Source organism: Polypterus senegalus, chromosome 4, assembly GCF_016835505.1.
Source record: "Polypterus senegalus isolate Bchr_013 chromosome 4, ASM1683550v1, whole genome shotgun sequence".
In the NCBI taxonomy this organism is placed as follows: domain Eukaryota; kingdom Metazoa; phylum Chordata; class Cladistia; order Polypteriformes; family Polypteridae; genus Polypterus; species Polypterus senegalus.
Window position 1 is genome coordinate 171,676,341 of NC_053157.1, and position 72,089 is coordinate 171,748,429.

The following is a 72,089-nucleotide window of genomic DNA, read 5'->3' on the forward strand; positions in this document are numbered from 1 at the left end:
TTTGATGCCTTCAGTGAGAATCTACCAATGTAAATGGTCATGAAAATAAAGAAAACACATTGAATGAGGAGGTGTGTCCAAACTTTTGGCCTGTACTGTATATATGCGCCTTCCCCAGACCATGTGGGGGCCACCACCCTGGTACCTTTGGGGGCCACAGGTACAGAGCTTTGAGGCTCCAGCCTGTAGGAGCCCGTGGTCACCGCCAGGAGGCACCCCAATGCCTTGGAGACCCTAGACCTTAGCACTTCCACCACACCTGGAAGTGCTGGGGGGAAGAAGAGTAGGGACACCCGGAGTGCTTCCAGGGATGCAGCCGGCACTTCTGCCACACTGGGTCGTGTCGGTGGGAGGTTGCTGGAACACACCTGGAGCATATCCGGGTACTTATAAAAAGGGCCGCCTCTCTTCAGACAATGGCAAGAGTCAGGAGTGGAGTAGAATGGATCTCTGGAGAAGAGAAAGAGGCTGCCTGATGAAGCAAGGCAGTGTTGTTTTGGCCAGGACTTTGGGGACTTGTGGGGTTTGTGTGTGCTGTAAATAATGTATAATAAACGTGTTGTGGGTGATGTGAACATGTCCGCCTGTCTGTGTCCTGGCCAGCTTCCACAATCCTCATAACTCTTCCAATGCAGTCTTGATGTGACCATCTTTTGTGGAAGGGCAGATGTGTGAATTATAAATATTTAATTGAAATGCATATTAAGATGGTGATAGAACAAGCTCTGTGGGTATACATAAGGTGAAATGGAAGGAGATTGGCCATAGGAGGTTATTCAAGGAAGAGTAAAATATTATCAGCATAGAAATATTTTATGAAAAGAGCCATAAGTCATAAAAGAGAAATTAGTTTATGAGTGGGAACAGTGACATCAATCGATTTGGCAGGTTGAAGAGTAAAAAGGAATGACATAGCCCTCTGTGGCACCCCTAAAGTTTTAAAAAGTTTTCTAAGTACCAATGCTGTTTGGGAGGAGTAAGAAGTTTTAATCATTTAAGTGTAACTATCTCCAAATCAAATTTAACTCATAATGTGCCAAAGAAAGCTCTAAGACGTGGTCATAGAACTTCTTGACATCTAAAGCTATAAGAACTGCTGGTTCTGTTAGGGTTGGGGCCACTTCTAGAATATAGAGCTGATGGACATTTTTTGATGCTTGATAAAAACCGGTCTAGTTGTAGCGGATCAGTATATGAATAGTTGATTTTAATCTCTTCACCTCCAGCTTTGTCAATGGTCTTATTAATGATATGGGATAGTAGCACATTCCACTCGGTTTTTGTTTTGCTTATCAATGAGGGTAATCAGAGCTGAATTTATTTCAGAATTCATAGTAGTGTCAGAGATGGTCAAGTTGTGCATCAATATAAATGGTTGCATAAAGAGAGCATCAATATAAAGCTTCCAGAACGCTTGAAAAATCTCTACAGGTCCATTGAGCCCAGGGAACTACCCAAATTTCATTAACTTTAAAGGCTTTTTTGTTGAAATTGTAAAACTGGATTATGAAACAGAACAGCATCTTCTGCAGACAATAAAGAATGAGTAGGTTCTCTATGAAGAAGTGTTAGGATTGGAGATCTCAGAAATTGGTTCAGAATTTAACACCTAACCATGGCTATTAATTTATACGCGGTTATTATTGAGACTTTCCAACTTATCTGTGGTAGCTGGGAGGGTTATAAAAGCTTTATACCAGTACAGTTCCATGCCAGTAATGTATAGGACATCTTGGACTAGAAAGTAATTAATGTGTCTGGATGTGATGAATTTTAAAATTTTAATAGTAGGGAATTCAATTTAAATCTTGATGATTTGTAGTTCATACTCTGTGAAAACTATACATGGGCATTTATGTTCCAAAGCATGAAAAGCATGATTCTAACTGTGTGCTCAAACCACTCCAAAATCAAAGGAAACTGTAAAGTCATGAATAACTCACTTAACTGTCAGCTAAATATATGCAAGATCATCAGCAAAATTTGATTTGTTTGTGATAGCCATAAGTTTACCTAAAATGAATTTCAGAGCTTCGAGGTGTTAAATTGCAAGTGCAATGCAAGCAAATGAAGTTGTGAAAGATGCAATTGAGCTAGCATGGCTTGATGATCAGAAAGTGAAACCACCATGAGATTTACATTATAAAGCGAGGAGTCTGAGGAATAATAATAATCTTGAAACAGCTTCCATCAAATAACCAATTGGATTGGATTAGGCTAATACTGCACTTAATAACTCCACAGTCCATGCTAATAAAGATAGAAAATTACAGATAAAGATGCTTTCAGGTTTTCTTGGCTACCAACCACAGGTTGTTGTTATAGTAATTGGTTTGTCATGTTGTATATGTGAGGCCAGCGAAATATGGGATCTGCTGCTGGTGATTTCAATAAGTGATCTAAACTTCTCAGGCTGTGCTTAAGTAAAAATGAGCTATAACAGATTTTGAAGAAAATTGGGATTCAATGGATGTAATAATATGTTTCAAGCAAGCATTTTCTAATGGATTCTGTGAGGGGACAGAACAGATTAAATTTATGGGTTATAGCAGCAACATGGAAATCACTTTAATAAACAAATTTCCAGAATCAACATAGCTAGTCAAATAAAAAAGCAACTTTTCCTAAGGTTGATTCTCTCACATTGGACAAATTTACAGTCACTAATCCACCTGACAGTATGGAGTGCCCAAACACTACACAAGCAAACATTCTAATCCCTATGACCCTGTACTGAACGAAGCAAATATGAAAATGAATAAATGGATCATTTTATCATTGAGAACAAATTCTGGCAAGGCAGAGTTAACGTTTACTGCAGTTTCATTCACTGAATATACCTTATGCCATATCAGGATATACAGTATCACATTGTTTTCCTAGGCACTTTTTCAGATGCTTTTGTTTTAAGCAAACCACAAGTGTTTGCCTTTTGGAACTATATCTTAAGCATCTTGCCCAAATTTGTTTGGAAAGCACTCTCCTTTCCACTAAAGCTTTTTAAAATATATGATGACTCATGCTTTCCTTTTCATTATTGCTAAATAGCTGAATAACTGTGCCAATTCAAAACTTTCAAGACTCTTAGACGGCAGTATGTAGACATATAGAAATAATTATCTTGAAAGTTAAGAGAGCAACAACTGCTGTTATTTTTTTTACTTTATTTTTTTTTCTTTTCATTTGCTGGTGACCATATTTTGAACTTGCAACCGGGGGTAAATTTGTCTTCCACCCTAATCCCAACAACCAAAATAGGAAAAGGATCTTTTAGCATACAAAATAAGAAGGATGTTTAAAAGAGAGAGAAAACACACAGAACAAAACAACATACAGCCTTGGGTCTGTTATAATGGGTGTTGGAGATCCTAAATGCAAGTTCAGGTAGCTTATTTGACAACCCTTTGCACAGCCTTATCCTTCACTCTGCCTCTGAAGGCCACCTTTCACTCATGGGAGAGTGTCCTTTTAAAATGTTTGTTGGGTTTGTTTACCTTACCTGACTCCCTGTAAGGATCCTGGCCATCTGCTTAAAAGGAAACTGAAGCATGGGGAGAAAATGCCAATAGTGGTAACAACTCCTGGCCACATATTGTGTACTTTTGAGTTCTCCCTCTTGTGTATCCCTCCCTGCGGCTTATTTTTGCCTGATAAAGTCACCCTTTATAATTTATTTATGCCACTTTGGCATTTTGCCTGTGTCCTTGGGGGCAGTATAGCCAGCTTATGGTTGATTATCCTATCTGCTATGCCACACTTAAATTACAATATTTTGCAGTAGTCCTAGGCTGCACAAGAAAATATTTTTAAAGCTATTTAATTAACTATGCAATAAATGCTTGATTGCTTACGAAACCACTGCTTGACATTACAATACATATAACCAAAATTGAAGCTACAACAATATCTTAAAAAAATAATAAAAAAGTCAGTATTTTGCTTGGCCTAACATTGAAAGCAAAACTAAAGCAATTTGGTACATTGCTGTGTATTTTTTCATTCAAGTAGTGCTGTGGTACTAGTGCTTTTCCAAGGTTCTTGCAGGATTTCCAAATGCTCTTGTTATGAGTTTGGAAGTTTTTTGTTATTTTTTCCTGTCCAAGTGATCCCCCACTGCTTCAGTTACCCTGAGGTCAGGGCTTTTATGTAGGTCCATCAAAACTGTTAGTGTTCAATCTGCAGATGTGGTCCAAGTAGGTCTTATTTGTGTTTTGGCCTATATGTTTCCAATAATGAATTTTCCTGAAGGTTCACTAGGATTAATTGAAAAAAAAATTATATACATATATTATATAGTAACTGCCAAATAACACAAAGAGCATGTGATATGTGTTTTGCCCTAACTGGGGCTTATTGAACCTCAGGCAGCTTGTTTCCTTTCTTGACAGGGTGTAAATCGAAATATTATATCCCTAGGTCTGAACACAATCTGATTATTTGAATGGTTACCTCCAAAACACGTGCTGTGTACTCTTTATATTATTTTGCAGTTACTATATTACATATCTATGATCTGCTTCTTGCAACTGAGGCGGATGTTTGCTGACTGGCCGACTACCACAAACTCAGAGTGTGATCAGACCTTTGAATGTAATATGCTGACCTACACCATAGGACTAGGCTTCATGGGGCTTGGAGTTTGCCGGCTCAGCCCTGTTTATTTGCGTGGGTGACACCAAGGGGTGTTTTAGGGCCAAGCTTTGCGAACACTGGAAGTACTTCTGAGGACAGTATAAAAGGAGCTGCTTGCTATAGCTCCGGGAGCCAGAGTTGGGAGAAAGGAGGAAAAAGCTTTTGTGGAGGAGTAGGGGCTGTGACAAAGAGAGAGAGAGAGAGAGAGAGAGAGAGAGAGAGAAGAAAAGCATTGCTGTATGCTTGTGCTTTTATCTATAATGGGGTTGTGGCGTGGGAAGAGAAGAGTGCCTGAAAAGAGTTTCTCATAATAAAAACACTTTGTGCCCAATCCTGTGTGTGTCAGGTGTTTGGGGAGCTGGAGCGCCTCCTTGATGGCCACAAAATATCGCCCCTCCTCGCTTCACTTGCCACTCCTGGGTTTGGTTTACCGGATATACAATTTAAAGAGAATTATTACATATGCATTATTTTCACTTTTATTTTAAATCTTTTGTAAAAACAATTCTTGTCTTTTATTTCCGGTCCCGGGCATGGTTAAATTTCTTTCTCACAGGACGTATAACACTGCTCGCATTGTAAAGGGGGGCGGCTGAACGCACGCTAAAGAGATGCGATCGGTTCAGCTGCTGTCTTGCTGCTGTTGCTGGCCAGCTGCGTATTCTGCTTGTTGCACTGCATGTCAATCATTTCAAATCCTGTACAGCAGCTGTCCTTTTTCCACTTCGCGTCTCTGCCGGTAGTGTTCTGAAGGTTTGGCGGCTGAAAGCACGCTAAGGAGATGTACTCGGATCATCTGCTGGCGAGCTGCGTGTCATCCTTGTTGCTTGTCATTGTTTTAAGAGCTGGGAGCACATGAAGCGTGTCTGCCAGAAGCATGCCAACAACTGCTAGGATAGATGTCTGTGAACTTGTTTTAAATTTTGTCTCACTGCCTTGTCTCACGTGATGTTAAAGTGTCTCTTGCGGGATGTCAGATTGTCTTCCGAGAAGATCAAATCTTGTCTACATAGTCTCCCTCCCAAGATTTTGTAGCAGCACATTCACTCCAACTACATACTAAGCCGAGTTTAAAAAGACTTAATCCAAATTGGAATCCGCAATTTTCAACACATTAAAAGTTTATACAACCATAGTCACATGTTAGATCTTTTATTTATTTATTTTTTATGGTTTTAATCACATTTTATATTCCAGTAATTGTTATACCTGTAGTACTAAAGATAACATAGAGTGGCACATTGCTCAGTGAAGCAGCTTAATAAATCCAATGTCCATTTTTCTAATCCCATGCTCTAATAAGTCTAGAATTTGCACATTCTTGTCAAGCTTTAGGTTAACTGGTCATTTCAAACTGACCCTTCATAAGTGAGCCTTCCATGAACTGACACCCAGATGCTTATGTTGCTCAGTAGATTCCATCCACCGTGATCCTGAATTGTACTAAGCACATTTGAGATTATAATGCTATGGTCACATAATGAAAAAATGCAAATTGTACCTCATGCAAACAGACATAACAACCCTTTTTGATTATTTGTGAAAAAAACTTAAAAGAGTTAACTTCTGATCATTTGTGCTGAACACTTAAAATATATGGAAGACAAAAGCATTCTTCCAATGGCACAGAACTGAAATTTTTATGATAATCCCCGAGGTCTGAGTGGTACAGCAGTTTGAAAGAATGCTCTGGGAGAATTCATTGTGTCGCCAGTCTTTTTATCAGTGGTTTACAGTCCGCATTGGCAAGAATCTCATGTGTATTAACAAAATCACAGAATGCTTTCAAGTCTCATCAAATGCCAATTTTTCTTCTGCTTCCCTCCCTAAGGATCTTATACCACAGCATTAGAACTGCTAGGAAAAAGTGTACTATATATTTTTAACAGAAATATTTTCATAACGTAATTGTTTATCTGATTTTGCTGTTTTGGTCGTGTCTGTTTTAGAAAGTTAAAAAAAAAATCTGAATATCATTTCATCACTTTAACCCATCAACAGTACAAAGACAAGAGCAAGCTAGTCATATTCAATAAATCATATGATTATTCTGTGAAGTGTGTTTTCCAGTGTATGTTGTCTTTTTGCTGCAGAGAAGGCAGATACCTCGCCACAATAAGTTCTTTGTTTGAAATTCTGCCAAACACGATTAAAGCTAAAAAAAAACCAATCAAATACACAGAACTGTAATTATTTATGAGATTATTTTCACAGCATATTGCAATCTGTTGTCACCTCTTAATTATTTTTGTAAACAGCTCACTGCTTAAATATTTGCTGAATTCTAGTGAGCATTAAAATGCCATTTTAGAAGAGTGTTAAAAACTAAGCAACGTACAAAATGACATGTCTGGCTATTGTGACAGTTGGGCTCATGACTGAATTCCTCCAATGTTAGGATGAATATTCATTGCTTCAAACATATTTGTGGTAGACTTGTTACTATTACAAAGGAAAATATGTACAAAAGTGCAGGGCAATCCTGGGGCAAATTGCACAATTTATATCAATGGAATCTTTAAAATTAAGTCAGGCAAAGAGGAAATTGATGCTTTACCTCAGAATGAGTGCCAAATATGACCCACCTTTGGGTGTGGAAAAATCTTGATGCCCACAAACTAACAGTCTTGTTAGTGGCTTGGGAAAAGTAACGTCTTAGGGAGTAAACCCATACAGAAAATGGACTTGAGCCCATAATACTGCTGGGCTGAGCACGTGTTACTCTTCAGGCCACTCCTGAAACCAAACTGGCACCAACCATTGTGCTTTCCATGTCTTTAGAATACACTGACTAGGTCAAGAAGGGGTTTGTGATGCCTCTGCAACTCGGTTTCCCGATAGTTCTTTACTCAGGTCTGTTCCTTCCACAGAACCACATCTAGTGTTGCTGACTAAGCTGCACATTACAAAGGGTGGCAGCAGTCACAAGATATAAAATCAGTACCTATAGCCCATAGATTTTGATCGTTATACGCTGCTAGCAACAGTGTGGGGATCAATTCTTCTTACTGGATACCTATTACTCAACTCTAGTTGAGTAGACTCTAGCTAATAAGATGCTGACTTGTGACAATATGTCTGCTTCAAAGGGTACATGATGCTTAAAGAGGTACACAACAAATATTCTACCTGGAAGTCATAGAAATTGTAAAAAAAATCATCATTTCATGTTTTATGTTTTTATGTTTTATGAGCACTGCAAGAACCATGTGTTCAGACCTAGTAAACCAGCCCTGACAAATTAAAACTCCAAGAAAAATAGATACAATAAGCAAAGAGCTAAATAGAACCTCAACATTAGCCAATCTCTAAGAGACTAGATAGCTCTATGAAGATTATTTCAAAGAATAGGACTATGCCTTTTTTTGGAAGGAAAGGGGACACAAATAACAATGCTTACACAGCATTGGTTTTGCAGTAAGCAATACATTGTATCTACTAAGTATAGACATTTCAATATATCAATATTCAGGGATGAACCCCCCCACAATAAAAAGGGCTAAACCCTAAAATCTCAAAAAAGCCTTGACAGGTTTGATTGAAATTTGGTGATGCTATACAAAAAAGAAAATGAGCCAAGGTGTGTTTTGTTTATTTGTCAATACATTTATTAATATGCAACCTTGTTTGTTCTGCGCAGTCCTGAGAGTGTGCTTTATGCAAATGAAAGGCCCAGCAGAAGTGATTGATGGGCCAAGAGAATAACAGTAACCAGTGGATGACTGAAGATGGAGCGTTGTCCTGGACAGGACAAAAAAAGGTGTCATTGCGTTATAAAATGGAAAAAGAAAATTTAGCCAATTCAATGAAGATGCAAAGCTCAGTGGTTAGCAAACTCTATTTTTTGCTGTTGACTACCTGCACACTTAGATGCATAATAGCTCTCATCTTGGTTGTCACCTTCCTTTTTCACATTAGTGTCAAGTGAGCAAATCCCCTTTTGAAGTGCTGCGCGCCAAGAAGCACTTCAGTTGTTGGGTAATCGACTGCCTTAAATTACCAACACAGAAAATGACTTTCAGTGTTGGGTAGGGGGGCATGGGGGGATGTATGGGTATCGAGCTTTGCAAATCACCAACACATAAATGACTGGACTGAAGGTGGGGAGGAGGGTGACCCATGGAGCTTCATTAATAGTGGATGCATTACCAATGGCAGAAAGGCGAGATAAGAGCTGTACGACTCTTTAAAAATGCTATGCAGGAGAGGGAGTGAGTGGTTATGATAAAACCTGCGCAACAGTTCAAAAGTGCTGTGACAGCTTAGAAAGAACATAGTTGATAACCTGTTTCAATTCAAAAGAGTACACTCCTGTATAAATTGTGTTTTGCTTTGAACATCAACAAAAGCCAAGTCATTAGGAAAAGATAAGAAATTGATCTAATGCAGAAAAAATTTACTCATGATCAATTTAGTATGTTCAAGAGTAAGCAGCTCCAGTGACCTAATATTATTTTTATCAGTTATTATTGACTTGATGTCTCTATCCAAAGCAACTTCTTATACAGTACATTTTATAACTAAGCCAGCATTTTTAATCATCCTTATGATTTTTGTGAACCTCACTTGAAGTGTTGTTACTGGTCTGGCACACTACAAGGATAGATAGATAGATAGATAGACAGACAGACAGACAGACAGACTATGGTATGAGCATATACCAGAGTTACTAAGAAGGTAGAAAATTTTAAAAATAAGGAAAAGAAAACTTCTGACTTTGCAGTTTCAGTCCCAGTTATGCATTATGCGGGCATATTGCTGTTGGTATAAAGGAGCCTCAGTAGTATTTCTGAATACATTTCTGCTGAATAATTCGTTGTCTGAAAGTCCTCAGAATAAGTGTTTTAGTGAGAGGATGTGCTGCATTGCTCATAATGGCACTCAGTTTTGTTTTAATTCTCTTCTTTGCTACAACCTCCCAGGGTTCAGGAGTGCAACTTATAACTCCTTAGCTTGTTAATTCTGTGGGCCTCTCCTGAAGTGATGTTTCCAGCCCAGTACACCACAAATGATCACACTAGCCATCACAGAGTTGTAGAACATGTGAAGGATTGAAATTTGCCATCTTTCACCCTCTGATAGCGGTCTACAGTGGGCTATATCAGCAGTAAGATTAAAAATGAAAAATAATAGTTTATTCATAATCTTTGACCTTAAAATAATCTAAAAAGATACCTCACATGCTTATATTTGGAACTTGTCATTTGTAAACTTCTAGGAATGGCTTTTAGATGGCTAGGACCATCAATAAGGAATCAAATATCAATAATATTATACTCATGATCAGCAAATGCAAAAATAACATGAAATGACACTCCAGATATGTTACTAAACCCCATTTTTTGAAGTTTTGTGAAAAGAAATACAGTAATTTGACACCTCGAATCCCATTGGGGTGAACCCCTGAGGTTTGTTGATGAGGGATGCACAGATTTAAGTTTTTATGATTATTTTTGTTGAATGTACTTATTGATTTACTCTTTATTATAACTGTGTCATTTCCTACACAAAATATGGTCCAGAAATGACCTTTCATATTACAAATCTACTCTCTATATATAAAATCCTAAGCCTAAAAGTGCAACGATTTTTTGTTACACTTTTATGACACATTTTTTTGTCACACTTTAACTCGGGCTTATTTTAAAATCTACATATATATGTTTGGTATCATTCTTTTTAGAATTTATCTAACTTTAATGTGTGTTGTTAGATTATCAGATTCTTATTCCGTTTTCAAATTATAAACTACTTTGTGAGACTTTGTACCAATAGATTTAACCACGCCCAGGGCCGGAAATAAAAGACAAAGAGTAGATGACAAAGACAGCTGCTGTACAGGCTTTTTTTTTTTTGAAATGTTATTACTTTTATCGCAATCATTCCATACAAATCAATGAATTTTTACAAAAAGTAGAATTGAGAATAAGTCGACCCCCACCCCTGAGTACAGGCTTTTAAATGAGATGCAGATCACGCGGCATGGCAGCAGCAGCAATCCAGCAGCTGATCGAGCAAAGAGGAGGTGAAAAAAACTTTATTTGTTTCCCACTGTATCACCATTTAAGAGGGGGTTTCGGAGCAGCGACCGCATCTCCTTTGGGTGTTTAACTCCCCTCTTCACAACAAAAGTGGCAAAGATGTGAAGTGGCTGGCACGTAGCGCAGGCCAGGGGTGTTAGCAAGCGAAGCGAGCAGGGGGTAAGCCTCCTAGTAATCAATAAAACAATGAGATTCTGGCACTGCTCTGTATTGAATGGAATCAGATCATTATGATACCATCTGACTTTGTCATCTTTTGGTAAAATACAGCCATATACATATCCACTGTAAGTAAAAAGATCCTTGCTCAGGAAAATATATTGGCTATGAAATACCTAAATTAAAACAACAGTCCCTCAAGTTTAGAGTCAAACAGCTGACGGGTAAAAAAGGACAAGCACAATAAGTTCAACAGAATACAGAAACTACAGAAATGCACAACCTGAACTGCACTAAACACATCTGATAGTAAGACTTATTGTGCAAGGTCCACAAGCAATTTGAAATTTCTACATACATACCTGTTCTTTCCACTCCAGACTTCTGTGTTTCTTTGAAAAATGAGCATCATGTTATTTTCACTAAAATAGGGGATATTACTGTCTCACTGTGGCACGAGTCCTGCGGTGGGCTGGCGCCCTGCTTGGGGTTTGTTTCCTGCCTTGCACTCTATGCTGGCTGGGATTGGCTCCAGCAGACCCCCGTGACCTTGTAGTTAGGATACAGCGGGTTGGATAATGGATGGATGGATGGATGGATGGATGGATGTGGCATGAGTCACTTGCACTTATTTGAAGTAAGATGTTGTTTTAGTGATGGATATTACTGTTGTACTGATGTGACCACAGTCTGATATGTTCCCATATGGGAGCTCCAGACTGACACTGGTAAACCATGGGCATGCTTGGCTTGAGCAAAGTTGTGAATGTTATGATCTTGTTGTTTTTATTTAGTTATGTTTTGGCTGGTGTCTTTTTCAAAGATGACTTACATGAGAAGGACTTACTTTATAATTGTTTACATATATATTTCTAACATTTTTAAACATGAGCAGACCATGACATGCTCAGGGCCACACACTAAATCTCAGTCTTCTTTTTTATTTATGTGGCAATATTTAGATATATTACTCTATATATAACACTAGGTATTTAATTGTTCCAATCATTCCAATCATTCTTCCAAGTTTCTTTGGAACATAATTCAATTTTTTTATCATTTTTAATTAAAAAACGACCCAAGGCACAATTTACAATTTCTGTTTTACTTCTTTACTTTTGAGGAATGCAAACACAGCAAAGCATGGTGGTACATTGAAGAGCTCTACTCAGAGTCAGAACTATGTTTAATTCCCTTCTATGTAGAGTATGAACATCTTCACCACCCAAAGACTTGCAGTTAGTTGTTTATTGATTGTGAAGTGGCATAACATGAGTGAATTGAACTATGTGACTAACAAGGCCAGCTTATGTTTAGTGCAGAATGCTCCTGAAAGAGGATCCTTCTCTCTATAACCCCATAATGAACAAATGTCTCATAAAATTAATTAATAATTGTTGAAAGTTAGCCCAGTCTTATAAAGTTTAACATCTTGTCTTTTTAACAATGAATGGCTGGAAAGAGGAACAGTTTATATTACTTTGATTATTCTTGACAGTGTGGAGAGGATGTTTCTATTCCTGTATTACTTTTAAGAAATACTCTCATTGTTAAAAAATTGTTTTAAAAGTATTGGCAATAATTAATGTATACAGTATGCTTACCATATAAAACAGCTTTAAAGAATGTGCCTCTATCAATTTGTTGTAACAACAGTGAAAAGGCCTAAAAGAAACATCTGGACAATTATTAAAATAAACATAATAACATAAATAATACAACAATATTAAAGCATGAGAAAGGAAGTCAGACAAAATTAATTTTATATGTTCTTTCATGTATATCTTTTCCTGTAGGGGCTTTGTGATGCCTATGATTTTGCCATTTTTGCCACTTCTTCCTGACCTGTTTGAAAGATTTTCAGCAATGGCATTCACATTTAAAAAAATACGTGACTGCAATACAAGAGCGAGGAGGTTGACTAAATCTTTGAGTCTCTGAGCTTGTCTTCAACAGTTCTATAATCTTTGATTAGGCATATTTATCCCTTTCCTCCTTAGAAATGACTGCTTCAAAAGAAAAAGCTCCCACTTGGAAAAAATGTTCTGCCCACAGCTGGATAACATCAATAAGCTTTTAGAAGCTGTCTTTTTGGTCTGTTTTGAAGCACTGTCAGAAGTCATAATTGCACTAGGTTTGTTTTGAATTCAAAACATGTTTCTATTGATTGCTAGCTTGTGGCAAGAAGAATTATCGATTGAGACGAAAGGGGTTAAATATGTTTACCTGCTAAGTTGCATTAGCTCAGTGATGACAGTGGTGCTCTGGGGAACTACATCTAGAGAGAACAAGAAACAAAGAAAGGAGGCATGCAAATATGACAGAAACATTGTTTTATAATAATCATAAATCTACCTTTTGAAGAGCTGGCTTTTGTAAGCATTCTAAAAGTTTCAGGATGTGTTGCATATAAAGTAGAAGTTACGTATAACTTACTTCTTAGTGGAGTATGGGATGAATAAGCATCATTGCAAGATTTTCTATGTAATTATGCTAAAAATGTTATATTTTTTACATTTGATCCTCTCATAAACCATAGTATATGTTTTTGTCATAGTAAAGGTAAATCTAGAAACACTCTTTACTGAGTTGTCCTGCATGGTTCACATCCTATGATAAGTCCATAGGAATATCCAGTAGTATTATTCTCAACATGCCCCTGAGGAGCCACATAAGGATAAGAAATCCATAGACATAGAGTCTGCAAACTTTACATTTGAAAGTGCAAGGGGTGGAAATTACATCAGTAATTCTGATATACTGTATGTGTAGTTTATCTCAGTCTTTTACAAGATAAGCCCCATTTTACTGCTTCAGTTCTATTTGCAGTTGAGAACTGGTTGAGCATCAGACAAATTCAGAGGTACAATGTTTTCTCTCATTATAACCTTATACTATTTTAATACTTCAAACTTAAAAAGATAACCAACCTCACTCAGGCATTGAGAAACTCTATAAAAAGCTACAGAGAATATACACGTTGTAGTGCTGTTTCTTATTTACAGTTTTCTGGTCTTGTAAGTGAGCTATTTCACTCATAAATGGTTTTTCATTATATGGATGATTTTTTCTACATTTGTTTTTAATTTATTGAAAAATATTTAAATAAATTTGTGCCACCATTTGATTTCACGGTTTTGATTTTTGCCTAACTCTTGACTCTGTCTTTTCTCCTGAAAAACATTTTATATGTTGCTAATTATACTCTTAGCCGAATACTGTATTAACCATTTTGGCAAAGATCGTACATAATGTTTACTACTTAAATACTAAATCAATTTTAATGCAGTTTAAATGTGATGGTTCCAAATTTGCAACGTAATGGGTGAATTGGTGGCCCAATGTTTACTGTTGCAACTTCACTGATCGTCGTCAAATAAGCTCATTCTCAAGTTTTTGTGTAAGTATTTGAATCTTCTCCATACCCCAAAAGATATGTATTCTAAACTGGACTGATTGCAGTTGCATTTTTCTCTTAAGTATAATGAACTGAGGAAAAAAAGAAGAAAATGCTGCTAGGATCTGCCTCAAATACCTTTGGCTGATTTTCTGTATATGTGTACAACAAACCAGAAATTTGAGTTTATAATAATATACAAGCCATTTTTTAAGCTGTTGGATACTAAGCAATAGGAAGTTATTGTTATACATAGCATTCTTTCAAAAACATTGCTTGAATCTGAGAGGTAATCAAGGATTTCAGAGAAAATTTATCCAAAAATATTCCACAGAAAATTTTAGATGAATCGAAACTTACAACTACTATAAATGTGATTGTCAGAGACTACAAAAATACCTGACGTTTCTTGTTGCAGTGTAATTGGTGTGGTATCATGGAAAGTGCTTTACTTTTCATGCTCTCCCTAAACCTTACATTCTATAACATTCTGTATACTGTATGAAAACATATACGCCAAACTGTAATATTAAATAATACCTTCAACTGTGTCTTGTTTCTGCTTACCATTCTTGAGGACTGTCAGTCATATTGTGCCCACTAGGCAGTTGGGGCTTCAGCTACTATGGTACAGCCTTGCTCAAGTAGTGCTGTAGTATCTCTCACGACTACATTATGTACAGACTAAACTGAGGACGTTTCACTTCACCTCGAATGACTTGAAATTAGTTATTGAGCTCTTAATCTCCTCCTGCAAGAAACTGCAGGCAGATTAGCAGTTCAGGCAAACTGTTCATTTATGCAATATAACAAAGTGTCAAATACCATAAGCAGAAACAAAGGCAGAAGTATTATAAAACAGTGTTAGTGTATGTATCTGGAAAGGAAAAACAAAGTTAAAGGTTATTTCCATTCTGAAATAAAGGAGGTAAAAGACATAATGATTTGGCTGTATAACATTCATCAGATGTGCCACTGAAAAGCAACTAAAAAGCAAAGAACATAAATGTAGTTTGGGGGGAAGTGAGAAGAAAGCCAGAACAGATGGATGAAGACAATCTGAGAGTAGCTGTGAAATAGCTGCCATATGAAGAGAATAAGGGAGAGAAATGTTAGTAAAATGTTAGTTTGTTATTAATCCCTGGTACTATAAAATATGCAATTTTTGTTGTATTTTTGTTGTATTTTGTTTGTGGTAATCATTTCATTTGCATCTTTTGCTGTTTGAGGCATGGTGGTGCAGTGGTTTAATGATTTTAGAGGTGTGCATTGTGCTGGAGGCGTGCTGGTCCCTGACAGTCCCATTTTAATTGAATAATCACTGTGGGACAGGAGCAGTTGATCCTTTTACATCTGTCTGGCGGAGCCTGTAAAGGTAATGAAGACAGAAACACTGTAAACTTTTGAAGGAGTTTTTTTTTTTTTGAGGGATCAGAATGTGAGGGTGTACAGAGCGATATGAGATGAAGAAGTGTGTTTAATTTTAGATGGTTTTGATTAAACACAATGGAATTTGTAGCAAGAAATGAGAGCAAAAATGAAATTTTGATTTTAATTTTGTTTAGCAATTATTCTGGATTGCTGTGGTGGGCTGGCACCCTGCCCAGGGTTTGTTTCCTGCCTTGCTTCCTGTGTTGGCTGGTATTGGCTCCAGCAGACCCCCGTGACCCTGTTAGGATATAGCGGGTTGGATAATAGATGGATGGATGGAATTCTGGATTGGGCGATTCTATTCATGTTTGTTTCCTTGGGTTTTTAGACTTATGCCTGTTTAGTGATTATGATTTCATTCACTCCTTTAGTACTTCTTTTCTTCATATTTTTGATATGAAGATCCTTTCTTATCTCTATGTGGGTAAAATGTGCTTGATCAACCTTCTCCAAACTGCTCAATCCTGTACCTCCTTACCTTGCCTTTTCCTTCATAACTTCTTTTAATTTATCCACCCACTTCTGCTTTGGCCTCCCTCATTTTCTCTTTCCCTGCCCTTCCATTCCTATCACTTTTTTGTCACCATATTTTTTTAAATTAATTTTATTGTAATCATTTCATACAAATCGATCAATTTTTGCAAAAAATAGGATTGAGAACAAGTCTTTTGTCCCCATATTCATTGTCTCTCCTCATCACATGTCCAAACCAACTAAACCTACTTTCCAGTACTTCCTTAGATATCTTTCCTACTTTCTGTACCTCTGATTGTCTCATTTCTTATTATATCCTTTTTTGTAACTCCACACATTCACTTCCTTTACTGGCCATGTCCGCAAACGCCAAAAAGTGACTCTACTTTGTTGGGCCCTTGAGCAAGGCCCTTAACCTGCAGTTCTGGGTATGACATCAATCTGCATCCAGCCCTGCATGTAGGCCCTTCTCATGGGATCACCACCTATAGGAGGGGCCAAGGAGGTTGAGTGCAATGTGAGTTGAGTGGTGGCCGGCTAGATATAATTGGGCTCACCTCGACGCACAGCTTGGACTCTGGGACCAATCTCCCTGAGAGGGGCTGGACTCTCTACCACTCTGGAGTTGCCCCCGGTGAGAGAGCGGGTGTGGGCATACTTATTGCCTCCCGACATGGAGCCTGTTCTTTGGGGTTCACCCTGGTGGACGAGAGGGTAGCCTCCCTCCGCCTTTGGGTGGGGGGACAGATCCTAACTGTTGTTTGTGCATATGTGCCGAACAACAGTTTGGAGTACCGACCCTTTTTGGAGTCCATGGAGGGGGGTGCTAGAGGGCATAACTTCTGGGGACTCCCTCGTACTGCTGGGAGACTTCAATGCTCACATGGGTAATGACAGTAAGACCTGGAAGGGCATGATTGGGAGGAATGCCCCCCCCGATCTGAACCCAAGCGGTGTTTTGTTATTGGACTTCTTTGCTCATCACGGATTGTCTTAAACGAACACCATGTTCAAGCATAGGGGTGTTCATATGTGCACTTGGCACCAGGACACCCTAGGCCTCAGTTCGATGATCGACTTTGTGGTCGTGTCAACGGACTTGCAGCCACATGTCTTGGACACGCGGGTGAAGAGAGGGGCAGAGCTGTCAACTGATCACCACCTGGTGGTGAGTAGGCTTCAATGGTGGGGGAGGATGCCGGTCAGGCCTAGTAGGCCCAAACGTGTTGTGAGGGTCTGCTGGGAATGTCTGGCAGAGTCCCCTGTCAGAAGTAGTTTCAACTCCCACCACCGGCAAAACTTCGACCACATCCTGTGGGAGGTGGGGGACATCGAGTCCGAATGGGCCATGTTCCGTACCTCTATTGTTGAGGCGGCTGACCGGAGCTGTGGCCGTAAGGTGGTCATTGCCTGTCGTGGCGGTAATCCCCGAACCCATTGGTGGACACCGTCTGTGATGGATGCTGTCAAGCTGAAGAAGGAGTCCTACGGGACCCTTTTGTCCTGTGGGACTCTGGAGACAGCTAATAGGTACTGGCAGGCCAAGTGGAATGTGGCTTCGGTGGTTGCTGAGGCAAAAACTCGGGCAGGGGAGGAGTTTGGGGAGGCTATGGAGAACGACTTTCGGATGGCTTTGAGGAGATTCTGGTCCACCATCCGGCATCTCAGGAGGGGGATGCAGTGCAGTGTCAACACTGTATATGGTGGGAATGGTGCGCTGCTGACCGGATAGTCAACCCTCGGATTCAGGATGAACAGTGTTGTTTTTGTCCTGGTTGTGGAACAGTGGACCAGCTCTCCACCCTTAGCAGGGTCCTGAAGGGTGCATGGGAAGTTTGCCCAACTAGTCTACATGTGTTTTGTGGACTTGGAAAAGGCATTCGACCGTGTCCCTCGGGGAATCCTGTGGGGGTTTCTCTAGGAGTATGGGGTCCCGGACACCCTGATAAGGGCTGTTTGGTCCCTGTACAACCGGTGTCAGAGCTTGGTCCTCATTGCCGGCAGTAAGTTGAACCCGTTTCCAGTGAGAGTTGGACTCCACCAGGACTGCCCTTTGTCACTGATTCTGTTCATAATTTTTATGGACAGAACTTCTAGGTACAGCCAGGGTGTTGAGGGGGTCCGGTTTGGTGGACTCATGATTGGGTCACTGCTTTTTACAGATGATGTTGTCCTGTTTGCTTCATGAGGCCATGATCTTCAGCTCTCTCTGGATCGGTTCGCAGCTGAGTGTGAAGCGGCTGGGATGAGAATCAGCACCTTCAAATCTGAGACCATGGTCCTCAGCTGGAAAAGGATGGAGTGCCCTCTCAGGGTTGGGAGCGAGATCCTGCCCCAAGTGGAGGAGTTCAAGTATCTCGGTGTTCATGAGAGAGGGAAGAATAGAGCGTGAGATCGACAGGTGGATCGGTGCGGCGTCCACAGTGATGCGGGCTCTGCATCTGTCTGTCGTGGTGAAAAGGAGCTGAGCCGTAAGGCAAAGCTCTCAATTTACCAGTCGGTCTATGTTCCTACCCTCACCTATGGTCATGAGCTATGGGTAGTGACCGAAATAACAAGATCACGAATACAAGCGGCTGAAATGAGTTACCTCCGCAGGGTGTCTGGGCTTTCCCTTAAAGATAGGATGAGAAGCTCAGTCATCCGGGAGGGGCTCAGAGTAGAGCCGCTGCTCCTCCGCATCGAGAGGCGTCAGATGAGGTGGCTCGGGCATCTGATCAGGATGCCTCCTGGACGCCTCCCTGGTGAGGTGTTCTGGGCAAGTGCAACTGGGAGGAGTCCCCGGGAAAGACTCAGGACATGCTGGAGGGACTATGTCTCCTGGCTGGCCTGGGAACGCCTTGGGATTCCCCTGGAAGAGCAAAAAGAAGTGGCCGAGGAGAGGGAAGTCTGGGCATCTCTGCTGAAGCTGCTGCCCCCGTGACCCGATTTTGGATAAGTGGAAGAGGATGGATAGATGGATGGATGGATGGATCCCACAACACACCTACTCCTTGTTCTCCTAAACTCTTCACTTCTGCTGCTATTTCATCCAGTCCTGTTGTCTTTCCATTTCTCATTCTTTTCAGTACCTCCTTTACTTCCTTCCTCCTTATTCTAAGTACTAGACCTTCTTTTGGGTCTCTATCTATAAAAACTACTCTTGGAGTTTCTTTATTCAACAGTTTTTTAAAGTACCCCATTCTTCTATTCTTGATTTTATATGCTCAATCTGTCTGCTTTATCACTGCTTTATCTAACTAAAATCTTTTATAGCCCTATTCCTAGCCTATGCTATTCTTAAAACCGTTCTCTTTCCTTCTTTTGTCCCCAATTTGTCATATATATCCTTTAAAGCTTGTTCCTTGGCCCTTGGCCCTTGCCACTACCCTCTTTTTCTCCTTGTTTGCTGTTAGTACTTCCATTTGTGTCTTGTATTCAGTCCTGCCTTGAGATACTTTTTTTTATTCCTTTGCAAGGTCATAACACCTTGGGGGTATTTTTATAGGGAAATCATAGTATGGGCAGACACTATGTCTTCCAGCTTCAGTGCCATTGTTTCCACCTACAGTGCTGACCTATTCTAAGCCAAAGAACAATACCTTGGTCAAGTTGACAAAAGTCACAATAGAATACCAGGGAAAAAAGAAGAGGTTAGTACATACCCCTGAGTTAAGAATGTCACAGTTTCAGTCCAGCCAACTAAGTAACAAACACTGGTCATGCTACTTTGCTATATCACTAAATGCTAAGTAAATACTGAACTCTGAAAGATAAGAAAGTCTATCATTTTGCTTATATGAACAATTCCAAAATTAAGTTATGCAGCAAAAATATATATATATATATGTTAGTAATATATTTTTTCTCTGTGGCCTAGCAAAAATATTTGTTGTATAAATACAAAGAGTGCCTGCTAGTCTTTACCTAATAATTTATGCATCATTTATAAAGCTTTCATGAGATTCAAAATGAGACTGTTAAAAAAAAAAAGACTCATAAATTAAATTTTATCATCTCTTTGAAATGAAAGCAAAAGTCAACTTGAGTCAACAGTGCTTTGCGAGATGAATGTCAGGAGGCAAATTTTGGATTCAAGGTTTAGATGTTAACTTTAAAAATGATTGACTTTAGTTTACTTTTCATTGCCGTTTATTTTTCTTTTAAGTTCCAATCTTGTGAGAAATCTTATCTTACATATAGATCATTTGCACAATAATTTATATACTGTTATAGAAGACAAGGTCACACTGGTGTCCTGGCTAGGTTGGTTGTCAGTTCCTTATTTGGCCAGGAGGACTTCATTCAGGACGATCAGTGGGCGATGTCTTCCCAGACACATTTCCTTATATGTTAGGTGGCACTATTTCTCTGGTGGGGCTTCCATTTGTGTACCAGGGGAAATGTAATCAAGATTGATCCAGAAGTGCTTCTTGGTGGCAGCTTGTAAAGGAACTGCTGCACCTTCCCCAGGTGAGTTGGGAATGGAGTCGGGCAAAGCTCACCTAGGAGGAATGGAGGAGAAGGAGAAAGAATGAATAAAGAAGAAAGTAAAGGAGTTGCATTGAAGAAAAAGACTTTGAAAAGTTACTTAGTGAAAATAAAGTAGTTTATTTGAACTTGGGACTTTATATTGTAGTTGTGTCAAGGATTTGGGGGTTTGAGACAGTTCATAGGGGTCACAGTACAAACCCACTCACTCATCGACATGCATGCACCGTAAGTTTTTTTTTTGTGTTTTTTTTTATATATAACTAGCTGTCCCCTGTGGCTCCGCCTGCATAGTAGTAAAACAGGACAAACTTTAATAATCAATAAACAAAAAGGTATCATTCGCTAAGTCGAGGCAAAGTAAACAAACTCCAAAACACAGAAGTAAACTGACTCCCCACTCCTGACGTCACGCTTCCCTCTCCCCTTGGCCTGCAGCCTCTGTCTTGGATTAGCACAATAATATCACTCCTGCAAGCAAACTACAGTATGATTCCTAGCACGATGAGAGAAGTCGAAAAATCAATGTGAATGTTCAAGTAAATTCTAACAAAAAACCTGATGTAAATACGTTAAGTAGTTCTCCTGTTCACTAGCTAGGCGGATGTAAGATATGCCCCGAGGCTGGCGTGTGAGTGAGGAGGGCCAAGCTCACTGCATCTCTCTCAGATCTGTGCAAGTAAATCAGTACTGCAAGCGAACTATAATACATATAATACTTATATATTATAGAAAAAAACCAAATCTAAATCTTTTAAATAAGTTCTTTTGTGAAAAGCAGACCGACCGACACTGTATTTTATACATATAGAGATTATAGTACAGTGTATCAGTAATAAGTACTGTAGGATAACATTTGGAAAGAGACCTAACCATATAGATTTACTAGGCTTTTTAAACTAAAAAGAATTTCCACTAAGTAGTAGTCAACTCTAGTACCACCACACAGTTTTTCAGTACTATAATTGCCAATGCTATGATTATTGTTAAGAAATAATTTCACTTAAAATAAAATATAAAAAGATTAAAATTGCTTTGGTGTTTATTACCAGAAAGCAAAACAATGCATTTCTCAAACTAACTTTCTGAGGAAATAGTTTAAGGATTGTCCAGGATAAGTTTGAGGGAGTGAAGACAGGTTAAAAGCAGTGTTGGGGTAACAGACCAGAAAGCAGTTAGAGTAAATCTGCATCAAAAATCTTCTTTAAGTCCTTACATCTTTGATCTGGTTATGGATGTGTTAAGTAATGGGATAAAAGACCAATCGCCCTTTTGAATGCTTTTTGTGTGGACATTGTGTTGTGTAGCACCAGAAAAGAGGATCTGGAGAAGAAGTTAGAAGAATATAGAAGGGCTTTGGAAGATAGAGGATCGAAGATAAATAGTAGGAAGACAAAATATATGACATTTAATGATGAATGGGATTTAGACGTTAGCCTGCAGGGAGATCCCTAATCACTGTGCAACCCAGAGAGAACATATACAAGACTTTACACTTCCTCCATGCCCTAATCTTTACAGAACATCACTCCCTCATTTATCATTTAGAATGTCACCAATCAAGGTTATCTATGTATCCTTAGAAGGTTGAAGAATGCAGTGATTGAGCTGCCGATCATGGAACAAGTGGGGCAGGAGGTTTAGTTTTGGAGTCACTTCTTGAGGTTTCAGTTTTTCTCCATCACCTTCTGTTGCTTTCTTTTATCTGCCTTATAAGACAGGCAGTTGGTCTTAAAGAAAATAATGCCTAATAATTGATGTAGTGCCATGCAAGGCTTTGATCTGACCTTTTGTAAGGTAGACCTTGTTGATTGTTATTATCTAAAAAATGGCTGAGAGATTCTATTTCTGGAATATTCTCCCCATCAATTATGTGTATTACTAGACAAATTTCAAATATCCTAAGAAACGACAATCAATGAGGTCATGATATTGTAGAACTAACTTCATTGCACGAGTGATTGTATAGCCATCCCCAGCTCTGGTATCTATTACCAGCCAAGCCTAAGCCAACAAATTTAAGGGAGCCAGAGGGAGTAGTTAGCATGTATTCACAAGCCATAAGTGTGCAAACAAACACAAAGTTTAGATAGCATATTTAATGGGAAACTAAAGTATTTTCAAAATTAAAATCTAGAATGGAATTATTTCCCTTTTTCAAAAACTTAAGGAGTCCATACTAAGGGTTGTGGTTCACAAGCCAACATCTTATTCATCAGGTTATACTGCCTGCCAGTGTCAGCAAAGTATAGTGAAAAGCAAAATAATGAGTGAACTCAGTCCAACAGTAATTGTAGGTTAAACAATAGAAGGTGATATCATTTTCTGATAGCTTTATCTGAACTAACCAAGCTGTTTGTAATCTAATCAGATTCATGGTATTTTTTTATCACTCATACCACATTCAGCAAGTGAAGTGAAAAGAACATCTGAAAAATAAACATCTGAGTCGTCATTATTCTCTATTCTAAAAATCTGTTTCAATATTAGTTGTAGGATGATGTACAGCATGTAAACAACAGTGAACCAAATGCATATATTAACATCTCTCAAGTGCTTGTTTCTAGTAATCTATCTAATATGGTGCTTGTATAAAAGTTAATTTACTGTAACTGGCTGGAAACGCTCAACATGCAGGAAGCTAATTGAATGAATATCAATAACATATGAGGTCTTGATCTAAAACCCTTACAAGCAAGCAAAGTGCCTCTTTCACCACCTGCCGTAGAGCCCTATTGACCAATGCCATATTTTGTAGTGCATAGCTGATGGCAGAGATAATATAAAAATCTGGATAGTAAATGGCAGAGCAGCAGGCCGTCTGGAGACATTAACCTTGGGTCTAGATGAGGTTGTTATTATTTATTCAAAACATGAACACATTCCTGTTAAAATAAAAAGGTGCTGTGCACAGTATCAGAATGTGTTAAAGGTTTACTCCTGAATTAAATTAAAATTTATTTTATGCACTATTTTTATCATTATTGTGTTAACCCTAAATTGAAAATGCATTCTAAATGTATTATATATGAGGCACAATTCTTGTAACATCTGACCAGATCTGACTTAAATGATTTCAATGTTATGTTGAGTTAGAGGGCTTTATTTTTTATTTATTTTATTTTTTATTTTATATATTTTTTTATTTTATTTTTATTTTTTTCTAGGATGCCTCATGTGAAGAACTAGCCTCCTTATATATTTATAACAGTTCAGCTTTGCCTTTACATTTGTTGCTTGGTCTCAAGTGTTTAATACTACTTTTCACATCTTGAGAAAAATGCTCTGTCCCTCTATCTGCAGCAACTAATGCCAGCCTGCTACAATTTAACACACATATATTATCATAGAGTGTACCCACGGCAATATATTATGAGAGATCTGGTCGAAAGTAAAATCAAAGGCATTTCCTTTATTTCGAGGTCTGTGCCTATTTCAGGAAACATTCAAATTAAGAAACAGCGAATAGAGAATATGGAATACAAAAGCAAAAAATGACCTATATTACAATGTTTCTCTTCCTTTTATTTGCAGGCAGTGTAAAACCTAAACCAGCCTGCTTTTTCTGTCTCTCACAACTCAGTATCTAATAACTTCTGTACTTGAAATATACTTTATGAATGGGTGTGCCCTATGATGGATTTCAACCTTGTCCAGTGTTACTTTGGGAAGATATCTACTCCCTATGACAGTAATTCCTGTGAACTGAAGTGGGCACAATATATTCCGACTCTTGTCAAAAAAGCTCACCAGAACCTCTACTTTCTCAGATGTTTGAGGACAGCTCTCATTTCTCCATCTGTTCTCATGAACTTCTACAGGTGCAAAGTGGAATCCACTCTCACTGGTTTCATCATATCTTAGTGTGGCACGTGTTCGGCTCAAGACTGTAAAGCACTGCAGAGGGTGGTGTAGGCTGCACAGAATAATTCTGTCACCAAGCTGTCTTCTCTTCAGGCATATACAACATTTTGTGCTTTAGAAAGGCTAACAGGGCAATTCAAAAGTTCATCCATCCTACACAGTTGCTTTTCTCACTGCTCCCTTCTGGTAAAAAGTACAGGCCTATTGGCACTTAAAAACATTGAGTAAAAACAAAAACCCTAGTAAAGTGAGTGCTTTTAAAGAGAATTTCAAACTCCAGGCCAAAAAACATTTCTAAATGTGAATCATTCTATTACTTTTTAATGCGTTACACTGACAAGATGTTACTGCAACCACATGGTTTTCAGTAATCTGAAAACCTGCATGACAATAATTGCCTGAAGAAGGGGCCTGAGTTGCCTTGAAAGCTTGCATATTGTAATCTTTTTAGTTAGCCAATAAAAGGTGTCATTTTGCTTGACTTTTCACTGCAGGAGCACCTGGAACTTTAATCTGGATAGGTGTCCATGGAAACCAGAACAATGTGATAATTGCATGGCAACATTAAAGTTGTGACAAAAAGATTGTGAAATATAAATAATTAAAAAACTACAAAGACAAAGAAAAAATATCCAAAGCACTGCAAAAATAACCAAAATTGAAGGAGATCATAACACCCTGCGTTGTTATATTCTACCTAAATGTTTCATTATGGATTTATCTAACCCTAGTTCCAAACTAATACCTACCTTAGGTAAACTCATTCTGCACAGACCCATTTAGTTATGAAAGTGTTTGTCTTGCACTCTAAACTCACTCATATTATAGATATAACCTTATTTTATCTGAAGTTTCTCCCCCTTAACATAATTTTCTTTCATTAATGATGCTATTAAAATTATGATGGCTTGGTGATGTGCATGACTTTCCAAAGTTATCACCATTTCTTTATTTAAAGTTGTTCCTCTTGATGCTCATTTTGAGACATTTTTCAGCACTGTTTTCAGTGAAATTTATTTATTGTTGCAGTAATTAGAAACTATGTAATCCTCTATCCATTTTTTTCCTTGATTTTTTGAAGAAGGCTTCTCAAAATCCATTCTTGTTGACAAATAATCACTCTGCTGATGTGTTATCTGACCTTTCAAGAATAGTCCTAGATTTCAGAACTACTTTAACAGGAAGTAAAAATGAAACTTTACATATGTTCTTATCAGCTCGGAGGTCTTAACTTTCATTTTATGCTTCATTACTGGCAATATTCTATTTAATAACTAGCCACGGTACATGTCAAAAATGGGTAATCAAATGAGTTAAAATATTTGCTCTCTCTAAGCCCCTGTGTACCTTCAGCGCTTTTCCTCTGCATCCTTGTGTGTCTTAACGTCTCTTCACCGATGCTACTTTTCTCAAGTGTGTTCTCATAAAGTTAGATAGATAGATAGATAGATAGATAGATAGATAGATAGATAGATAGATAGATAGATAGATAGATAGATAGATAGATAGATAGATACTTTATTAATCCCAAAGGGAAATTCACATACTCCAGCAGCAGCATACTGATAGAAAACAATACTAAATTAAAGATTGATAAAAATGCAGGTATAACAGACAATAACTTTTTGTAATGTTAACGTTTACCCCCCGGGTGGAATTGAAGAGTCACATAGTGTGGGGGAGGAACGATCACCTCTGTCAGTGGAGCAGGGTGATGACAGCAGTCTGTCGCTGAAGCTGCTCCTCTGTCTGGAGATGATCCTGTTCAGTGGATGCAGTGGGTTTTCCATTATTGACAGGAGCCTGCTCAGCTCCCATCGCTCTGCCACGGATGTCAAACTGTCCAGCTCCGTGCCTACAATAGAGCCTGCCTTCCTCACCAGTTTGTCCAGGCGTTAGGCGTCCTTGTTCTTTATGGTGCCTCCCCAGCACACCACCGCTTAGAAGAGGGCACTTGCCACAACCTTTTTATTGAACCTCTCTTCTTAGGAAACACATTTTTACACAGTAGTAAGTCCTCTAACCAAAAAGCTGTGGTCTAGATGCAGTCATATCACCAATAATCTGGTTTATAATTATCTTCCTGTAACGTCTGAACTTTTCTATTAAGAAATAATCCCCTAGCCTGTTTATTGGTCTTTATTCTAGAACCTGCTTTAATCAAGTTTGTAAACCTGTACAGAGCAAGTGGGCTTCTTCTGCCAGAGGCATGGGTAATAGCAGGTAATTTGATTTTCAAAAATAAATAATGTGACCCCAAAGGAAAGGATTTTATGAATCTTGTGAAGTCCATTGATCCTAGTCAGTATGTTACCAGGCAACACACAAGGGTAGACATACTGTACTTCAGATTTATTTAAATTCAAAGGACTTAAAATGGATGTAACATAGACCTTAGATGCCAGCATTTCTGATTACTTCTTTGACATTAATAATCATCCATCTGTTATCCAACCCGCTATATCCTAACAACAGGGTCACGGGGGTCTGCTGGAGCCAATCCCAGCCAACACAAGGCAGGAAACAAATCCCAGGCAGGGAAACAGCTCACCGCAGGACTCCCACACACACACACACCAAGCACACACTAGAGACAATTTAAGATTGCCAATCCACCTAACCTGCATGTCTTTGGACTGTAGGAGGAAACCGGAGTACCCGGAGGAAACCCACGCGAACCACGGGAGAACATGCAAACTCCATGCAGGGAGGACCCAGGAAGTGAACGCGGGTCTCCTAACTGCAAGGCAGCAGCGCTACCCACTGCGCCACTGTGTCGCCCTATTAATAATCAGATAACCTCTTATTCTGTTACTGCCAGAAATATGGATAGCCTGCCTGGTGGACAATTTCAGTGTTAGTTTGAAAGTCACAACTGATAAAGTTGCCTCAAATAAACTGGTTAAAAAGATCAATGACTTCTAGAATTACTTGGAAAACTCCAAGAAATTTGCAAACCCAAAAGTGGCTGGCGTATACCTGAGCCAAAATTAAGAAAACTTAAACTAACAGCCCAGTATGAAATTCTGATAACTCAAGTATATATAAAATGGCTGTTTCTCTAAAATTATAATTATTAAAGATAATAGTAATTGTAGCTGTAGCTGCGTTTGTCCCAAATTGTCATCATTGTCCCAGACGTCTGCAGATTTTAGTTTGCTTCATAGGACAATTCTGGCAATAGTGTATTCTCGCCTAAGAAAGGTTCTATTTAAGGCTTATTTATCTTGTTTCATTTCTCTAGGTTTGGTCATACAGTCATATTACGCGTGGAAAGTTCTTATCGAAAGAGTCAAAAAACTTTATGACAATATCCTATTTGAAAACATATTTAACAGTCTATAGCAGTAATAATATTTCTTAACTGAGTTTTACAGATAATGCAAAGGAGGTTCTGTTTAATGTTAACTTACCAGGGGGTAAAAGACTATCATAATCTAAGTACCTATAAGAAAATTACATTCTATTCAAGCTAAGTAAACACTTAAATGAATTTAACATTAAATTTTACACTAGGTAATCCAAAACTACTGTTCTCAGCAATTAACAGAACCTAGTATCACCTACTGTGGATGAAGAAAATGTCAGTGATTAATTGTGAAATATTTGCACTATTTATTTACAGAATAAAATAAACAATATCAGATCTAATATAACATGGACCTCTGCAATTGAATTAGCCAAATATTTCCCAAATTAGTACAACAAAATTAAGTCCTTTTGAAAAATAAGCAAACTTGAATTTCGTAGAATCATTTCTCAACTCAATTGTCCTCCTGCAACTCCAATCCCGTTCCTGCAGAATTTTTCAAGGAACTCTAAGACTGCTTATTCATCAAAACACTCAACATAGTTCGCTGCTCAGTTGGTTCTGACATTTATTTTAAAACTGCAGCAGTAAAACCTCTGCTAAACAAATAACCTTGACTAACTAACTTTTGGATAATTTTAGACCTATCATTGATGCACCATTTTTGAGTAACATGTTAGAAAAAGTGTTTTTTAAGCAATTAAATGATTAAAATCTTTTATTCTATACACATTCTATTCACAGCGGCGAAGTACTGCCTTAAAATTTTTATTAAGAAGAAAAGTAAACCTTTTTAAACTGAGGGAAAATATAAAATAATTATTTAAGGATCTCTTTGTATGCCACGTTGTCAGTTCAGCCCTCTGGTTATATAATATGACCAAGCTGTGCGCTGAGCTTACTCTTGAGCATGCAATGTACAGTTGGCCATGTGAAAAGCAATCTTGCCTCAAATCTCACAGCTTGGATTGCTGCTGTCATAAACGGTTTGAGTTTTATGGTTTGTTTTAATTACGTTAGTATTTGCAGGACTTGTTGTGTTGAAGTGACATTCGGCATCTGTCAAGTGTTGTAAGCATACAACCGGTTTCATTGATAACTTCACATCCAGCTTTTGAGAGTTTAAACATTCATAAACATCTAAGTGTCCACTACTCAAATCGTCACCTGTGAATCTAAGATGTTTAAGAGGCATTGGCGGTTGTCCAAAGGTGTAAAATATTTGGCCATTTCGGTACACTTGAAAGCAACAATCGAACAATTCAGCGGCAGCCATCAACTCACATGCAGAACCATAGGTGAAGGGCTTAAGCATTTCACTCTTCTAGTGCTCCTGTGTAGTATAATTATCTCCTGTTCCATCAGTCCACACCTTGAACCTGTCCCAGTCATTCAATACATAAGACACAATGTTTCTCCAGATATCAAGAGTGAGCCTGATATGGCTGTGCAATATGTAACACAGAGAATGGAAAAGGCAGGTGCCATCTCCGGGCATGGAAACCACTCGGTAAGTAACAGTTCTTTGATTGATGGTGATCACCTCAATAGACATGTTAATGGGGGTACGGTTGGAACGATAAAGGAAATGGGTACCTGAACAATGTAAACTAAGTCTAAAATACCTATACAATAACTGTAATTGTAACAAACGAACAATGAAACAGCAGAGAAGCCGTGGATTAAATAAAAAGGCTGCAGTTATCAGCAGGGAGACGTGAATACCGTGGAGTAAGCAAGGAAGGGAATGAAGAGACCGGAGCGATGGACGGTCTTATATAGGCAGGCAGCCAACAACGTCGGAGACGTGGGGATGGGGGACCCAACCCCACCTCACACGGCGAGCGAGCTGCAGGCTATGGACGTATATACACTCACCTATAGGATTATTAGTAACACCATACTAATACGGTGTTTGACCCCCTTTCGCCTTCAGAACTGCCTCAATTCTACGTGGCATTGATTCAACAAGGTGCTGAAAGCATTCTTTAGAAATGTTGGCACATATTAATAGGATAGCATCTTGCAGTTGATGGAGATTTGTGGGATGCACATCCAGGGCACAAAGCTCCCGTTCCACCACATCCCAAAGATGCTCTATTAGGTTGAGATCTGGTGACTGTGGAGGCCATTTTAGTACAGTGAACTCACTGTCATGTTCAAGAAACCAATTTGAAATGATTCAAGCTTTGTGACATGGTGTATTATCCTGCTGGAAATAGCCATCAGAGGATGGGTACATGGTGGTCATGAAGGGATGGACATGGTCAGAAACAATGCTCAGGTAGCCCGTGGCATTTAAACGATGCCCAATTGGCACTAAGGGGCCTAAAGTGTGCCAAGATAACATCCCCCACACCATTACACCACCACCATCAGCCTGCACAGTGGTAACAAGGCATGATGGATCCATGTTCTCATTCTGTTTACGCCAAATTCTGACTCTACTATTTGAATGTCTCAACAGAAATCGAAACTCATCAGACCTGGCAACATTTTTCCAGTCTTCAACTGTCTAATTTTGGTGAGCTTGTGCAAATTGTAGCCTCTTTTTCCTGTTTGTAGTGGAGATGAGTGGTACCCGGTGGGGTCTTCTGCTATTGTAGCCCATCCGCCTCAAGGTTGTGCGTGTTGTGGCTTCACAAATGCTTTGCTGCATACCTCAGTTGTAACGAGTGGTTATTTCAGTCAAAGCTGCTCTTCTATCAGCTTGAATCAGTCGGCCCATTCTCCTCTGACCTCTAGCATCAACAAGGCATTTTCGCCCACAGGACTGCTGCATACTGGATGTTTTTCCCTTTTCACACCATTCTTTGTAAACCCTAGAAATGGTTGTGCGTGAAAATCCCAGTAACTGAGCAGATTGTGAAATACTCAGACCGGCCCCTCTGGCACCAACAACCATGCCACGCTCAGAATTGCTTAAATCACCTTTCTTTCCCATTCTGACATTCAGTTTGGAGTTCAGGAGATTGTCTTGACCAGGACCACACCCCTAAATGCATTGAAGCAACTGCCATGTGATTGGTTGATTAGATAATTGCATTCATGAGAAATTGAAAAGGTGTTCCTAATAATCCTTTAGGTGAGTGTATGTACGTAAGCAGGATTCAGTTAGCGTTGGGAACCTGCATACCAAATTTCTTGAAGATGGGCCCATAGGTAACAAAGACCATTGGAAAGTTGGCGTCCTACCACCGAAATAAGTACGTACAACGGTTTTGGTTAGCGTAGGGAAGCCGCCTACCAAATTTCGTGAAGATGGGGCCATAAATAAGAAAGTTTAACATGGCGGACGTTGTCGACCATTATGATCGTTACGCATATAATTTGTAAATTAAACCTGCTTAACTTTTGTAAGTAAGCTGTAAGAAATGAGCCTGCCAAATTTCAGCCTTCTACCTTCACGGGAAGTTGGAGAATTAGAGATGAGTGAGTGAGTCAGTCAGTTAGTCAGTCAGTCAGTGAGGGCTTTGCCTTTTATTAGTATAGATAAAAACCAGTCAGGTTTTAGATCTAATCATAGCACAGAAATAGCTCTTGTTGAAGTATTTCATGACCTGTGGCTTAATGCTAATTCAAACAACATTTCAGTCCTGTACTATTAGACATGAATGCTACCTTGGATAGTATGGATATCGTAGCATCTTCATTTACTATTTGGAAAATAGGTTGGCCTTTCAGGTAGTGTGTTAAGTTGGTTTAAATCATACAAAACTCGGAAGAAATTCTTTATACTGTATGTCTTGGTGACTGCAAGTAGGATACCACCGTTGGTGTGCCTCAGAAAACTATTTTAGGTACTTTATTATTCTCACTCTGTACTCTTCCTTTAGGCCAGATCATTTCTATGTATAAAGTTAATTATCATAGTTATCCAGAAAACATTCAGCTAAACATATTTATTGCGCCAGTTGACTTCAAGGCTCACAATACTCTGATTTAACATTTTGTTAGCTTTACAAAATGGATGAGCAACAATTTTCTAAAATTAAACATAGAAAAAACTAAAACGCTAATTGTTGGCAGCAGCAAAAAAATTGTGGAATGTAATTATTAGGGTAAAATGTGATGTCATTTTGCCATGGCAGTTAACATAGAAGTTAAGGATTTAGGTGTCATTCTCAATTCAGAATTAAATCACATTATTAGTCATGTTGTAAATACTGCATATTTTCATTTAAGAAACATAACCCAAGTCTGAACTTCTAAATATCTGTATGATGCTGAGAAATTAATACACACTTTTGTTTTTGCCAACTAGACTATTGTAATGCAGTCCTGTCAGAGATGTCAAGAAAAGCCATTAATTGGCTGCGGTTAAAGTAGAATGAACTAGCAAGAGTTTTAATCAAGAAAATAAAAATTGGATTTACTTTAAAATTCTGTTAATAGTCTGTAAGGCTATCAACAATCTTACACTTCTGTACATTACTGAACATTTGTCCCCACACATCCCTATTAACAATCTCGGATCTTCGAACTCAGTCTTACTATATATATATATATATATATATATATATATATATATATATATATATATATATATATATATATATATATATATATATATATATATATATATATATATATACAGTATATATATATATATATATATATATATATATCTGTGGGTCGGAGCCCTGCCCAGGGTTTGTTTCCTGGGATTGGCTCCAGCAGAACCCCGTGACAATGTAGTTAGGATATAGCGGGTTGGATAATGGATGGATGGATATATATACAGTGATCCCTCACTATATCACGCTTCGACTTTCGCGGCTTCACTCTATCGCGATTTTTTTCTCATACACGCTTACGTTACTACGCATGCACTTTCTGAGAACTTTTATCTTAAGCCCTACGATGGCTCCTAAACGTGTTGCTTTTTCTAAGCCTTCTGACAATAAAACTAAGCGCCAGAGGAAGATGCTTACTATCCAGGAGAAGGTGAAACTCTTGGATATGATTAAAGATGGCAATACCCTACAAAAGCCTCCTCATGCATATGAAAAGACAGCGCCAGCAACTGCTTATCAAGATGTTCTTCTGCCGCGCACCCAGACACCCACTTTCTACTCCTAGTACTTCTTCACTGTAGACAACAACGCACCTGCTGAAGATACTGCACCACCTCTGAAGACTCTCCTACTGAGGTCGTGCCTGGTTAGTGGTTATGTGCAATTAAATGTGCAGTACAATAATCTACTATATAAAAGCGTTCGGGATTGTCCTTCCGTCCCGTGAGTGCAAAGCGTAGCGGTATTCCGCTTATTACAGATTTACTACTTGCGGCTTGTGGTACGAAGCGACGCGATGTGAGCAGAGTTCTAGTGCTGTCATCATTCCCAGGCACTTGAGGGGATAAAAAAAACGTAGGTTTTCGGGAGATGTTATGAATGGGCACTTTGATGTTCTCATTCCCTACACTTACATGCCTGATGTACACATGGAGCGCACAAAAATTGAGGAGAAAAGTCGGTACAAAGCGACTGATGTGAGCAGAGTTCTATAGTGCTCTCATCTTTCCCTTGCTTTTGTGTACGATGCGCTGTAAAAATAGACAAAATTATGTCTCTGGAAATAATTAATGTTGATGGAGTACAAATGCCTCACCGTTTAGTAAATATCAGGGGAGATGGTGCTTGCTTATTCTCATCTATAGCTTATTTAGTGCATGAATCTTCGTCTTTAGCGGTACAGATTCGGGCTGACATACGACTTTGGACAGGCACTTGAGGGGATAAAAAAAAACGTAGGTTTTCGGGAGATGTTATGAATGGGCACTTTGATGTTCTCATTCTCTACACTTACATGCCTGATGTACACATGGAGCGCACAAAAATTGAGGATAAAAGTCGGTCACCTTAAAAGGCGAGTGCGCCTAGTAATATGATATTTGTAACATCTAATATGTCTTATTTTCTCTTATTTTGTCTAATATATTGGGTAATACGAGTGTAATGGTGACTAAAGGGTGTTATTTCATGTCTAGAGGGCTCTAATAATGTTAAAAAACGTATTTAGAAGGTCGTAAACAGGTTTTCTATACTCTCTGAAAATATTCGATTTATAAATAAAGAATCCTACTTTGCGAAAATTCATTTATCACGGTAGAGTCTGTTATCCAACCCGCTATATCCTAACTACATATAACCCGCTAAGAGGCAGACACCGATAGTTCACCCAACACACATTTGTCATACATTATTTTTATTTGCGAAGTGACACACAACCCCAATACTCCCCCAAAGTCCAGGCCTTCCTTAATGCTTTTCCTCTCTAGATCCACCTCCACTCCTCTCCTCGCAGACTCTATCTCTCTTCCTCCTGACTCCAGCCATCGAATGGAGGGAGGCGGCCCCTTTTATCTTCACCCGGATTAGCTCCAGGTGCCTCCCGATAACCTTCCGCCAGCCTTCCCAGGTGTGGCGGAAGTGCCAGCTGTGTACCCGGTCTTCTTCCCCCCAGCACTCCGGATGTGGCAGAAGTGCTGAGGGCCAGGGCTCCTCAGGCATCCGGGCACCCTCTGGCGGTGACCACGGGCCCCTATAGGATTGAGGTTTTAAGCTCAGTTCCCATGGTCCCCAAAGCCGCCAGGGCAGTCACCCCCTTGTGGTCTGAAGGAGGCGTAAGCCCTCCTCCGGTCCTCCTGGGTGTCCCGGCTGGGTACCACCCCCAGCCACCTGCCACAATATATATATATGTATAGAGAGAGAGAAAGGGCACATTAGGCACATCAGCAGCAGGACTGAGTGCATTCCACGAGGTGGAAGTGCAAGATGGTTTGGACCAGATGAACCTTCATGTAAATTAACAGCCTGCTTTCAAAGGAAAGCTATAAAAGCCAGATTTTCATCCCACAGTCACAGTTTGTTATCCACAGTGACTGAACAAGCATTCCTTTTTGAGATAATGAGCTAAAAAGCCATAAAAAATTAGCTGGCAGGGTGCATCACTAAAAGACTTTTTGTGTTTTGTGTATTTTTTGTATACATATATTAACATGAACATTACAATAGTAATAATGTTCTTGAAAATACAAAGCAATACAGCACTGCTCAAAAATAAAATTGAATTTGTTCATTTACATTTGTTTGTGAAATGAAGTACCTTCCGGCGGCAAGTCTGCGAGCTAGCACACGCCCACCTCCTAGATGGCCACTTGGACACCGAGAAAACTCTGGAGCGCATCAAGCTCCATTTCTACTCAATGAGGAGGTTCATTTGTTTTGCGCTTCCTGTCCGGAGTGTCAACTGCGACAAATTCCTAGAAGGGACCGTGCTCCTCTCATCCCTATACCCTTAATTGACGTTCCCTTCCAGAGAATCGGGGTCGATTTGGTCAGACCCCTAGAGCCCTCAGCCCGAGGACACAAGTACATTTTAGTCCTCGTGGATTATGCTACAAAATACCCGAAGCTGTTCTGTTGCGCTCAGCTACCTCTAAAGCAATCGCACGGGAATTACTAGGGGTCTTTGCACACATGGGGATCCCCAAGGAAGTCTTGACAGACCAGGGGACACCTTTTACCTCGGAGACATTCAAGGAGACTGCCAAGTTACTGAAAATAAAGCATTTAAAGACCGTGGTGTATCATCCTCAAACCGACGGATTAGTGGAGAGGTTTAATCAGACTCTCAAACAAATGCTGCGTAAGGTAGTCAGCGAGGATGGAAGGAACTGGGATCAGCTCCTCCCCCTCGTCCTTTTTACTTATCGGGAAGTCTCACAAGCCTCCACGGGGTTCTCCCCTTTTGAATTACTGTATGGGCGACAACCTCGGGCATATTAGACATTGTAAAAGAAGGATGGGAAGAAGAGGCTCTTCCCTCTACAATCATATTAAAGTATATCGTGCAGTTACGCAATAGATTTGGAAAGATTCGGCCTCTCCTTAAAAGTCACATGGAAGAGGCTCAAATAGCACAGGCTTATTACTACAACCGTGGCACGTCTCTTCGGGAGTTCCACCTGGGAGATCGGGTCATGGTCCTAGTGCTTACTTCCCACTCTAAGTTACTTGCCCATTGGCAAGGCCCCTACGAACTTAAGGAGAGGAAGGAACTGGTCGACTATTTGGTGAGTCAACCGAATCGTTGGCCGAAGGAGCGGGTTTATCATGTGAACCTGCTGAAACCATGGAAGGACAGGGACCCCAATCTCTCCTCCGGCCAGCCCCGCTTACTCTTCGCTCACACACACAGCCTTAACTTCGGTACGGACTTCAGTCCCAGACAACGGCATGAGCTGGAAACAGTTATCCGGGCCATTCGGGAGGTAGTCAGTGAGAAACCCGGAAGGACCTCTCTGGTTAAACACAACATTGTGACAGTGCTTGGGGTTATTGTCTGAGAATGCCCGTATCATCTTCCCGAGGCAAAAAGGGCTGAAGTGGAGCTTGAGATCAAGCGCATGTTGGAACTAGGTGTGATTGAGGAAAGTTATAGTCCCTGGTCCAGCCCCATTGTGCTCGTCGGTAAGCCTGACGGGAGTTGAAGGTTTTGCAATGACTTCCATCGGCTTAATCAAGTCTCCCGATTTGATGCCTATTCAATGCCACGAGTGGACGACCTCCTCGAGAGGCTTGGACAGGCTTGATATTTGACCACACTTGACATGAAAAAAGAGTACTGGCAGGTTCCTTTAACGGACTCCGCGAAGGAAAAAAACAAGTTTAGTACCCCTAGCGGACACTGGCAGTATTGTGTCCTTCCATTTCGGTTACACGGGGCTCCAGCAACCTTCCAGCGTCTGGTAGACAAAGTGCTTCGGCCTCATAACTCATACAGTGCTGCCTACCTGGATGACGTGGTCATCTATTCCAGCACATGGAGGGAACACCTACAACATGTCCAAGCAGTATTGCGGACACTTGGTGAGGCCGGGCTCCGGATTAATCCCAAGAAATGCTTCTTTGGATTGAGCGAGGCCAAATATTTAGGCTACCTGGTGGGTCGGGTACCATAAGGCCACAGTGCTCCAAAGTTGATGCCATTTTGAAATGGCCCCGTCCACGAACCAAGCGGTAGGACCAAGCCTTTCTCGGGTTAGCCAGGTACTACCGACGGTTTGTACCCCGGTTCTCGGAGAGAGCCGCGCCCTTAACTGATTTAACAAAGAAGAGGGCCCCCAACATTGTGGTATGGACTTATAAGACAGGCGCTGCATTTGGTGACTTAAAGCAGGCCCTTATGTCCGCACCTGTTTTGATGCCACCTAACTTTTCTTTGCCTTTCATCCTCCAGACGGACGCTTTGGACACAGGCCTGGGCACTGTGCTGAGCCAAAGTGTTGATGGTGTGGAAAACCCCATCATGTTCCTGAGCAGGAAACTGTTGGACCAGGAGACCAGGTATGCAGCGGTGGAAAGGGAGGCTTTAGCGAGTAAATGGGCGATTACTCAGCTGTTGGGCCGGGAATTCACCCTTGTCACTGACCATGCACCTCTACAGTGGAAGGCCCTGCACAAGGAATCAAATCCGCGGGTCACCAGGTGGTTTCTTGACCTACAGCCGTATAAGTTTTCACTCGTTCATCGCCGGGGTGCTCTCCATGCCAACGCTGATGCTCTTTCTCGGATTCACGACCTCTCGGTTAGGGTCGCCTGACCCAACAGGTCTGGGCTAAGGGGGGGTTCTTTTCACACACGTGCGCATGGGAGGCAGCTAAAGGGCTTGAGTGAAGGCAGTTCTGAGGCATGCCGGGATGTGGCAGACTCTTTTTCTCCCTTACCTGTAGACCATTCCCGGGAGATTCCACCTGGCTCTGTTGACTTCACTTCCGGGACCGAACCAATGGAAATAGACCGTACCAGCTCCGGCCCCTCTGACGTCACGTCCGGGCTTGATCCAATGGTTGATGAACACATGCCCGATCCTTATGACCTCACTTCCTGTCTTCCCCTTTAAAAGCCTGCCCTTTTTCCCTTTTCCTTCAGTCTTGTTTTGGACTCGGTTGTATGCACTTCAGTGTTCTGTATTCTATAAAAACGACTTTGCAGCCAGGATACCAGATTATACGGGTGGCTGCCCCAAACCTTTATCTGAGTATGTCTCATTCTTGTGACAACCTGTGAAGCTGTGTGGTCTCTACAGTGTGTTGACTTTTAAATTGCCATCTTTATATCTTTAAGTCCTAAAAAATAAACTTGGCTAGAAACTATCATCACTTTTGGAGAAATCTAAGGGATTTCAGGTGTTGATTGTGAGAAAAGGCAGGGAGGAGCTTGATCAATGAATTAGGATGGCAGTAACTGGTATTCTTTTGGAGAGAAGTGGGAGGCTGATGTTTGAGTCAGTCAAGACCACCATCCTGACCTACATTAGTTATAAAATCTGGGAAGATACCAAAAGATGGATGTAAGCATCAGAAACTGGAATTCTAACAAGGTTCCTAGGATAATAAAAGGGCGGGGATTTTGGTAAACAGTAGGTGAACAGTCTTTGCTGTCTGCATATGAGTCAGACAGATGTTACTGCATGTCAGTATGGTTAGGATGACCGTTGGCTGTTAGATGGATGGCTGTTGGCTGTTTACTGCAAAACTCACTGAGATTACTTTATTTTAGGCAGTTTGTTTGCTTAATCTCTCTGGAATGTACTACCGGGTGGGAAGTGCCAAAGAAATGAAAAAATAAATGCATAAACTGTCATCCTTTGTCACGCAGAATTTTAAAACTGGTACATTTACTTTCAAATAGTGATTTAAATTCATGGCAGTGGGATAATAATATGTTTGCATAGTTTGGTCCTAGCAAATGTTCAATATTTTTAAACCTTTAATGCTTAGAAAACAGAAGCAGAAGTTTCAGCACTGCTTGAAAACCTGCCTAGTTTTGTCCCCAGTAACCATGTCTCAATTAAAAACAAGCAGAGCAAACACCCAGGCAAATGACACTGAATCGTGAAAGGCTGCAACTACTTTAGCGTCAGACCCACTAATTAGAAAACAATGGATTAATTAAACAATTAGAACACCTGGAGTAATAGAATGAGCATATTGTTAAAAAGAAAGGAAAAATACATTATTCCCATATAACTGCTTAGTGTATTATAATATATATATATATATATATATATATATATATATATATATATATATATATATATATATCTCCATCCATCCATCCATTTTCCAACCTGCTATATCCTAACTACAGGGTCATGGGGGTCTGCTGGAGCCAATCCCAGCCAACACACGGTACAAGGCAGGAAACAAACCCCGGGCAGGGCGCTAGCCCACCGGTATATATATATATATATATATATATATATATATATATATATATATATATATATATATATTATAATATATGATTTTTTTTTTTACCAAACCTAGTCTTCTAATTTGTATATTGTTCCCAAAATGCAGAATCTGGGCAATAACAGTTCAATTAGCCCAGAATTCCAATTAAAAACAGAAGCTGGTTGGAACAAACATCTCCAGTCACAGGTGGTCCCCAAGACCGACGCTGAGAACCCCTGCTCTATAGTTTTCCTTAAGTATTCTGGTTGTTACTTCCCATTCCCAGAACAAAAATTTTAAAACTGCAACTGTTTATGTGCTCTTTATGATTAAGTGTGGATATGTGAGTGAATGGGCCCAGACTGGCATCACATCTAGTGTTGTTTCCTGCCTAATTATATTGGCAGCATAGGCTATAGGTCTGTGTAACACCACGACAAAAAAATGTATAAGAAAGGATGCGTGAATATATAAACTGGTTTGGATCTATAATAAGGCTGCAGGAAAAAGCTATGATTAGACTTCCTGTGCTACTTTTGGTGAGGTTAGCTGTTTCAGTCTTTTAGGGGTGCCTAAATAAATAAACAGACTCTAACTGCAGAGGTCCTGATGTAACATTTTTTGATTTCTGTTCTGTGTTCTGTTATCATTTAGGGATGAAACACATAACATGTAACTTCCATTAGTCAGAAATTTTTTAGTGTAAGTCATAAAAATTGTCTTTTTGCCTTTGAATCCAGTTCTTTCTACTCTAAACCTTTGAATATAAGACTATTAGTACAAACAGTTTAAATAAATACAAAGAAAGACTGGAAAAGAGTCAGGGTACCAGTCTGAAACCTCATTTAATTGCCTAAAGCAAGAGGAGAAAAAACAATGAAACATATAAATATTTTTTTCTTGTGGTTTGCACACTCTGTTGGAGCATCCATGGTTGCTAGATAAAATGTTGCTTACTTCCTCTCGTGGTCCTCTTTTTAGGATGGACACCTGAAGGGAAGGAGTGTCAGAAGTTCAACAGTCTTAAATCAGTCTTTAAGAAACCATGTTCACGTATTTTACCCAGTCCTTTAAAATGTCCCTATTTACAAGTACTATACAGTGAAATGCTGCTTCAATGGGCTACAATGTGCCTTTTCAATTTTAATATTCATTTAAAAACTACATCTACCAATGATGTAGTGAGAATTTGCCCACTTCAATCTTTGCTACATAAGTTTAATTTCCTTCTTTATTGCACAGCTCACCAGAATATTTCAGTGTATAATGACATGCAATCTCATGGAAGAATGCAGAATTACTGCAGCAAATGGAAAATATTGTACTTGACACTACTTATTTTTTATTTAGTAGTTAATTTATAGCACAACTAATGCATCAATAGTTGAAAATTGAGGACATTTTTCAGTTTGGGTATTTTTGTGTTCAGGTGTACAATACAGTATTGACTGCATACACTTTTACACTATTTATTAATACATTTATGTTAATTTATTAGTACATTTATGCTCAAGTAATAATGTAGGATGACAATAGGATTATACATAAGACATTAGACACTGACACATGTACACACACGTATATTTGGAATAGTATTAATTCTTAAACCTACTTATTAATACATAATTCAATACACAGTAATATGGAAACAATGAATTGTGATTTAATTGTTATCAGGGAAACATATGATCCCACTCCCGAAAAGATATGGTCAGTTAGTGACAGAGGACAGAAGAAAAGAACATAAATTCTAATTAAGAGCAGAATCTTTAGTGGATCTTCAAACCTTTAAAACAAGCAAAGATAGGGTTTAGCTGACCACAGCCAATTTTATACGCCACATGCTAACATCTTTCACTTTAGTATGGTCTCTTCAATAAGTCTTCATGCCTAAGATTCCTATTGACTCTAATACCAAAAATAAATAAATGAATGTTTTTTTTTTCTGACAATTTAGTGTTCCATTTAGATTTACTGTCATACAAATATTTCAAAATTCAGTATTAACTACGGTACAAAGTTTCATGTAATACAGTACATTCATCCATCCATCCATTATCCAACCCACTATATCAAACTATAGGGTCATGGGGGTCTGCTAGAGCCAATCCCAGCCAACACAGGGCGCAAGGCAGGAAACAAACCCCGGGCAGGGCACCAGACCACCACAAGGTGCGTACACACACACACAAATACACCAAGCACAATTTAGAATTGCCATTGCACCTAACCTGCATGTCGTTGGACTGTGGGAGGAAACTGGAGTACCCGGAGGAAACCCATGCAGATATGGGGAGAACATGCAAACTCCACGCAGGGAGGACCCAAGAAACGAACCCGGGTCTCCTAACTGCGAGGCAGCAGCGCTACCCACTGTGCCGCCCCTACAGTACATACAGTACTTTAAAAATGCCAAATAAATAGTGAATTAATTAAAATTAAATTGTTTAAACACAAATTGGTTAAAGGGTACATGGAGCCATGGGTAAGCATTCATACATATACAAAGTTTTATTACTGATCAGCTACTTGAGCAAAGCTCTCACTATTACCCAATGGCATTTGTCCATTAATGGGCAGTGGAACCACCACATGCTGTTCAATGTAAGTACGACACATCCCTCAGTAATTTAGCAAATTGCCAGTTTATATGTGTCTAGGAAAATTTTGTTTCTTGTAATATACATGTGTTGTAGGAGTGTTTTTAACTCAGGGACTAGATCAATTGACCCAGTTGCGTTCTGTATGTGCTCACATGTGCAACATGAATGTTTGAGTTTAGCGATGAGGCTTGAAGGTATTTCTGCTTTAGTTTGAGCTTTTCTCAGTTGTGGCCATGCAGCACACACCAATGAAGGAGTATGAAATGACCAGTATCATTTGCTCCCTTAGAGGTAGCATAAGTAATCTGAAATAAAGTAAGGAGATCAATATTAGAAATGCATCATTCACACAATATTATGTTACATCTTGATTTTCATGTATTGCTGTGAAATATTGTGCTAAATTTAAAATGTCCTGTGTGTGCTCCTTCTTCTTTACCATAATGGAATTGATGCCAATAGCATGATGCTGTTTTTACAGAAAGAACAGATGTGTATATAGAAAACAATTTATTCTCAATTGTTTGCTGGTTTTGTGCTGATAATCAAATACCTGGCTGATGGGTGCTATTGGGCTTGTGGTGTGCAGTTTTGGTCACATAATGTGTGTAGTTTGTATATTCTTTCCATGTTTTTGTAGATTTGTAGCTCGAAGTTGTTCAGCTCTAAACCTGAGTTGTTCAATTCCAAACCTTTAACGTAGGCAGTTCATAGACAATACATTTTCTTATTTTACCTAACAGTTAAGTCCTTATTACTGGATTTTGTAAGATTATGATGATGGGTATCACACCAATCTGATGTCAACTGAGATAGACCAGGCACCAGCATCCTGTTGCTTGATTGATTTTTTTTGTTGCATACATTTATTTCTCTAGTCATTAGCAAAATCGGGACATATATTACTAGTTAGGCTTGTTAACATTTACATTTGAAAAGTCTGTTTACATACAGGAAAATTTCTGCTATGACCCCAGTAAACTTGTCATGCCAAAAATGCTACAGCTACTACTAAGAAAATATTCAGGACAGGTCAAATAAGAGAAATGACAGGATCGAAGATTCAAAGAGACAGAATAATGCTTTTTTGGTTTTTCTAAAGATCCTAAATAAAGTAGTTTTATGTTAGCTGTAAACTGTTATGTTACAAAAATGAATAAGTTAATTAAAAAAAAAATAATACGAGTAGTTGATCCCATAAATCTACTCTTAACAAAATCTGGATCATCAGTGCAAATATTTTTGTGCAATTTATTATAATAGACTTTGGTTAGTTTATTTGATTAATTACTGATTGGCTTTGGTCTTAAATAGCTACATTTTGGTTTAATTTTTATCACGGTGATCGGTTTAAGTTTCAAATTTTTTTAAGCATCACAGACTTGAGTAATAGCTTTATATTTATTTTTTATGAATGAAATCAACAAAATGATCATTCACAAGTTAATCATTTAAAGCAAACCACACTCATTTCCCAATGGCAATACAACAGGGTTTTTTTAATTTATAACTGGGAAAAAAACCAGAATGTTTCAAGAATAAGCTGCTGTTATGGGTAATCGTAATCTTTCAGCTTCTAAATGGAACCAATCAAATAACAATTTGCAAGTTTCACTACAAGAAAAAGAGCCTTCATTTCCCAGTGGTAGGGCAGCAGTGTTCCTTCCTGGCTTTTTTGCAAACTTACTTATGTTTTTCTATGACAACTTAGCTATTATCTAACAAATGAGATACATATCTATGATTCCTTTTAAATATATTATTACATTTTCTGTGATTGGTAGTCTGTTGAACTGCATGATTGCAGTCTGGAAATTTTCCAGAAACGACAGGGGAGTTTGCAGTGCCAGTGATAACATACATTGTCATTCTAATCCATGGGGCCCTGTATATGCCCTTGATACCACAGACGGGCCAGCAGGCAGAGGAATCAGCATGAGAGTCAGAAAAAGAAGGAGAAGAAGAAGTGCACTGTGAAGCATACACATTAACATACTAGGATTGTGAAGCCCATCTTTACAGAGATGCCTGGCCTTCTAGCTGAAGAAAGAACCCAAGTCAGGGAAGAAACACCTAAGGTGCCAATATTTTCAGGGCATCAGAGGGCACACAGTACACACAGAAATGTTTGAAACTGTGCTGTCCATTTAATTTAGAGCTACCTTGAATATCTGTGAATTTATAGGCAACTAAAAGCTTGATGTGCAGATAAAGCAATAGTCAAGTCCACCTTTGTTGAGTCTAAGACAAGACCAAGTCACAACCAAGTCCAAATAAAAGTGAGACGGAGTCCGAAACCAAGCATTAACTAATATTTAACTGGTCCCTGACCAAATTTTCTAATTCCCTGATAGCACAGTCTAGACTCAGCTCTACTTAACCCCTGCAGATTCACTTTAGACAACGGATTAAAGCATGGAAAAGGATCTCACCAGTTGCTGAGTGGTAACGTAAATGCACATGCTGCTCAAATCCCAAACTTATTGATTATTTGATGTGTGAGACTAAAATATGTTTTTTATCATCATTTTGAACTTTTATTTAATCAAAAACAGAGTGAAACAACCATATAAAATGAAATTATCCATCTATCCATTATCCTACCCGCTATATGCTAACTATAGGGTCACGGAGGTCAGCTGGAGCCAATCCCAGCCAACACAGGAAACAAACCCTGGACAGGGTGCCAGTCCACTGCAGGGCACACACACTAGGGACAATTTAGGATCCCCAATGCACCTAACCTGCATGTCTTTGGACTGTGGGAGGAAACCGGAGCACCCAGAGGAAACCCACGCAGACATGGGGAGAACATGCAAACTCCACGCAGGGAGGACCCGGGAAGCGAACTCAGGTCTCCTAACTCTGAGGTATCAGCGCTACCACTGCACCACAAGTGAAATTAGGCCACATTATTTTTTAACCTAGCATTGCACTCTACAATCACTAGAAATATGTAATAATATATAACCTCCAGCATCATGAAGGGTGCTGTACTTTACTTGAGTAACAGTCATATGAAATTGGATTGAAAGTTTACATTTTCATCATGGCATGGCACTCAACATCATACTCAATTCTATTGTATTAGCCAGACTATATCATCTGTGGTGTACCACTTACAGTCTTTATCCTGGTAAGCACCAAGTTGCAGGCTACAAAGATAAAATAATGCAAAACAAACTAATAATGTTAACACCTAAAACAAGATATTAGTCACTTAATAAAATGAAAACTACTTAGACTCAACTTTATCAAAGAACTTTTATCAAAGTTTTTCAAAGAATTTGGGACCTGCTGTATGCAGCTCTTCTAAATAATTCAGTTACTCTGGACTAACAAGTTCTATGAATTTTTTCCATTGTAGATAAAGTGCTTGTGCACATCAGTTCTAAAAGGCAAGTGTTCTTTGATGTCCTATACAGTACCACGTGATTCCACGGTTGCCCTTGAGAAACATTTTTCAAACACAATATTAAAAACTAGAAAAACAAATAATTTATCTTTGTTATCTTCTGACAGAAAAACAGATTAGGGACAAACAGCTTGACCTTTTAAGTTTACATTAAAAAAACATGCTTCTCAGATGTTGCAACTCAACTAACTCACGTCTGCCTAGGTGACAGAAGTTATAGAACATTATCATGTATTACACCCTAGGGATATTTTCCAGCAATCTCCACCTGAGGAGGGTACCCCAAAATAAAGCCTTAATAATCAAAAAATCAAGGCAGGACTGTCAATTTTTCACTAAACCCTGACAGATAACTTCTCAAATGTGATAGAATGTGAATGGAAAGAATAGAACAGAATGTGTTTGTGTCAAATTTGATCATTCCTTTACTTAGAAACTGCTACTAAACTAGGAAAAAAAACACTTTCAGTAATATATTCAAACACAGTATCTCTCATGTACAAGTAATGCCAGTGCAGTTTTTCCAGGTCTGAGGCGTCCCCAGACATTTCAACTGTACCTGTTTAAAGTTTCATGTTGATAACACAAAGAAATAAATAGTTACAGCATTTGGCACCATGGGTAATCCTCCTCTATCCAAAACCTCCCCAAATGGGGATCTAGATTCAAAGAATTTTATTGTTCATAAACAGTGAATCATATAAAAACTCTGAACCCCATCCCTTAATACACTCTTACACCCAATCACCCCCTACCCTGCCTACACATTGACATGAAACTATTTAAATTGCCTGCTCCAGCTTTAAATAGTTTTTTTTTTTTTACTACGCATGCCATCAGCTGTGTCTTTTTATGTCAATATATGAACATCTACATATCATTGGAGACATCACAGTCGCTGTCATCCAATGGTATAAAGTTTGTGAATGTTTGACCTACTGAGTCAGAGCTAATGACCCAGAAATGTGAGGTGGTACTTACCAAAGGTTACCTTGTGACACCTCTTATTTGGAGGACATCTCCTGATTGATACAAGAGTATGCAAGGAACATGTTTTGATCAGCAGAATCTACTGTAAGTACTGATGTGTCATTTGTAGATATTTGCTTTTGTTTTGTAAAGTGATATGCAAAAGCTCATGAAAAATAAAAAGAGCAGGATAACACTGTTTCTGGTTTTCAGCCTATAGATTGCATTTGCTCGGTCAATGGGAGGGTTCATTGCATTGGTTGAAATCTATTGGTCGGGATTTTTTGATTGATGCATAACACTTCAGTGTTCCTTATATTGAATAATTACTATAATTTTTCAAATATTTTTTGTCTTATTGTATGAAACACCACAGATGTATGATTTTATAGCAGAATAATAGTCAATCATAAATATTGTAACAATTTGATTATGAGGGGTGAAGTCAACACCTGCCTCTGTCAAATAAGGTATTATTTTGGTCAATGTGTGGCATAGTTCAACTGTATGATATGGAAAAATTATTTTTAAACAATCGCTCTGCCCTGTACTGGGCAGCTCAGGGTTGGAGAGTTTCTCAACAGTTTAATAACTAAGAGCAAGATGTTTTCTAAAACTCAAAGTCACAAACACTTGTCAAGTCTTACTTCAATTGTCACCCAAGAGTCATTCACTTGTTCATAAATGATCAGATATGGTGATACAAGTGTAGTTCAACTGGCCAATGTTGTATAAAGTACCCAGCAGCCATAATTGCGTAAAAGTAGAGATACCTTTCTAGAAAATGACTCAAGCAAAAACCTCCCATGCAAAAGCTACTCAAGTAGAAGTTTTAAATTGTCCAATATATGTATACTTATGTATTAAAAGTATAAGTAAATGTAGGATCTTTCCTTGTTTTATATATAGTCAAAAAAAGTAATTTTTTGTTACGGGTTAGTACAAGTTGGGAGAAAATCCTGTTTTGTTCTATTTATTGTTTGTCATAGCTAGTACTCTCATTTTCTTTGCAATAATTTGTTATTGTTATATTTCAAACAATGAAGATGATTCAGGCTTTCTTCTTTTGCCAAGCAAATATTTTATTAGAATCAAAAACACTAACAACAGTATACTTTTGTAATATAATTGTGCAAACAAATCAGTTTGTACTTTCCCCCCACCCTTCAGTCTTTTCTCCTTTTATAGCCAGCTTTATAGCCTTTTTTCTTCATCTTTAAATAACCCCCCTCCTTTCAGCTTTTTTCATTTCTTTTCTCTATCTTTTCCACCCTTACCTTCATGGTTTCACTCTCTCTACAATTTGTGTCCTGCTATCCTTAGCTAAATCTGAAAAGGTTTTTGTCTACTTTAAGAAGTAGCTGACTTTCACAATTTTGTGAATCTAGCCTTATTCTTCTTGAGCTAAACACATATCCTCTAATGTTAATCATCCTTTCAGAGGCTGCTGAGGCCGGTAGTGGGGTATCGCTATGCACAATTTTCACCAATTTATCTATCACCTTTAGTGAGGTAGCAGATGTTGGTGAAAATAATGTTACCTAACCTTGGGCAGAGTTTAACATGTAGGTTGGGGTTGTGAGACAAATCAAAATACTGTATTGCTGCCCAAAGTCAAATATCATACATTATATTGCTGCACAATATAAAGTTGCAATATAAAATAATATCATTTATTAAAATATTTAAAACTTGGAAATGAAAAATAAGTACACAAGACTGTTAATGATCTTGAAATGACAAAAAGAACTGCTTTTAAAGGTTGTTTGCCTACTTATTGTTATAGGAAAACTAAACTAGCTAACTATCCATTACGAGATATTGAAGGTTAAAATAACAGAATACAATAACACAGTCCGTCTTGAGAGGCTCTGCTATTTCTCTAAGATTATAAATAACAATGCTAGTAATCCCAGAGTCTTATTTTCTACAATTGATCGTCTGTTAAACCCAGGTAACACAAAGGAATGCCCCCAAAATACTTCCAGTGAAACCTGTGAGAACATTGCTGTATTTTTCAATCAAAAAATTAATGATATTAGAAATAACATAGTACATCTCCCCAATACTGCGGTACCTCCTAAGCCCGAGTACTCCATTATAAATAAATTAAATTCTTTCACCAGGATAGATTTACCTGATTTACATAGAATAATCACTCAACTGAAACCCTCCAACTGCGTCCTTGACCCAATACCAACAAGGTTTTTCAAGGAAGTATCAGGCGTGCTAATTGATAATATTCTTGACATAGTTAATTCGTCATTAGATACGGGGGTCTTCCCAGACAGTTTTAAGACTGCTGTAGTTAAACCCCTACTCAAGAAAAATAATCTCGACCCCTCTGCTTTTGAAAATTTCAGACCTATCTCTAACCTGCCCTTCTTAAGGCAGACATTTTGCAATTAAATGACCACCTCAATAAACATGCTATTCTTGATAAATTTCAGTCAGGTTTTAGAACAAATCACAGCACAGAAACTGCACTTGTTAAAGTAGTAAATGACTTGCGGGTAAATGCAGACAGAGGCCATTTATCTGTTCTCATACTCCTCAATCTGAGTGCCGCATTTGACACCATTGATCACAATATTCTTAGAAATCACCTTAGTCAATGGGTGGGCCTCTCTGGCAGTGTCTTAAATTGGTTTAAATCCTACCTGGCAGGTAAAAAATTCTTTGTTAGTTGTGGTAATTACAACTCCATTATGGTGTTCCCCAAGGCTCTATCCTGGGTCCGCTGCTCTTCTCAATCTATATGCTTCTGTTAGGTCAGATTGTCTCAGGGCACAACGTGAGCTACCACAGTTATGCTGATGACACACTGTTGTATTTATCAATAGCACCTGATGACCCCGACTCTCTCGATTCACTAACACAATGTCTGAATTGTATCTCAGAATGGATGAATAGTAATTTTCTCAAGCTAAATAAAGAGAAAACTGAAATTTTAGTGATTGGCAATAATGGATTCAATGAGGTTATCAGAAATAAACTTGATGCATTAGGATTAAAAGTTAAGACGGAAGTAAAAAACTTAGGGGTAACTGTTGACTGTAACCTGAATTTTAAATTGCATATTCATCAGACCACTAGGACAGCATTTTTTCACTTAAGAAACATAGCAAAAGTTAGACCTCTTATATCATTGAAAGAAGCTGAGAAATTAGTTCACGCGTTTGTTTTCAGTCGACTAGATTACTGTAACGCACTCCTCTCAGGACTAGCCAAAAAAGACATAAATCATTTGCACCGAGTGCAGAATGCAGCTGCTAGAATCCTAACTAGGAAAAGAAAATCCGAACACATTTCTCCAGTTTTGATGTCACTACACTGGTTACCTGTGTCTTTCAGAATTGACTTTGAAATTCTGCTTACGGTTTATAAAGCCTTAAATAATCTCGCTCCATCTTATATATCGGAATGCCTGACACGTTATATTCTAAATCGTAACTTTAGATCCTCAAATGAGTGTCTCCTTATAATTCCAAAAGCTAAACTTAAAAGAAGTGGTGAGGCGGCCTTCTGCTGTTATGCACATAAAATCTGGAATAGCCTGCCAATAGGAATTCGCCAGGCTAATACAGTAGAGCACTTTAAAAACTGCTGAAAACACATTACTTTAACATGGCCTTTTTATAACTTCAATTTAATTTAATCCTGATACTCTGTATGTTCAATTCATCATAATAACTATTCATGGTGGCTCTAAAATCCATACTGACCCCTGCTCTCTTCTTCCATTTTTTTTGTGGTGGCAGCCTGTGCCGCCAACACCTACTGAAAGCATCATGATGCTCCAACATTGATGGACTAAAAACCATCATCATCAAGTCCTTCCGTGAGAACCCTAAATCCAAAGAGGACTGTTTCATTTATGTTAGGTAGAATGCCCAGAGGGGACTGAGCGGTCTCATGGTCTGGAATCCCTGCAGATTTTTTTTTTCTTTCCAGCCGTCTGGAGTTTTTTTTTGTTTTTTCTGTCCACCCTCGCCATCGGACCTTACTCTTATTCCATGTTAATTAATGTTGGCTTATTTTATTTTCTAACTGTGTCTTTTATTCTTCTATTCTCCAATATGTAAAGCACTTTCAGCTACATTTTATTTGTATAAAAATGTGCTAAATAAATAAATGTTGTTGTTGTTGTTGTTATTTCTTCAAAATAATTACTTTGAAATCACTGTGAAAGTTGGAGCTTAATTTTTTTTTTGTTTAATTTTTTTTTACTTCATCAAACAGACCAATGTCACATATTTGCTTTTTCATACATTTTGTAGTGCTGTGTGTGACGTGTAATACAGATTTGCTAAGACTCTCAAGCTGCTGTTCATACTGTTCGTACATGCAGCACATGTATTCAGCAAATCTGCTGCCATTTGAATAACTTCTACTGACTGGAGACATGTATGCCAACAGGAGTGGCTCTTGGACCTGTAAATGTGAAAAATAGTGTATACAAAATGTACAAGTTCTGATCAAGACCAAGTTCCCCAAAGTCCAAGACAAGTCTGAGACAATTGAAAAATGTTTTGTGTCCAGACTCCCTAGGTGCAGAAGTACATTATGAGTGTTCTGACCAATTCTTCTTGAAGCAACTATATGGTGTCTCAGCACTCTTACTGTATATAGTATTTAAAGCTGCCTTATGGCCAGAAAACAGATCAAACAACATGTCTTATTGTGCTTCATTTTTCACAATAGTATATTTTCTATTAAAAATGTAATTAAAAAAGATAAATCTCCTTCCGCACATGATTTACAAAAGTATCCCTGCCCATCCTAAAACAATTACAATGGGCATGTATGAATTAGAAGAAACAGAAAGCAGATGTGTCAACACTAGACATTCATTTGAGGCTTCTGTTTACACATGGAGAACAGCAATAGCAAATATATATATAAAAAGAAAAAAAGATTCTTTGCTTTGGACTGACAATATGGTGGAATTGTTATTGACAATAAAAACATAATGAGCAGAAGCCAATCAGTGAAGGGCCACATAATAAGTACAAACCAGAAAGAGTTTTCAGGGTTAAAACACTGGGGTGGTATGGACAACATGCCTTTTTAGTCATAAACAGTTGCATTGACTATTTTTGATTGCTTGTTTAACTTTTCTTTAATCAGTTGGAAATTAACAATGAAAAGCAAATGACAAAGTAATCTCAGCTCACCAACTGACTTGGTGTGTATTTATGTAGATTTTTCTGTTTTACTAAAATATTTGGAAAGAAGTGGAAAAGAGGAGGACCAACAAGTACTAATTTGCTCTGAGTCACAAATCATCTGAATGATACCCTCAGAAAGGAAAAATCTACAGTGAAAGTATGATGTGATGTGAGAGAAGGAAAATATCAACAAGCCATAAAATTGGATAAGAGATTATACTATTGGCAAGGATAAACTTCTAATTAACCAACTGGAACAAATACCTAATGCTTCTGGGTCCCTCCAGGATTGAACTTGGAAATCCCTGCTATAGGTTCTTTAACAAAAACTTGTTCTTTTTGTGTAAGAGAGAGTTATTTCCAATGCATTTGAAATTCTCAATAAAGAGAAAAAAATCAACATAGAAAATGTTTTATTTTGCAAGTGTAATATACCAGTTAGACAGATGATCTACAGCATAGTTCACATGCTTTTAACCCATTGCCTAGAGATTCAACGAATGAGCCAAAGTATTTGAAAGAAAATAGAAGTACATGGAAACAGAGATGAGATAATGTCTAGAGAGAGAGAGAGAGAGAGCAAATAGTGAGATTAGGGCAGGATCAGAACCCAGGGATCCTGTACATGTAATGTTTAATTGGAGTCATGGAAGGGGCTACAGGAGACAAAAATACAAATTTTCTGAAACTTTTGTACAGAAATCCAGTGTCATGTTCATTTTAATGCTTGCCAGATTTTAATTCCTCAAGATCACAATAGCAGTGCTCAATGAGCCATTCACTGAGAAAAGTGCCTTACAGATATATTTATTGTCTGCAGTTTTTTGCAGAACCCCAAAGTAAAAAAACTGTTTTAAAACTATACACACACAAAAGGCTGTTTTGCATGGCTAGGGAAAAATAACATTAAACATATATCTTACTGGAAATGGCTCCTTTTATCTAGATGTGATTTCCTCAAGTCACATTTGTGTAAGTTGACTATGTACTTTTGATAATTAATGATGCAGATGCGATTTTATGGTTTTTAATAGTATTTCTTGTTGAAAAAATGTCAAACATGTTACTAGCTAGCGTGGGTTTTTTCCGGTTACTCCTGTTTCCTCCCACAGTTCAAAGACATGCAGGTTAGGTGCGATGGTGATTCTAAATTGTCCCTAGAGTATGCTTGGTGTGTGTGTGTGTGTGTGCCCTGTGGTGGGCTGGTGCCCTGCCTGGGGTTTGTTTCCTGCCTTGTGCCCTGTATTGGCTGGGATTGGCTCCAGCAAACCCCCATGACCCTGTAGTTAGAATATAGCTGGTTGGATAATGGATGGATGGATGAATGCTACTAGCCAGTAGGTTTTGTAGATCTAATGTGCAATGAGGTAAATCTCTGATGCCTGTAGTGTTGTTATTGGCTACCCAATACCAACTGACAGTAGTTTTAAATCATAGTTAAATTATTTTTCATTATACTTTTAAGAATCTCAATCTCATATTTCTGATATCTGAATCTGAAATGTGTGATGCTTCACAATTAATGATTGAGGAACTGAGTTACTTTAAGAACCAACCTAAAATGATACACCTCTCCATTTTCCACTTGGTCCAATTGACTCCATATGAGATCTTTGGATCTAGAAGACAGCAAGACTAATCCCTGCTCTAGTGTGCAACCAAATAAAAAGTTTCCAATTCATCAGTGGAATTCATTGGGTCAGATATTTGCCATCTCCTTTCTATTCATTCAGAAATTAATATTTTTTTGGAATATTTCACAAACTGATCCCTATCCGATGAAGTCATTTAAAATCACTCCCAACATACCACAGCGATTTTTCAATCTGAGAAGACAACAAAGAGAGTGACATTTAAAGTACAATTATTTTCAGATTATTTTTACTTCCTTTTCTGGATGATCAAAAAGAGATTATTCATTGTAATCAATGATACTAGACTACCAGCTTTTGTAAAAATTTGGAATAACAGTTTAGCTTGGCTGAGATCACTTTTGTCAAGCCTTGTGTCTCTAAGGAGTACTTCATTTGGACACCCTGTTTGCTGGCAATGTTGGGGTTGATGCTGCCCAAATTTCTCACCAAACATAAAAGTCTGAATTGATTTTAATTCAGCTACTAAATGGAGCAGAGTCCACTGAATTACAATATATCTTCTACTAGCAAAATACCCGCGCTTCGCAGCAGAGAAGTAGTGTGTTTAAGAAGTAATGAAAAAGAAAAGGAAACATTTTAATAATAACGTGACATGATTGACAATGTAATTGTTTTGTCATTGTGATGAGTGTTGCTGGCATATATATTATATATATATATATATATATATATATATATATATATATATATATATATATATACTGCTCAAAAGAATTAAAGGAACACTTTTTAATCAGAGTATAGCATAAAGTCAATGAAACTTATGGGATATTAATCTGGTCAGTTAAGTAGCAGAGGGGTTGTTAATCAGTTTCAGCTGCTGTGGTGTTAATGAAATTAACAACAGATGCACTAGAGGGGCAACAATGAGATGACCCCAAAACAGGAATGGTTTAACAGGTGGAGGCCACTGACATTTTTCCTCCTCATCTTTTCTGACTGTTTCTTCACTAGTTTTGCATTTGACTACAGTCAGTGTCACTACTGGTAGCATGAGGCGATACCTGGACCCTACAGAGGTTGCACAGGTAGCCATCTCCAGGATGGCACATCAATATGTGTCATTGCCAGAAGGTTTGCTGTGTCTCCCTGCACAGTCTCAAGGGCATGGAGGAGATTCTAGGAGACAAGCAGTTACTCTAGGAGAGCTGGAGAGGGCCATAGAAGGTCCATAACCCATCAGCAGGACCAGTATCTGCTCCTTTGGGCAGGAGGAACAGGATGAGCACTGCCAGAGCCCTACAAAATGACCTCCAGCAGGCCACTGGTGTGAATGTCTCTGACAAAACAACCAGAAAGACTTCATGAGGGTGACCCAAGGGCCCCATGTCCTCTAATGGGCCCTGAGCTCACTGCCCAGCAGCATGCAGCTCGATTGGCATTCGCCATAGAATACCAGAATTGGCAGATGCACCACTGGTGCTGTGTGCTTTTTACAGATGAGACCAGGTTCACCCTGAGCATGTGACAGAAGTGAAAGGGTCTGGAGAAGCCATGGAGAACATTATGCTGCCTGTAACATCATTCAGCATGAGCAGTTTGGTGGTGGGTTAATGATTGTCTGGGGAGGCATATCCATGGAGGGTCACACAGACCGCTACAGGCTTGACAAAGGCACCTTGGCTGCCATTAGGTATCAGGATGAAATCCTGGACCCATTGTCAGACCCTATGCTGGCACAGTGGCTCCTGGTGCACGACAATCCCTGGCCTCATGTGGTGAGAGTATGCAGGCAGTTCCTGGAGGATGAAGGAATTGATACCATTGACTGGCCACCACACTTTCCTGACCTAAATCCAATAGAACACCTCTGGGACATTATGTTTTGGTCCATCCAATGCCACCAGGTTGCACCTCAGACTGTCCAGGAGCTCAGTGATGCCCTGGTCCAGATCTGGGAGGAGATCCCCACAACACCATCTGTCATCTCATTAGAAGCATGCACCGATGTTGTCAGGCATGTATACAAGAACACAGGGGCCATACAAAGTGCTGCGTACAATTTTGAGTTGCTGCAATTAAATTTTGGCAAAATGGACTAGCCTGCCACATAATTTTTTCACTCTGATTTTTGGGGCGTCTTTGAATTCAGGGCTCTGTAGGTTGATCATTTTCATTTCCATCAAACGATGTGGCATCCTTTCGTTCCTAACACATTACCCAGTCTATATCAGTATAGATATCCGGGAGGATTTCTTTTTCCCATTGAGATCTGATGTGTTTTCAAAGTGTTCCTTCCATTTTTTTGAGCAGTTTATATATATATATATATACACACACACACGTATATACATATACACACATATATATATATACATATACATAGATACTGTATATACATATACATATATACATACATATGCATATATACATATATATACATATATATACACATATACATATATATATATACATATACATATATATATATATACACATGTACAGTACAGGCCAAAAGTTTGGACACATCTCCTCATTCAATGTGTTTTCTTTATTTTCATGACCATTTACAGCACTCCATCACTCTTCTTCTTGGTCAAATAGCCCTTACACAGCCTGGAGGTGTTTGGGATCATTGTCCTGTTGAAAAATAAATGATCGTCCAACTAACCTGACTTCTGCACAACACAACTGCTGGTCCCAACCCCATTGATAAAGCAAGAAATTCCACTAAATAACCCTGATAAGGCACACCTGTGAAGTGAAAACCATTTCAGGTGACTACCTGTTGAAGCTCATCGATAGAATGCCAAGAGTGTGCAAAGCAGTAATCAGAGCAAAGGATGGCTATTTTGAAGAAACTAGAATATAAAACATGTTTTCAGCTATTTCACCTTTTTTTGTTAAGTACATAACTCCACATGTGTTCATTCATAGTTTTGATGCCTTCAGTGAGAATCTACCAATGTAAATGGTCATGAAAATAAAGAAAACACATTGAATGAGGATGTGTGTCTAAACTTTTGGCCTGTACTGTACATATACATCCACATATATATATACATATATATGCATACATATGTATATATATGTGTGTGTGTGTGTGTGTGTGTGTGTGTGTGTATATATACACACACATATATATATATATACATATATACATATACATATCAACATATATACTGTATATACACATATATATATACATATCTACATATATACAGTATATTAGGGGTGGGACTCGATTAAAAGAATTAATCTAATTAATTAGAGGCTTTGTAATTAATTAATCTTGATTAATCGCATGTAATCGCACCAGAAAATTTGCCCCAAAGTGCAAATGTTTTTTTTAATTTAAAAAGGTTTTAGTGGGCGACAGAATCAAATAATAGACATGGACATGAATATTGTAAACTCAAGCTCTTTTAATTTCTGAAAAAAAAATGCATTTAAACTGCATTTCAGTTCAAAACAGAAACAAAAATATCATCCCTGGCTAAAATTGGGCAGACTTAAAAATAAAGTGGTATTGTAAGTACTTTAAGTACATGTTCAGAATTGTATTGTCTTTAAATAATAATAACAAAAATTTCAACATAAAGTGCAGTTTTTCTTCTTAAAAAAATAAGGCAGAAACATAAAAGGTAATTTGACCAGCTTCACCTTTAAACTCTGAGTAACCTTAGCCAAAATTATTTTGTATATTAGGCATGTGATCATTGAACATTTTGTAATTAGATGTAATTAAAATTACTAACGGTCACAGAAGTCCAATGAGCCCCAGTAAGAGCCACAAAGTCCGCTTTCTGTAATGCATCTAAATTTGCTTGCTTTTCAGTGTCATAAAGCTGTTGAATTTTACTTGAAATAGTCTCTCGAGACGGTAGTTGGAAAGTTGGATCACCTGACGCTAACTGTAGCACATTTTCTAACCCCCTATCTTCCACCACTGTTAGTGGTCTACAGTCCAAAGCAATCCATTTTGTGAGAGAATTTGTAAGTTTGACCGATGTTGACTTAGGAATTTTGGTCCTGAAGCCAGTCATTTCATTAGGTTTGGGCTGCCAACACCTTTTGTTGGTACTCGAACTCGTACTGGTAGCGCTAACATTATACAGTTTCTGTGCTTGCTGTAACATGTTTTGCATTTAGATGGTACCGTAAGGTTGAAGTGAGTCGGTGGTATGCAAACTCCTTTTTGCACAGTTTGCACAAAACCACGCTTTTATCAAGGCTTCCGTCGGGTAGTCTTTTGAAATGAAATTTGCCTCCGATCAGTCCTAGCAACGCTTTCTTCAGACTCTTCCATTTTTGTAGCTCTGGTGTGTGCATCAATGTAATTGATGTACCAAGAAATCATGCATTGACAAAAGTTCCCCTTTGCTTGGAATTGAACGTGTGATTAAATGCGTTATTTTTTTTAACGCGTTATGGAGCACATGCATCAAAGCTTCTCAGCTGTGTTTGTGCTAAGAAAAGGAAACATTTTAAAAATAACGTAACATGATTGTCAATGAAATTTTTTGTAGGGTCTTCCCTGAGACTTATTAATTGTCATCGCGAAGCAGAGCCTCACTGGAAATTGGAGGCATTTGAATTGAAATGGGAGATCAGGGGGTGTAATGGGGATGCGAGGAATACAAACTCTCTTCCCTGAACAACCGCCAGTAAAAATAGTTGCCTCAATAAGGTTCTTTTGCAGACATGTGACCTGAAGTCTCGTGCCGTTACAAAGTCTCAGTGGCTGTAAGGTTTTCAGTAATATTATTGGTGTCCCAACCCTCAAAATTAGATTATGCTCAGTAGTACCTGGAGGATTCAGAGTGTGGAGAAACCCTAAAGACAGCGTGTGTATTAACTTGTGAATTTTTCTGTTAGTATTTGGTGGCAGCGCTACAAAGTTGTTTCTGCAAGACCGTGTTAGCTGCGGAGCTCAGCTCAGAGCGAAATGAAGTGAATGAAATGAGGTGAATGGGAGGGGAGATGCTGACGTGACTCCCCCCTCCCCCCAAACACAGTGTCTCAAAATTTGCATAAGCACAGTCCTTCACCAGCAATTTTAACTTAGTTACAAAGTGATCAAAACTCTCGTTTATACCCTGCGTCCTCTCATTAAACTTGTATCCCACAAATATTGTATTAGTCGTGGGCATGACAAACGTCAGCGGCAGCCTGTCTATGAACTTAATTTAAGGAGCGTGTCTACAAACTTAATTTAAACTTACGGTTTACACTGTGCTTTGTTTCCGCAGTAGCTGCACTTATGAATATGCTTGTATGCGTCACTCGCTTGATATTCTTTTTCTGCCTTCTCAATTGTGTAATGCGTCTTTTCTTCAGCGCTCTTTGGGGCTCTTCCTTGTTCTTTATGTACTGCGTTCACAGTCAGTTGACGTGATTACCTGGGAGGCGTGATAATGTGAGACGCAACTCCACCTCCCACGGCCATCGACCTGCAGTCTATTACAGTATATGGATGAAAAAATAGGTTCCAGTTATGACCATTACGTGTAGAATTTCGAAATGAAACCTGCCCAGCTTTTGTAAGTAAGCTGTAAGGAATGAGCCTGCCAAATTTCAGCCTTCTACCTACATGGGAAGTTGGAGAATTAGTGATGAGTCAGTGAGTGAGTGAGTCAGTGAGGGCTTTGCCTTTTATTAGTATAGATGATAATCCACATTTACTAAAATACCAGAAAGTTCTGTTAATTGTAGTAAACTGTGTATTCATTCTTCTTCATTAAGGAAAATTAAATTGGCTATTTTTCAGGACACTATGTTCATAGCCTCTGAATTTATACAATATGGTCGGCATTACTTCAAGCAGAAATATTTTTGCTACATCAAATTACTCAGTGACTCCTTTTCAAAAATTCTGCTAATCTTGCATATTTCAGTTCCATTTAGTACTTTTTAGCCTTTCACTAGTTGCAGTTGACTAGTCAATGGCATGCTTCTTCCAATTGTTACTTTTTCCTCATTTTTGACATTATCTGGAGCTTATTTTAAAACTACAAAATGCTATGTAATACTTTTTAAGAGACAGCAGTTTATCCATCCATCCATTAACCAACCCGCTATATCCTAACTGCAGGGTCACAGGGGTTTGCTAGAGCCAATCCCAGCCAACAAGGCAGGAAACAAACTCCGGGCAGGGCGCCACACACGGGACAATTTAGGATCGCCAATCCACCTAACCTGCATGTCTTTGGACTGTGGGAGAAAAACCGGAGCACCTGAAGGAAACCCACGCAGACATGGGGAGAACATGCAAACTCCACTCAGGGAGGACCCGGGTCTCCTAACTGCAAGGCAGCAGCGCTACCACTGCGCCACCGTGCTGCCCAACAGCAGTTTAGTTTAATTAAAATACATTCAACTTAATTGATTTGACAAAGCATAAACAAGTACAGTTGATTTTTAAAGCAGTACTGTAGTGCATTATTGCTAGGCAATTGGGAAAAACACGGGAAACACAGAATTAAGTATTTTATTGTAATATAATAATGCTCTTTTATAAAGTATGGCAACGTTTCTCAACCTTTAAGTATTTGTGGCCCGAGTTTTCATAACAGTTTTAATCACGGCCCCCCCTAACATTTTTTTGAAATGTAGATGCATATTTTATTATACCTACTTAACTTTTATCGACATTTATCTAACTCTATATTTATTGTTCTTTATTGTTCTAGTATCAGAATGTAGTTTAAGTTAATTTGTTTTGGTTTCAACAAATGTTTTTTCAGATTTTTGATTCTTGTTTTCTCTTTTTTACATCTTTGCACCCCACTTTTTGTTGCTTCATGCCCCCCTAGGGGGGCCCGCCCCACAGGTTGAGAACTACTGAAGTATTGAACCAAAGTATTTTTAAAGCTTTACTCTGCTTGTTGTCTGTTTTTATTTGATCAATGTCATGCTTTTTTTTTTTGCTCTTAACAGCTTCTTGCAAAAAATGTTAAATCTGGTTTTCTTAAATCCTTGTCATGTGTGACTAATGTTTTTATTCCAAACCTTACATGAAATACCAATAATCAGTATGATAATATACCAGCGCAATATGTGTGCAGCATTCATCAACATTTATTCTCAGCAGTGTCTAAGAAATCCATTCATCATGGCAGAAAACATGCAAAAATTACACTACAGTCCCTCTGGGTTCTTCTGTATTACAAAGGCATATCTGGATGGTTTGTCAGGAGGCAATACATGATCGTCAGAGTTCAGGGACATACTGAGTCATAAAGCAATGCATGTCAACTCAGAATCCTTGAGAAAATCTTTATTTCCCAGGGAACTAGTCAGTTCTACAGCTTCTGCTTTTTTTTTTTTTTGGAGTATTGATACATGTGTTCGAATTTAGCCAAGCAAGTAATTCTGTACCACAGTCATAATTTCTTCAGTGGTATAGAAAATGTATTATATAGATTAGTCTGTATACTTTTTTCAAGAGGCTTCTTTACAGACTACATGTTAAATAGTTAGGACTTTTTTATTTTAACCCTGTAAGAACTAATTCATTTCCCTTTTTCTACTCTCTTCTCTTAATAGGGGTCAATTTTATTTCCATAAGTTTCTCATCAAAGTTGCCATGCCAGGACCGTTATTTACATTCAGTCAATCGCCTTCACAGCTATTCTTTAAACATTATAAAATAGCACCTTTATTACAATGTATGTTTTCCAAATAACAGACACAATAAAAGAATTATTTAAAAAAACAATTTGTACAGTGAAGCAGCATGGTGGTGCAGTGGTGGCACAGTAAGGAGACCATTGTTCACATCCCGGGTCCTCCATGCATGGAGTTTGCATGCTCTCCCCACATTTGTGTGGGTTTCCTCTGGGTGCTCTGTTTTCCTCCCATAGTCCAAAGACATGCAATTTAGGTAAACCGGTGATAATAAGTTAGCCCTAGTGTGTGGTTTGGGTGTGTGTGTGTATATTTACATTGCAATGGACTGGCACCCTTATCCAGGATTTGTTCCTGCCTTGCACCCTATGCTACTTCTCATAGGCTCCATCAGCCTCCCACAACCCTGTTCAGGAGTAAGCAGGATAGGAAATGACTGACTGACTTTGTACAGTCAATGTAGAGTGTATTAATTACATTATATTATCAATTTTTTTATTATTATTATTTAACATTTTACAGATCATTTAGGCAAACAATCATTTCTTGCTGAGTTTATTGATATTTTATTCTAAACTTTTTAAATTCAGATTCACTAACATTTTTTTAAGCTTTAAGTCTTTGCAACTTCCTTGCTTTTTTATTATAATTCATAAGAATAATATTTGCTCAGACTTTCAGTATTGTCCAGCGCACTAGGCATCACATTTTACTATTGACAGGTCAACATATAACACAAAAATGGCCACATTGTGTAATGATTGTGTTGATAGATAGATAGATAGATAGATAGATAGATAGATAGATAGATAGATAGATAGATAGATAGATAGATAGATAGATAGATAGATAGATAGATGCTTTATTAATCCCAAGGGGAAATTCACTGTTATAGTAATATATTTGTTGCTGATGTGCAATAAATCATATTACTGGTACATATGCCAAATATTGATGTAATATAAAGTGTGTTTTAGTATGGCACTTTTTCATCTTCCTGTCAGGCTACATGCAGTGTAAAACTGCAGGATTCCTTTGAGCAGAGGTCTGCATCCTCATGGATCCCACAAGGCATGACCTAAAAACTGTACAGCAGTCAGAAGCATTCTGCTGGGTGACAGGTATCAGTTAGACATGGTTTCCAGGTCACAAGAAATATGCTTGACAAAAAATACCTCAAATGATTATGATAAAGACAACATTGATTATTTTTTATTGTTATTATGTAAAAGTAAAGTACCTAAGAAGTGACAGCTTCCACCACAAGCATATAAGGCGCTCCATTATTTTTAGCCAAGCAATATGGTACAATCGTATTTGCTCAGACCCGACAGACCGGGATCAACAACTGCAGGAGCTCAGACAAGATTTCATCAGACAAGGTTATACCCCCAAAACAACAGACACTAAAATAAGAAGAGCTACTGCCATACCCAGAGACAACCTTCTGGAATATAATAACAAAGACAACAAGAACCGCATCCCCCTTGTTGTCACCTACAACCTACATCTTGAAACACTTTGAAAAATTATAAAAGAGCTTCAGCCAATGCTAAACAACGACCAAACACTGAAAAATGTATTTCCTGAACCTCCCCTCCTGCCATACAGACAACCACCAAACCTTCAGCAACTAATTGTCCGAAGCTCCCTAAGTGAACCAACAGAAAATGGCGCATCTCCCTGCCTACAGAAAAGATGTAAAATGTGTGCTCACATTTACAATACAGACCGTATAGTTATACCACACTGCTGACTTGAACATCACATCAAGGGATCATTTTCCTGCAGATCATCTAATGTTGTCTACCTAATTCTCTGCAAGAAATTTCCTGACACTGCACTCTATGTGGGAGAAACTGGACAAACACTCCGCCAGAGAATGAATTTACACCGGTTCTACATTAAACGTGGTAACACAGATGTTCCTGTAGTGGCCCACTTCAACAGCCATGGACACTGTGAGAGGGACTTTAAAGTCACAGAGCTTATAGGCAACTTCAAAACACAGCAAGAGTGTAAAGAATGGGAAGTTAAACTCATGTTAAAATTTAATACATTACAACATGGCTTGAACAGACACAAGAGTTTTATGGCCAGATATGAGGACTGTTTGCATCTCTCAGACTGACACAGATAGCCTGCCTACAGACCCATATAGTTTTGAAAAACTCATCACAAACTTCAAAGGACTCCAAAGATCTTGACCATACATTGTTCTTCTCTATCTTGTTAAATTAATCTTAGCCTGAATGAATCTATTCATTTTTTACATTTAAAATTTTTCATTTAAAGATTTACCAATGTTGTTTCTTGTCCTAGTGTGTGTATATAAACACAGGGAACTTCAGTTTCTGTATTACATCTTGCCTGAAGAAGGGGCCCGAATTGCCTCGAAAGCTTGCATATTGTAATCTTTTTAGTTAGCCAATAAAAGGTGTCAATTTGCTTGGCTTTTCTCTGTAAAAGTAAAGTAATTCAGCACTATGTTATTCAATAGAAGTTACCATCACAAGAACTAATCTGGATATAAGACACTCAGCACATACATCGGACGACGACATCATTTTATGTGTAGAGTTGTGTTTCATAGTTTATTCGTGCATGATGGATAATCAGTAGACAGATGGCTCTTTGAATTTTTAAAGGAATACTTTATTTATTTTCAACATAAGACATTTCATCAACACTACCTTAGGTAGCCATTCTTTACAGATTTGGGTAGAAACTATGCAAAAGTAATTATGAGCTGCCCAGTCAAACTATTTCTTTTTAAGTACATCAAAAGTCCTGTAATGGTCATTTGATATTAGTTGAAAAAGTGAAGAAATTATGTATTCAGTGATTTCTCTTTATCTTAGTAATTCTCAGGTGAATGAATGAAGCAATAGCTGAAAAAATGGTGTTCATCTGGTTATCAATCCCATCCTGACTCCGTCACCCACATGCCACACACACACACACACACACACACACACACACATATCTGATGCACTAATCCAGTCCCACCATGCTGATTTTTATTATTGGAGTACTCAGCAGCTGCATGTCTTTACCTATTAGACTGAATCACATTCAGATAAGACATACACATGGCAGGGGGTTATACTCTTAGCAGTCTAGTAAATGAATGTGTAAATGGCTTTTAAGCTGTGCAGCAAACAACCTTGAGCTACATTACCTGTACAGCAGCTTGGCACAGTGAGACTGCATCTCTGTTAAACTAGTGAAAAATATTGTTACTGAGATCAGGTTCTTCTTTCCACATATGGATCAAACCCTGGAGGAGGTCTGACTAGAGAGATAGATCTTTTTTAGATGGATACTTTGTCAGGATGTAATGCAATGTTGTCAGAGTTCAGGGACACACTGAATCATAAAGAAATACATATCAACTCAGACTCTTTGTGAAAATATTTTCCAGGGAAATGGCCACCTCTGTAACCTTTTTTGGGTATTGATAGGCTTGTTCCAGTTTAAAGCAATTCACTATCTCATCCAAATATTCCTATTCTCTACTTATATAAAAATACTATTTTAATTATAGGAATTTGCTGCTTTAAATTTTATTAAAGTCTTGATTTAAAAATATATGAGTTTACTGTAATAACTAGGAAAGCTTTTTACGCCTTTGCACACTAGCTAATTTTCACCTGTAGATTGACAATGTTGCAAATGAAACTGGCTATGGTATGGTGGTATAGTGGATAAGGCTGCTGGCTCGTAGATCCAGAATAATATCCTCAAATCTCTTCATTGTCTGTTTGTATGGTCTTCTTGTTTGTGTGTGGGTTTAACTCTCATACCTGAAAGACATGCTTACAGGTGATTGCAAATGAACTCTTTGTGGATACGTACATTTTTAGGGCCTGTGATGGGCCTGCCTTGTGCCCAGTGCTGCAGATTTTGACTCCAGTCCCTCATGATCCAGAATTGGTTATGTGGGTCTGAGAATATTATTTTATTTTACAATATATTGAACATGATAAAATATTAAATGCTAAAATATTCAGTAAGATGCATTAAGAATATACTAGTAAAATACCCATTATTAAATGGTGTGTCATGGACGGCCGGGACGCCTCTTCTCTGGGAGGACCGGGGGAGCAAGTCTGGTCGGGACAGTACCTCCCTTGTAATGCTAAATGGCAACCCCCCTGGGTTGCAGTAGTGCCTAGGACTCCTGCAGGAGTTTGATGATGTCCTGTTGGGATTCATGGGTGCCGCCAGAGGGTGCTGCCAGAAACAGGTCATCAAATACTTGGAGCACTTCTGGTGGGCTATAAAAGGAGCAGTCAGCCACCACTCCAGGAGCCAGAGTCGAGAGATGAAGCTTGCCGGGAGGAGTGAAGGAAAAAAAGGAAAAGAAATGTGTTTTGTTATTGTGCTTGTGTTTGGGACTGTGTTGCTGTGCTTGTGGGAGACGAGGAAAACATTTCCTACAAGTGAAAAGAAAAAATAAAAGCCCAGTGTGCTTTGAACTTGTGTCCTACACCTGTCTGTGTCAGGACTGGCCTTTACAGGTGAACTAAAACAAGATACAATAAAAGGTTCACTTCTTTGGTTTTAATTTTAATACATTTGAGAAAATGGTTTTGTTTAAGCCTCCTATGTCATGTGGCTAGTTGTGGCCATGTTGTAGCAACTTCTTTGGATTTCTAAGTGGAACACTGTGTCTCCTGATAAGGTATTGCTGCACTACCAAGATGCTGTTATGTGCTCACTTTGATTGACTTTGGAAGAGGGTGAGGAGAAGTATGATTCGGCAGTTCTTCACGTGTTGTCTTTGTTATTTAGCTTTCAATCTTCCATCTGGGGATTAATGGGATGTGTAGTAGGGGCTGAAGGGGTTCTGAAGCCATGAAAACAGATTTATGCCTCTTTGTTACATCCTTTGAATCAATTTGGGGCAATTATTAAGAGGAATGCACCTACTTCATATTAAGGATATTTTGTATCTAATATAGACAGCCAACTACTTACTTTTTAGGATTCTATGTCTTGGTATTGTTGGAAACATTTATGGATCCACTTACTAAGTTCATCCCACCACTCACCAAGCAAATTCTTCTTTCAACTGATTCCTTTTGAAAACACAATAAGCACAGCACAGCCATTCCTCATTGGTGTTCATTGAATCGTTCAATGTATATACACTTATAGGAGTATAAGTGGTCTGAGCTGGGACAAAAGAAGGGAGATCAAATGGAAGGAAAACTAAGTGAAAAAAGGAAGGATTCAGAATCAGGTGATTGAGAAAATGCTACAGCAGTCAACATGCCCCGTGGTGGAACATGGGAATCACGATTCGGGTGGGTGGTCACTCCTGGTGAGCTTTGGGAGCTGGAAAGACCAAGTGCTTCAAAGACCCAGTGAATCCCAGTCAAGGTAGCAGGACTAGGAAGTTGGGCGTGGTGGGTCCCAATGGAAAAACAGTGTTTTTATGGATTGTTATTGAAGAAGACTTTTGCCTGTACTGCACTTTTAAACACTGTTTTGATGTTTGAATAAAACACTATACACTGTTTTGCACCAATAATTGTTGCTGTTTCTCACTTGTCCTAAACCATCCCCGGCGTGACTAGCAATGTCCTATGGCTGAAGGCACTTGTGTCATCACAAGTTCGCACTCTCTGCTTACAATAACAAACTCCTTACCCAGTTTCAGACCATTCTCATTAATGAATTTAGACTCTAAACTCTTTGCTAAAGTTCTATCTTGGTGACTTCAACATATTATTCATAAATTGGTCCACCTAAATCAAATTGTTTTTATCCTCTCCTCAGTGCACTTCTTCTTGTAAATGCAGCCTCTTCTTTTACAAATCCTGGAGCATTTATCGTATTGGAGGCTGAAAACACATTTGATTTGTTAATTCGGCAATCCTTTCGAAAAGCTTTGGACTGGATAAGCTTTGGCGTGGAGTTTGTGGCAATGATTAGAACATATCATCTTACATCCTCACTCACTCAGCATTCTAACATTTGTTGCCCTATCATATTAAGAAGAGATCCAGGCAGTGTTGTGTAAGCTCCACTGTTTCTTTTAATTTAACACTGCCACCAAAGGCTAAGGCTAATCTTAAATGAAATCTACTCATAGGTATTTCACCAAATAATAACACCACAGAACTTCTCTTTGTGCTGATCACGATGAAAAAAGTGTCAGGCTCTTACTAACAGACTTGATCTAGAATGGTATATTTTTACACTTTTTTGAGATCTTACAGCAGGACATCAATTATTGTTTGTCTTGTTGTGCGCTGTGTGCCACATAGGATACATGCATGCACAAACCACCACTCACTAATACATGTCCATTTTGGAGTTGCCAGTTAACCTAGCATGTGCATCTTTGGGTAGGATAGAATGATAGTGCCTGTAGGATGCTTACATATACTGTACAAAGAGAGAATGAACAAATTCCACTCTAATAGTAACCAGACCAGAAAACAAACGCAGGTCCTTTGACCTGTGGAGCAGCATATGCAAACCAAATAAAATAAACCTAGAAAGTGTAATTTAACGTTATTATTACCATACTATATATTTGTTGACCACATAGCGCAGAATCAAATGTTAAACAAAATATGTGGTGGCAACCATAATTATACCCATAAAATAGCTGGCAAAGAGTGTGTGTTGTGCACAAAGTACAATTAAAGCTACCTCTGTGCTAGCTGCTTATGTGCAGTAATTATAAGCTTAGCTCAAAATATATTTGGTATTTTTGCTTTGAAAAGACACTTTTACAAAGAACCACTTTCTAAACAAACACACAAATATATGTATATAATGATTACAAGTGTTTATTGCAGTGTAGTGTAATCTAAGCTACTTGTCCACTGTAATTACAACACAGGATCATATTTATTTTCCTTCATGTTGCAATTCTTTGAGAAAAACCTCTATAAACAGAAACATACTGTATGGCTACAAAGCAGACTTGGAACTGTACTATTGGATGAAAACTAACTCCTGCCATTATGCCTAATAAAATACAATAGCCTGAGGTTATTGCTAAGGCTTTGCTTTTCCCCTTAATACTTGTTTACTGAATATTGTGGTAATTCATGTCCGGTAAACCTCAGTGCTCAAGTATCACCACTAACAGACCTCTTACTGAAAGCTAATATTCATTACTATCATACAATTCTACATTTATGTGAGGATCACAAGAAACACTTTGTTTAACAATAATATTTATTCAATGAGTAGTCAAGCAAAATTACACCTTTTATTGGCTAGTTAAAATGGTTCTTGCCTGAAGAAGGGGCCTGAGCTGCCTTGAATGCTTGCATATTGTAATCTTTTCAGTCAGCCAGTAAAAGGTGTCATTTTGCTTGACTTCTCACTACATTCATAATGGCTGACACAGTACAACATCCTATTATACCATAATATTTAAAAATAAAACTCAGTCAATTATTGTCACTTTCCAGCATTTTGTGGTTCTTTATCACCAGACATTATTTTTCCTTCTCTGCTTCATTCTGACCTTAGCTTAATGCAGTCATACTTTTCTATTTATTTATTAATACATATACATCTTAGGGATGCAATGCAAAAGTCTGAGAATTGTTCTAAATATAGATCTTCTATACAGTAAAATACAGAATATTAAGAATGTTTGCAAACAGATAAGCAAAACAGCTATAGTTATGTTAATGGATTTACATACCAGACCTTAACTAAAATATCATGTAGTCAATACCCATCCATCCATCCATCCATTTTCTAACCCGCTGAATCCGAATAGGGTCACAGCCAATCCCAGCCAACACAGGGCACAAGGCAGGAACCAATCCTGGGCAGGGTGCCAACCCACCGCAGGACACACACAAACACACCCACACACCAAGCACACACTAGGGCCAATTTAGAATCGCCAATCCACCTAACCTGCATGTCTTTGGATTGTGGGAGGACAACTGCAAACTCCAAGGACCGGGAAGTGAACCCGGTCTCCTAATTTGTACCACTGCGCCACCGTGCCGCCCTGTAGTCAATACCATGTTCTGGAATTAGATAAACCCAACTTACTATAAAGATACAAACAACTCTAAAATGAATTTAATTTGTCTTTATTCAGCAAAAAATAAACATAAGAATTCACACAGTGATTCTGAGGCTTATAAAACCATTTTTGTCAGTAATATCTTGAAGCCTGCGGTGGGCTGGCACCCTGCCCAGGGTTTGTTTCCTGCCTTGCGCCCTGTGTTGGCTGGGATTGGCTCCAGCAGACCCTGTAGTTAGGATATAGCGGGTTCGATAATGGATGGATGGGTAGGATAACTTGAAGCATTTTTTTCTTTTGATTTAATCTTGCTCTTATACTGGAGAAATATGGCCCAGTTCTCCTTACAGCACTGCTTCAGTTTATTGATGTTTATACACAGCTGTCTTAAGCTCCCATCTCAATGAGCTGAGGTCTGGACTATGACTTAGCTATTCCAAAGCCTTGGTTCCTTACTATTTCAGCCATTCAGTTTTAGATTTACTGGTTTGCTTGTGACGATTGCCCAATTACATGATTCAGTTTCAGCAAACTACAACTGTGGAACAGATGGATTCATATTATCCTCAAATAATCAATCGTAAAAAAGGTTTCATGCTGAAATGTGAGAAGATCCAAGTTATGTGGGTGCAAAATAACCCCAAATCATCACTACTTCATGTGATGATGCTGATCCAGCTTCATGCTCCCATCTATCTTCTGGGAGCCTCTCAACCCAATACGATTGATATTGTAACCAGGTGAGCTGGTCAATGAGGACACCAAAAGAAGCATGGGGAGGTGCATAGAGGTGCAAGTGCTTTTATTTGAAACAGTCAAAACCAAAAACAATATCCATTGTGCAGTGACTCAAAACTATTCTTAAATAATCCATAAAATCAGGTGTAATGTGGAAGTTAAAAATAATTCAATAAATAAATCCAGTTAAAACGAGGTTAAAAAAAACAGCAGACTAGAAACAGTCCTTTAAAAGCCTGGTGCCTTTTTTTAGCTGGCGGTTCCCCTGCTTACCCCTCTCGGGCCTGGTGGCAAAGGAGTCGCTCCTTTCAGTAGGTGTAGCTGCCTTATAAACTGGTCCAGTAGTCTTCCATCCCCTGGCTATGTACACCTGTCACACCAGACCAAGACTCAGGTTCCCCAATGACCAGGGTGCTCACATTGGGACTCTACCTCTCAAGCCTCCACGACTTCTGCTGCCTTTTGCGGTGAGCCATCCTTGATCCTGGTCACTCCTATTCCTCTGAAAAACTCAGCAGGAGTGACCCAATCCATCCGCTCCCAAGTGCTGGACAAACACCCCGCTAGGGCTTACTTCCCAGCTGCCTGACATTACTACAGTGAGCCTGCCTGCTCTCTCTTGCTCGCTCCTGTACCGACCCCTCTGCCTACTGCCTCCTTCTCACTGTTCTAACCTCCGCTCTCTTTTTCAATCTCCCCTCTGCTCTTGCGCTCCTCCTATTTATCATGGGGGAGTGACACAGGTGTGCCGATTAGCAGCTCCTCACATCAATTACAGACACGGGCGATCCCACACCTGTGCACTTCAGTGCGGAAACGCCCATGCTCACATCGCGCCCGGGAACCGTTCCGGCCACACTACCACGCCCCCTCTTTAACCCACGAATACAGCAATTATTTATTAAAAAACTGGCCATCCATTTTGAGCCACAGACCTGTTATATTACACTCCACCATCCTTCTTGATGAAGTTCATATGGTGGTGTGCCTTGCTCTTCCTTGATAATGACACTATTTGAATAATGACCAAACAACTCCAGTTCAGCCTTATCTGTCCAGAGGACATTGATTCACAGTTTCAGTCACATAGAACTTTACATACCCATAGTATGGCGAAGAGGAGAGAGAGAGAAACAGAGAGAGTGATGGTACATTTATCAACTGTAGCTTTACTATGCCGGCAGAAACTTGCAGATTTTTAATGCAACTCTTATTTTTTGTGATTTCTCAGAGAATCATACAGTCTGAGCTTTGGGTGATGCTCACTCCTGGGATAACTGAAAATTGCATTACATGTTGTTAATTTTTAAATAATCATTCTCACTGTAAAAACTGAAATGGCTATTTAACCCTTCTTGGATTGATGAGCAACAACAATTGCAGATTCAATTTGCGCTTAGCATAATGAAGCTAGAAAGTTTAATGCTCTATGCTAAACTGCCGAAAAGGCTACTTTTATACAAAGTAGTACTGACTGGTTATTAAGTACACCCGATTGGCAGCATCTGGCTCTGATTATCTTCTTAATTCACATCCAGTTAATTTCAATGTATAGTCACTATACCTTACAATTCAATTAAGCATTTGTTGTTAGTTCCACTAGTGCAGAAATATTAAACAGAATGCAGTGGCTTTACAGTACATGATACAATTAACTTATTAATAAATAATACCAATAAATACACATTATTATCTTGTTAAAATAAATAAATATCGCATATGAACATACAATATGCGTAAGACAGAACTACAACAACAACAACATTTATTTATATAGCACATTTTCATACAAATAATGTAGCTCAAAGTGCTTTGCATGATGAAGAAAAGATAAATAAAAGACAAAGTAAGAATTAAAATAAGACAACACTAATTAACATAGAATAAGAGTAAGGTCCAATGGCCAGGGAGGACAGAAAAAAAAAAAAAAAAAACTGGAGAGAAAAAATAAAATCTGCAGGGGTTCCAGACCATGAGACCGCCCAGTCCCCTCTGGGCATTCTACCTAACATAAATGAACAGTTCTCTTTAATAATAATAATAATACATTTTATTTATATAGCGCCTTTCCCATGCTCAAGGCACTTACAGAATATAAGAAAGAACGGCAGGGTATACAGTATATAGCATAGTACAAACCAAATAAATAAATAAGAAGATTAAGACAGTAAATTCAGAGAAAGCCTAACAGACAACAGAATTGATGGTCTCGCACACACACACACAGGTTACATGAGCATCTTGACAGAGAGGTAAACTGAGAGAAGGGAATGAAGTCAAATAGAGCTAAAAGCCTTCCTGAACAGATGAGTTTTGAGTTGTTTTTAAAAGAATTCATGGAGTCAGCTGACCTGATTAATTTCGTAGGTCATTCCAGAGTCTGGGCTATACAGCTGAAGGCCCTGTCACCCATGGAGTGAAGATTAGTGTGGGGCACAACAAGATTGCCAGAATCAGAGGACCTTAGTGGGGGCAGGCACATAGTGATGGAGAAGGTCACTGATGTAGTTTGGCGAGGTTATTTAAGGCTTTGTAGGTTATTAGTAGGATTTTATATTCGATTCTGTAAGATACGGGGAGCCAGTGAAGACGGAGCAGGATGGATGTGATGTGCTCGCTGTTGCTGTCGTGTCGAGTAAGGACTCTTGCAGCTGAGTTTTGAATAAGCTGGAGCTGTGATATAAGATTAGAAGGGGCACCTGCCAGCGGCGAGTTACAATAATCTATGCGGATGTGATAAAAGCATGGACAAGTTTCTCAGCATTAGAAAAGGAAGGAAGGAGCGAACACGGGATATGTTACGGAGGTGAAAGTAAGAAAGTTTCTTAATGTGATTTATGGGTGGAGTAAGAAAGGGAGGAATCAAAAATGACACCAAGATTCTTTGCAGTAGAGGCAGGTCTGATGAGATCACCACCAAGATGGACTG